At 39.4% G+C, this 60,948-nt stretch overlaps 3 protein-coding genes across 4 annotated transcripts; 2 read left to right on the plus strand and 1 right to left on the minus strand.

Moving 5' to 3' along the window:
• Nucleotides 1-5,917: 5,917 nt before the first annotated feature.
• aipl1 (aryl hydrocarbon receptor interacting protein-like 1) lies at nucleotides 5,918-12,219 on the plus strand. The gene is made up of 6 exons (XM_085243287.1): nucleotides 5,918-6,161; nucleotides 8,554-8,733; nucleotides 10,234-10,422; nucleotides 10,874-11,050; nucleotides 11,153-11,294; nucleotides 11,679-12,219. Exons 1-6 carry the CDS (start codon nucleotides 6,057-6,059, stop codon nucleotides 11,876-11,878), a joined length of 993 nt encoding a protein of 330 aa, XP_085099413.1. The 5' UTR covers nucleotides 5,918-6,056; the 3' UTR covers nucleotides 11,879-12,219.
• A 2,831-nt stretch (nucleotides 12,220-15,050) lies between these two features.
• trarg1a (trafficking regulator of GLUT4 (SLC2A4) 1a) lies at nucleotides 15,051-30,332 on the plus strand. Its single transcript, XM_085243288.1, has 3 exons — nucleotides 15,051-16,075; nucleotides 26,965-27,091; nucleotides 27,709-30,332. The coding sequence occupies exons 1-3, from the start codon at nucleotides 15,671-15,673 to the stop codon at nucleotides 27,717-27,719; spliced, it is 543 nt and encodes a 180-aa protein (XP_085099414.1). The 5' UTR covers nucleotides 15,051-15,670; the 3' UTR covers nucleotides 27,720-30,332.
• Nucleotides 30,333-34,137: 3,805 nt separating this feature from the next.
• gosr1 (golgi SNAP receptor complex member 1) lies at nucleotides 34,138-58,778 on the minus strand. Of its 2 annotated transcripts, XM_085243289.1 has the most exons (9): nucleotides 58,606-58,725; nucleotides 55,709-55,820; nucleotides 54,897-54,984; nucleotides 54,664-54,771; nucleotides 53,555-53,646; nucleotides 50,180-50,254; nucleotides 38,175-38,204; nucleotides 36,216-36,298; nucleotides 34,138-35,975 (listed from the first exon to the last, which is right to left on the minus strand). In XM_085243289.1, the coding sequence occupies exons 1-9, from the start codon at nucleotides 58,637-58,639 to the stop codon at nucleotides 35,851-35,853; spliced, it is 747 nt and encodes a 248-aa protein (XP_085099415.1). In that variant the 5' UTR covers nucleotides 58,640-58,725; the 3' UTR covers nucleotides 34,138-35,850. The 2 variants fall into 2 exon arrangements, with proteins under 2 accessions (XP_085099415.1, XP_085099416.1); XM_085243290.1 differs by lacking the exons at nucleotides 34,138-35,975; nucleotides 36,216-36,298; nucleotides 38,175-38,204 and adding an exon at nucleotides 41,070-50,100 and having other exon boundaries at nucleotides 58,606-58,778.
• Nucleotides 58,779-60,948: the final 2,170 nt, after the last annotated feature.

The following is a 60,948-nucleotide window of genomic DNA, read 5'->3' on the forward strand; positions in this document are numbered from 1 at the left end:
AGAGCAAAACAATACACACATTTATGTACAAAATATAGCTCGTGTGAGGAAATAATCAGTTAGTGAGCACTGTGTATTTAATTTCCTCCATGTAAACTGAGGTGTCATCAAAGTGCAGGTACTGATGTGTGCACCTCACGAATCTCAGCAAATGTGATATTCTAGAAACTTCTCACCTCTCGTTACCCGCTGCATGACTTCACAAGACTCCAGTGCAGGCTGTTCCTGAGAAATTTGCAAGTCAAGACAGCTACTGCACAAAATGTACACACATGCAAACACACACACAGCCAGCAACCTAGAAGTCCTCCTGTTGGTCGGAAAAGGTACTGCAGGGCCAAAAGTCCTCTGTCTCAGTGGTTTAGAAAGCAGTCACCTCTGATTTTGTCTTCTCTGCATGACAAGACGCCACAGTCACAAGAATCTTCTGCTCCATGAGTGGATTTAAACAAGAGACAAAAACGTATCTCTCATATAATTTCCTTATTCGTTAAATATGGAAAAACAAATATTACTTTTGGCTTTTGTTTTGTTTTTGTTTCCCCTTCTTATTGACTCAAAGCTACATTTTGTAAGGCTAGTTGGAAGTTACACAGTCTTTTTAGATTTGTGACAATCCTTTTAAAACACTTGGAGTTTAGAAATATGTGGAAAAATATATGGAAGTAAGGACTGGAAGCAATTTATCCACAGCTTTAGTCCTGAACATGATTGTTTGAATTCCACAGTCATCTGTAATCTATGAATGTCATTTTTGTCCACAGCTTTCCTCCATTTGGTAAATATAGTGTACACGCAGTTTTAAAAACACATTCAATATGAGATCCAAATATGAAATCCCTTGTGGCTGAAGGATTTGACTGGCTTGGTTGAACTGCTGCCATCTTACTTATCCTTTTGAAATCTTTAGAGGAAATATGAGCGATGCATTGGGAATCTTAACAGTTCTAATCTAAGGAAATATGCCATTATTTTTAACAGCAGTTTTGAATTCACACACAAGAAAGCCCGCACATTTATTCTGCTTAAGTAGCACTTGAGTGATTAGTAACCTTACACAGACTAAAATGTACCATTGTAGATTCACGTGCACCATCATCTGCTAGCACAAAGCAAAGGCACTAAAAAGGCTGCAAATGGTAGGAACCTAAAAGGGTATTAAAGCACATAATTGCCCCTATTTTTTTATGCTAACTTTTTGCACCACATATTTGGATGATCTAATGCAACATATGGGCGACCGTGGCTCAGGGGGTTGGGAATCGCATCTGTAACCGGAAGGTCGCCGGTTCGATCCCCGGGCTCTCTGTCCTGGTCGTTGTGTCCTTGGGCAAGACACTTTACCCTACTTGCCTACTGGTGTTGGCCAGAGGGGCCGATGGCGCGATATGGCAGCCTCGCTTCTGTCAGTCTGCCCCAGGGCAGCTGTGGCTACAACTGTAGCCGCCTCCACCAGTGTATGAATGTGTGAGTGAATGAATAGTGGTATTGTAAAGTGCTTTAGGTGCCTAGAAAAGCGCTATATAAATCCAATCCATTATTATTATGTGCTTTTGACCTAAGGTGTTATTGTGGATTGTGGTGCAAACACTATTATTCCATCAGTTATTCAGACATTTGCCTCTTTACCTGTTCAGGCAACACATTGACTTACACTGTATGGACAGATGTATTCTCCTCTCTCCTCCTCTTAATCATTGTTTTTGCTGGGGTTGGCCAATGCACTGGCCTGAACAAAGTCATTCTTTACATAAGTATTTGGCAGGTCTCAAATTATCATTAATCTAAACAAAAAGGTTGAGGTTCTCTAACCTAGATTCTAAATGTAAGACATCTCTTATGCAATTCGCTTTCCAAAAGAAATAATGAAATAATAAAAAAACATTCATCTATTCAACTAAGTAGGAAAAAGGGTAGGTTGAAAGTTTTCCTTTCAAAGTCAAAGCAGATCAAACCTCAAAACACTAGTGTGCATGAGCCTTCGCATTTGTGTATGATCAAGACTTCCAGTTGAGGTTACTGACTCTGGGCTGAACGGGACGCTTGCATGTGCTTTGCAGAGAGGTTTACACTCGATCAGTTTTTCTCTGGCGATTCGAGGAAGCATTTCTGTGGAAGTGACCAGGGAGGCTGTGATTCGCCACGTAACCATCGATTCTGTCACTTCTCCTAAACCTGAGAGATGTGCACATGCATAAACACAGAAGCGATAGACGGTCTGTGACGCAGTCCCATGAACCCGCTCTGTATTGTCAGCAGTGGGAGAACTATTTCGATCCTTCACCAAAAAGTACAAGCTTTGCATGCATACAGTGTATGGCTGCTTTTGCTGTATGTCGTTAAATCTTAAAGCATAGCAAAATATTTTTAAATATATTTTTTTCAAGAAGTCTCAGATATTTCCTTCAGATAACTCCTTCAGTAATATAATATAACAGAATTAAAATAACTGAATACTGAACTGACTCTGAGGTGAAAATACACCTGACTAAATAACTTCTAATGCTTCATGTCTGCTGTGTCAAAGGCCAGCAGAGGCCATTCTACCTTCTCCCTGTGCGTTCTCCGGCTGTATTGACCATGGGTGTGAATGTGAGCCTCAGTGGTTGTCTGTGTCTCTGTGTTAGCCCTCCGACAGACTGACAACCTGTCTAGGCTGTGCCTCACCTCTCAACCCATGGCAGCTGGGATAGTCTCCAGCCCCCCCCAAGACCACCATCCTGAATTGGGTAAGCAGGAGAAAATGGGATGATAGGTTTCAGTAAAATGAGACAATCTTTTGGTGGCAAAATCAAACCATTGTTTCAAAAGTGAAAGCACTTATCAGGTAAACGAGGATGTCTGACATTAAAATTACTATTAAATTTGTAAAGTAGGTCAGTTTAGATTTGTTTTTTATCACAGTCCATCCTTGACCCAGCATGCATATCATTGTTTCATTGTTATGCAGATGACTCACTGATTTACCAGCTACTGAAACGTAAATCCATGACTCCTCCAAGGGCCTCAGTGGACTGTGTAAAGCAGGGGTGTCAAATTTACAGCCTGGGGGCCAGAATTGGCCTGGCAAAGACTCCAATCCAGCCCACTGGACACCTTTGGAAAATGTGAACAACTGCATAAATTTTTACCTGCGTTTTCACAGTTTTAAAGCTGTTTCTATTGATAAAGACCAACCCTGCCATTGCCATTCATACTACACCAAAGTAATAGATAAACAATTACATTTTCTGTGAATTAAGAAAAACGTTATATTTCATAATTACAGTACGATGTGAGCAATGAACTAAGAGAACGTTTTATGTAATCACATAGTTCGTTCCAGCCCACTTAGGATCAAAGTTGGTTGTTGTGGCCCATGATGTTAACACATAATTTTGTTAATCATTGTGACTGGAACTCCTAACCTCCACAATCTCTGCCTTTTGAGGATTTATATTTTTTAAAATAAACACGTAAATAAATACATAAATGCTCTCGTTAAAGTTAGCTTTTTTCAGCTACCTGCAAAAGTAAAGCCATTTCTGAGCTTCAGAGACTTTCAGATGGTAATCCATTCCTCAGTTTCATCTCGACTTCATTTTTTGTAACAGTTGTCCAGGTGTCATTGCTTACATAGTCAACTTTAACTAGATCCAAAACCCAGAGGCATGGCTGTTAATTGGCACATACAAACAAGCCCTCATGTCCCCCATATTTGCTTCCTTACACTTCCTTACACTGGGTGTCATTTGGTTTTATTTTTACTCACTTTGTGTTTTATTTTTTATTTAAACCCTTTCTTTTTGTTCTGTGTTTCAGCACTTCGGTGCACTTTCAAAGTGACCATTCTATAAAACATATGTGTATGTGCATGCATGTGTTTGATGTCTCCTGCTCTTGTGTGCTGGCTCCAAACCTCCCCTCAGTGTCTGTTCCTCCTCCTTTTGCATCTGCCTGATGAGCTCTAAGTGTCAATCTCAAAGAGAAAGAAAGGGTAATCGAGCTATCGCTCGTCTGTCTCCTGTTTACTCTTTGTGCTTTGTTCCCAACAGCAGCAGAAGCACAAATGGTGTACACATCCATAAACATTATTCTATGTGCGTATATAGTGTGCGTCATGGAGGAAGTCCTCCCACGTGTGTTATGTATATGAATGAAAGGCTTTTTACAAAGTGAACAGCTCCACCCCAGGAAATCCATGACTGTGCTTTCCAGAAATAGAGTATTACTTACTTAAGGTGGAACTACTGCATCACCAATTAGTTTCCAGAAGAATCCAAATATGGCAGAGACTGGGTTGTGCTGCCTGTTGGAAGGACTACTTGTAGATGAACCCATTCTCAAAGCTATGCAAGCATGTGGTTCATCAAAGTGGCGCATTCAATTTCCCACGCTACAATGTACATGCAGAAAATTCTGACGTGCTTGCACGCACACACATACACACACACACACACACACAAATGGACCATAGGCAGAGCAATAGAACAAGGTGTAGGCGTTGTGACGCAAGAAATATGAGTCACTCTGACACAAAGCGGTTATAACAGAAACTGCTGTGATAGTATTACCTCTCCAGCAGGTCAGATGTTTTTTGTTGTTGTTGTTTTTTGTTTTTTTTTTATTTAAGAAATGACCAGAAATGGTGATACACATGACTTTAAATCTGAAACCTTTCTTGGGACATGCTATCAGGTTTATGAGTAATTATAGGACTCTAGCGATAGATTGTTCCTCTAAACTCAGAGATATGATGATGCAAAAGGCTGTAACTATAGCAACACAAATCTGCCATCCGAGGGAGGCACTCTGCCATGTACCCATGTTGCATTTTCAGCATTTCACTTTCGAAAAGGAGAGAAGACAGGGCAGGGAGAATGTAGAAGAAGGAGAAATTTATTTATTTATTTTTTTGTAACTGGCATTTAAATGTGTTTGTGAAGGTTTTAGTTAACATAAGCACCTCTGTGCCACAAGACTGTGTAAATAGTTTGTTTGTAAAGGCCAGCTTTACACGTGAGAGCTTTACTTTCAAATCAGAGGCAATACGATCTAGAAGCAGGCAAACTCCTGCTGCACTGCCCAGCTCTTCCACAAGAGGGGGTGAACTCTGCCTTTACCTTGAGCAGCTGCCAAGTACATACCGAACTATTGCCCAATCCTGTTTGTCACATCAGTGGGGGGGAAAAGGCAAACCTGATAGAAGGTTGCAGCATTTTCCAGGGATATAGAGGTCTTATTTGAACAGAGATTAGACAGCTGTCTCGCTTGATAATTCAATGCGAAACACTAACTTTTCCATGTTGTTGCACAGAGGAAACACAAGCCTATAAAGTTACACAATTGTGAGCGTTGCCAAGGTGCAGTTATTGGGTTTTCTATTTGTGCCATTAGTATGGAATAAGACATTAACACTGGGTAATGCTTGGGAATAATTGCCCCCTCAAACTGCTTGCAGACTTTGTTAGCAAACAGTACGGGGCACTTGGATAACACACCCGCACACATGCACACAGGCACTGCACAGATGGGAGACAGATGTTTCATAGACAAGGTCAAGGAGTCCATAGAGTAATTGTCTGCTCCACCATTTCTCAGTATTCTCTGCATTGTTTGGATCACCACATCCACATAAATCCTGGAAATTTCCTCTGGAATGGAAACCATTCCAGTTTTGCTCTTGTAGACCTGTACAGAGTTTTCTTTTCATGTTTTATCTCTAGCACAAACACACACACAAACATGCACATTAGGACTTTTCATCCAGGCAAATGTTGACATTAAATCTAAAGAAACTTAAATCCATCCCAATTAAATCTAGTCCTGGATTGTTGTTTCATTTGTTATCGTCCTCTTTGTGTTTAGAGAAAGTGCTGGGGATGAGTGCTACAGAGGGATGATGGGACATAAGGAGAGGAGGAGAAGTTTCTAATCTCATTATCTCTGCCTAAACTAATCCACCACAATCGATACCGCCAAATCATCAACAAGCTTTTACATATATTGTACCCATCACAACACAGACACAAACCTCTGTGTGAGATATATGCTTTGTAATTTAAGGTGAGGTAAAGATGTCGGATATGAAAGACGCACTCCTGCTGGGATCAGAAGGAATTAAGAAAACCATCCTGCATGGAGGGAGTGGAGACATTCCAAAGTTTGTCACAGGAGTGAAGGTACTGTAGGCCGACTTCATTTAAACTTTTGGATTATTCTACCACGGATAGGCATAAAAAAACATTTGACTTCATATTGTCTCCGGAGCCCAAAATTAATCGTATTTGACCATTTTTCATGTGATAGGTTAAATTAAAACTATAACTCACAAAGCGAGAAATATAACTCATACTAAAACTGCAGTTTTAATATGTGCACTTAATTATCATAATGTCATCAGCATCACAAGACCATGCAGAAGAAGAAAGGCAGCGACTCTGTGTTATAACACTGTTGTCTGTGGCTAATTTTGATTTTAAGCAGAGCAGATGTACCTTTTTTTAATTACAAAGGAACAGAATGACTGTCTGCACAATGAGCTCAGGAGCTAACTGTGTGTTGCACTTCCTTGAAGTAGTATTTTAATATACACAAAATTAACAATAAAGGAACACAGTTCAGAAAGTTGAACAACAGAGTACAGAAGTTCATATATTTAGCTTTTTAAATATTTGTGGATTTTATCTCCATACTGTGTGCTTATTATTTAATAATTTGCCGCAGGAGGGGCAAAGAGGGATGAGCATGCTCAAGTTACTGTAGTTCCCAAGTTATTGCCAGTAGAGGTCGATAGAAGATGTAGCGGTTTATAACATTTTAATGAGATTTTAATTTTATTTTATGACAATATAAATTATAAGAACATTCTTCAAATGAGAACTGAATTTGAAAAAATGGCTTGGACGTTAAAGACGTATGAAGTTCTCCTTATCTCAGTTACATTATGTGTCACTACTGATCGAGGCTAACTGACTGTCTCATACCCTGTTCTTGTGTTTTCCTAATAATGTTTACTACTCGTTTCTCATGTGCCACTGAAGCCTTTCACAAGGGTCATGAACTCATTGATGAATTTTACTGGTGCTGCGCATTAAAGAACTGGTTTTTCTTTGTTACTACAGCTTGCACACAGTTCTTTTAAAAGGTTTCCATTCCTTGGATATTACAGAACCAGACAACCTTGGCATGTGTGACCTTCCTCCTGTCTGTCTCCTTTGTTGAGTAACTGAGCTGTGTGAAGCTCGTGACGTAACATTTTTGCTGAGATGCTCAAATTTCACTGTTATTCAGACCCATATTTCACCATAATATCTTTTCCCATCACTGAGGTTTGAATACGTTTGCACTTCCTCTTCCACTTTATTCTTCTGGTATTTACACTCATGCTATCGCTATGTTATGTAAACTAACCTGTTTGGGGAGGTACTGCCATCATTTTCTCCAGTTTGTCCATTCTGTAGAGTACTGTGTAAAAATCTTGATCCATCCATTCGCTTCCGCTTATCCTTTTCAGGGTCGCGGGGGGCGCTGGAGCCTATCCCAGCTGTCATAGGGCGAATGGCGGGGTACACCCTGGACAGGTCGCCAGTCTGTCGCAAATCTTGAGTCAACCTTAATTTCTTTATCTTTTGCTTCCAAGGAGTCAGACTTTTTTGTCATTTTTAAAGTGGTCTTGAAGCTTTCTGAAGCTCTTTTAAAACTGTTCCTTTGGACATCGGCTGCTTTTACATTTTCAGCCCAGTCCTCATCATATAAAAAGGCACCTAAGTCAAGAGATCAACCAGTGTTGTGGCTACACACAACAGTCAACGTAGCAAAGAGACTATTTTAAATTGTGTCTTTAGGCACTTTTTTACCAGCAGCCGGATGCAAAAGCAAATGATTTGTTCCCATTTCTTTTGTTGAATCTATGGAAAATGCCAAAGATAACACAGTTTGACAGACATAAAATTTTATTTTTGCACCAACAGGTGATTGCCAAAGAGCTGTTAGCTGAAAACTTGGTATATCTCCTCGTGGTATACAATGTGTCCCTGAAAGACTTTAAAGACACCGGATAACATAAACAGTCTTTAAGAATAGGAGAAAATCTGAAGCCTCATCTGAAATCAGTGGAAGGGTGGCTGTTAATAAGCTATTCTTATAGAAAGGAAAGAGGTGGGGAAAAGGCTGAGGGGTGCAAAACTGCACAAGAACTGGACTGAAAATCAGGTCCAACAGGTTTGATGGAGTGATGAATTCAAATTTGACATTTTTGGTTCAGCTCAGGAGAACACAGAGGCTCTTTAGTGGTTTAAGGGTGTTGGGGATCTTGTTAAAATTGGTGAAATTATGAATGCAGATGAGTTCAGGCAGATTTTGATCCATCATGCAGCACCATCAGGAAAGCATTTGATTGACAGTGGTTTCATTTTTGTACAAACCTTCTATATTGTGTTTTTCCATTACGTTTTCAATAAAACACTTAACTATTTCCTATTTTCCTAGCAAATATGAAAAAATAACAGGCGACTCTACTGTATGTAGCAGATTCACACAGCATGGGCCTTTTTCTCCTTACTATTTATCCAGGTGACCTTCCACTTCCGCACGCAGCTGTGTGACGACGAGCGCACGGTGATAGATGACAGCAAAGCGGTTGGAACACCCATGGAGATAGTGATTGGCAACATGTTTAAGCTGGACATCTGGGAGACCCTGTTGTCCTCTATGAGGATCGGTGAAGTGGCGGAGTTCTGGTGTGACACCGTTGTAAGTGCTAATAAAAGCTTTGGTTTTGTATTTATTTGATTGCACGCTCCCTAATTTTCTCACTCGTCTAACTCAAAGTGGATTACATCCTGTTGATCCAAACTTAGTCTGAAAAGTGTGTCCGTGCAGACAGAATGACATCATGCTGCAGATGTGTGAGTTATAAACAATGCTTTAAATAACAAGGAAACAAACTAACACAGGATGAGATGTGTTCCAGATATAGAGGTTGAAGGTTAAGGTATATATGGGACACACAAGTCTTCATAACTTTTGGGTTAGAAGAAAAACGAAATCATCATTTTGTGGTTTTAAACAAACATTCATGCAGCAATAATAACAAGTCGGGTACCGGCTAAAGTTTTACTTTTAATTCACTGAATATATGATTGTTTTTATGAATAATTGTCATCTCATACAGATAAACAAAGACAGATAAAAACTAACAGATAAACAGATCGATCCCTGCAACAGGCTTTATAATATAGACATGCTACCTCAGAATATGTTGTCACATGTTATGTAATCCATAACTTTTTAACTTTTTATGCTAGCGTGTGTGTGTGTGTGTGTGTGTGTGTGTGTGTGTGTGTGTGTGTGTGTGTGTGTGTGTGTGTGTGTGTGTGTGTGTGTGTGTGTAAGAGACAGATGGATCGAGGCATACTGTCATTAATCCGCAGCAGCCTCACTTTTCCCTAATCGGCTCTGACTCCTGCTGAATCAGCACTACTGACTCCCCTCCACTCTGATTAGATTTGATGGGGCTTAGAGCTTTTATTCACTCCGAACAACACGTCTGCACGACATAGCCTGCTCCACTGGCTGTGTCGTGCGCTGCCACTCTTCACCCAGCAGAGGGCAAACATAACTTGTTAAGAAAACAAGCTCCAGGGAATGCTGAGTAACTCAATGTAAAATGTTTAGTGCAAAGCTTCAAGATTCTTTATTGTAATTATGCAGTCACATAATGAAATTCTTTGTGTTTAAGTGTCAGCTTAAAACAGGCAAGATTTAAAACAGAAACACACATTAAATAGGCAAACATCCTGGAGCTCATTCCAGCTACCACAGGGCGAGAGGCGGGGCACACCCTGGACAGATCAATAGGGAAACAATTAAAAGTAATATGTATGGAATGTTGCAAAGGGTTGTCCTGTTACTTTTCAAGCAATAAAATTATATCTCTGTGCTGGATTATTAGAGCAGAATTAATAGTGTCACAATTAATATCAGTGTGATCACAGTTCAGCTTCTAAGCATCTTTAAACCTGTTCATTTGGTGTAAATTATGTAATGAATGAGCAATGTTCAGTCAGCACGATAACAGTGTTTTTTTTAGTTGCTGAGTGATGCCATATCGCCATAAAACATATAAATATTTAACAGACAGCCATTTCAAAGACACCAAACTCATGAGGCACAGACTAAAAGTCATGGACTGTTTCGTGATCCACCTCAGTCACTTTAAGTCTTGTATCACCTTGTGATCCTCCTTTCCAGCACACTGGTGTCTATCCACTGGTGTCCAAAAGCATGCGACGCATCGCTGAGGGCAAAGACCCAGTCGACTGGCACATCCATACATGCGGCATGGCCAACATGTTTGCCTACCACAGCCTTGGCTATGAAGACCTGGATGAGCTGATGAAGGAACCGAAGCCGCTCTACTTCGTCCTGGAGCTGCTCAAGGTGAGAAAGAAGAAAGACAACCTGCAAGCTCGCCTACCAAATAAATGCTTTTTAAATTAGGAATATATTTGCATTAAAGGGGTTTAGCATATCTAGACGGGGATGTCAAACTCACTGTACACTTTAATCATAAATGGGCTGTCAGTATAAAGAAGTTTCATTTCACACTTAATCCCTGAGATGTCTGAGTATTAGAAAAAGATTTCAAAGTATATCTCAGTTTTTCTGCATAACAAAGAAACACTGCTGTAGCAAATGAAAGAAATCTGTCAGTATGACTCTTGTGAGTTGTGAGAAATAAATATTTAAAATTAGGGAACAAGTTCTGGTAGCCGGGATTGGAGCCTTTGCCAGGTCTATTTTGGCCCTCAGGCCTTATGTTTGACATCCCGGCTCTGTAGTATAATTGATGGAAAACTGAAGTCCGTGTATGTGCATGTGTGGCTGACAGGTGCAGCAGCCCAGAGAGTACGACAGGGAGACGTGGGCTCTGAGTGATGAGGAGAGGCTGAAGGCCGTTCCTGTGCTGCACGGCCAGGGAAACAAACTCTACAAACAGGGACGTTACCAAGAAGCCACACAGAAATACAAGGAGGCCATCATCTGCATTAAAAATGTTCAGACCAAGGTTAATACTTGAAAAAATTGATCCAAGGCAGAAATTCCTTTACAAAGCACTGATTTGCCATTATATATAGGCATGACTTTGAACCTCTTCCTCCCATATCAGGAGAAAGCATGGGATGTCCCATGGATGAAGCTGGAGAAGATGGCCAACACTTTAACACTTAACTACTGCCAATGTTTGCTCCGCATGGAGGAGTACTACGAGGTCATTGAGCACACAACCGACATTATCAATCAGCACCCAGGTTTGTCACTCATCACAAGCTTTTTAACTCGAGCAAGCGAGGGATCTTAAAGCAGGGGGAGAATTCTCTGCCAAGAGTATTATCACACTTTCCAGCCAGTTGTGAAAGACTGTCACATGGTTTACAGTTTATTCAGGCTTTTTTATATGCCGGGCATGTTTTCATACTGTGAGAATGAGCGTGTGAATTTTTTTATGACGCTTGTAATTGCAGGTTGCATAGTCCCGTTAAAGTCTGATCCTGGTGCCTGTGCGTGTTTTTATCATTCATAGACCTAAACGGTTATGTCAGTTATGTCTTCTCTCACTGCAGAGCTGCATATTTCTATCGCATGACTGCCTGCTTGCAAATGCATAAACAAACAAGCTTATATTTGTCCTGCAGGCATAGTTAAGGCCTACTACCTGCGAGGGAAGGCCCACGTGGAGGTGTGGAACGAGGCGGAGGCCCGGCAGGATTTCAGCAGGGTGCTGGACCTGAACCCGGGCATGAAAAAGGCTGTTAAGAAGGAACTGGCCATACTTAACATGCGTATGGAAGAGAAGAACAAAGAAGACAAGCTCAAATACAAAGGCATGTTTTGACCTGATGAGACTGAGAGCTGATCGACTAAAGAAGAATTCAGCTGTTAAATATCAAACCTCTGCACAGGATACTCACCTACATGAGAGTATCTGATAAAATGATCCATCTTATAAACTGCAAGGTTGTATCAAACTCCAAATTATAGCTGACAACGTGTGTAAAAATGAAACGAAGAACTTTTCATTGTTAAAACCTGACTTATTGTGGTTTATATGTTGTGGATGTGCATTATGATTAAATTGTAATTAATATTTGTTTGTATTTTGACTCCATTATTAAGCATGGCCAAAATATGTACCCAAATGCTATAAGTCAGATTAAAGTCTGAAAGTCTGTACTTTAGTCATATCTTGATTATTTGATTTAAACTCCATTGTGTTGGTGTACAAAATTACAAAACCTTGTGGACCAAACTGTATATCCCTGAAGCCAGAAGCCATTTAGCATAAAGCCTGGGAAGGAAGAGACATCTTCCAGCAAAACGGAAAAACTTTGGTTATAATTTGTGACCTTTGGACTAACCTGGTTGTTTTTTAACCATTTTCCTGTCATTTATATTCCAACCATTTGCTGGTTATAATAACTTGGCATTTGCTCTATACTATGGAGACACGGTTGTGGTTATCTTAGTTTTTAAAGGCCACAAAGAAAGGGAGTACATTTATTTTCCACAAATTAAAATATTTTTAAAACTACTGTTCCGGTTTGCGATGTTGTTGACTCATCGAACTTATTTTTCCATTAACTGACTCGATTCGGGACCAGATGCTCATTATGAATGTGCCAGTAATTTAACTAAGAGGCAATGACCTGAGTTGTGTGAATGTTGTGGAAAATTTTAAATATTATCAAGTCGTCCTGTCAAAAACTGAGAAATTACTTTCTTAGTCTTGCAGAAACGCTGAACGTCCACAAGATGGAGCTCTAACTGTAGCTATACCTCTGCAGCAACCTGATCCCTGATGGGAAAATTACTCTGTCTCAGCAGCATTCACATCTGTCACAGGAGTGTGGGCACTGAAAACTACTCCTTAGTCCCTTCATATATTTACAAATGTGCTGTAAGCTGAAAATAAACTGAATAGGAGAGAAACACTCGTGAACGACACAACTGATTTTAAGTAAATGCTTTAAGAAGAAAATACACTGAAAGCAGACGTGCCTCTGCGTGTACACTGAGATAATATACTAGCTCAATAGCATGACATCATACTGAGAGCTGGGTTTAATTCAGGGAATCCCCGTTTATCAGTGCTTTCCACCCAGCATCCCTATAACAGGTCACCGCTGAATGCTAATGCACCATCAAATGATGATGAAAATCAATAGAAATGTATTAAGAAACACACACACACACATGACATTCAACACAGGCCATTATCACCCCCTTTATGCATTTGTTTTTCGGGAGGTTTGCCTGGTTTAACGCAAGTAAACAAGTAGAATAACATGGTGGTTTAATAGAGAGCCCATTAGAAACCGGATGCTGTCTATCTCAAGAGGATCCTCTTCACACATCTAACAACGTATTTTCCAAATAAATAAATAATATATGTATCTAAATCTGTTCGCAAACTTTGATTTATAAAGATTTGATTTATGGTGAATTGTGTCACTGAACTGCTGCCCAAACATGCCACAACAGCAAATTCTGCATAGCAGCACAACTCGCCATTGGCTCTCGTCCATAAAGCGCTGGTGCTGATGTTGGGAGCGGGGCAGGGAAGGGAGGAGGAGGAGTGGAAGGAGGTAGAAGGGAGGGGGCTCGACAGCCCTGCTTCGCCCGCTTTCAACAGTGCAATGCGCCAAGTTAGCCACAGAGAGCTAGTTACACGGCGGAAGTACAGCGATCATGTAGGCAAAATAAAACGCTGCGAATGTCACATTATAGGAGAAGTACATGAAAGCATGATTTCTGAGATTTTTGTATTTATTTTACTTTATTTTAGAACGTAGGCTGCTTCGTACTGTGTAGCTAACGTATCCAAAAAAGTTGTTGTCTCTTATTTTTTATACTTATGTTGCAGTAACTTGGTAAAGGCATGTGTTCATGAGTTTGGGGTTGTGCCAAAGGACATTAGTATGGCCCATTATAATTTATCATGAGTTACACAGATCTGTGCAAAAGTCTTTAGCCAGACTTTTTTGAAATGGTCTTGCTTGTTTGTTAAGTCACTTAATGATGAGTCATTCGAACTCAACCAATGAATCAGTGTTGACACTTACCAGACAACTTATCAAAGAATCCATTTCAAATATTATCTTTAGGCAATGTGTTACTAGCAAGTGCTCACAAAAACACACAAACTGTTAAGAAGTAGGAAAAAATCCAGCAAACATCCAACACAGGACCTGAGAGATGCATCTGGCCCTTCGGGGCCTCTCTTTAATGAGAGAGGTACAACAGTGAACGTGAACAGCCATTGACCAGTGGTGTTGGTGATCTTGTCAGAATTGGTATTCTCAGACTTTCGATTCAACATGCAATGCTATCTAAGCGTGTGATTGATGACAGCTTTATTTCTCAGCATGGCAGTGATCACAAACACACTACCAGTGCATTCAAAGCATACCTGGACCTAATAACACACACACATTATCAATCATGAATTTTTGCCTCCACCTAGAAAAGAACAAAAGCCATCCAGGATTCAAAGGAGAGCTCTGAATGACCTTCGAGAAGCCTGGAGAACTGTTCCTGAAGACTACTTAAAGATATTATAAGAAAGCTTCCAGAAAGAGTTCAGGCTGTGTTGAAGGATGAAGGTGATCATGCCAAATATTGACTTTCATTTTCATTAGGTTGTGTAAACTATATTTTTTCCTTATCTACTGTTCTTTCATTTATGTTTTCAGGTTTCAGTAAATCGCTGCACCTGTTTTCTATTTTTCCACAGATACGTGGGCTAATGAAAGTCATAGGGGTGGCTCAAGACTTTTGCACAGTACTGTGTGTGTGTGTGTGTGTGCAAAAAACAAAAGACAAAAAAGGGGGTTTTTTTGTCTGTTACTGACGTAGAAAAAAAACCTACATGATGCCAGTACAACCAGTTAGGATGAACTCGTTTATTTTCCCTTACTGGCTTTTTGTTGAGAACGCTCGAGTTTTATTTTGTGCATCGTCGCCGGAAGTGCCCTGTTTAAATGCGTTAACATGACACTGGTCCCAAGTAGAGTGCAGTGGCTGTGTTCCTGGAGACAGAGGAGGAGAAAGTGTCCGATTTTGGGGGGGTCTGCTTCGAAAATCACGTCTGACTTTGATCTTTCTTTTTTATGAAAGGAGAAGGAAACCCTTGAAGCTACTTCTGCAAGAACAAACAGACACAGGCTCAAGTGGTGGGACTGGATCTAGATCTGCATGGGTGACAGAAGCTCCTCTCACTGATCTGGATGTGTCAAAGAGGAGGGACGGTTTGTGCTGTGAGCTCCTTTTGAAATGACTCAAGTGTCGGGTGTGAACACAAGACAAGTGATCGAAGGAGGAAAATGATGTTTACAGGAGTCAGGCTGCTTTCATCTGATTTTATTCGTTGCTTTTAGGAAGTTTTTCCATCAAATCTCTCCGCCTTTCAGATAATCTAATTTGAAGCCGTCCACCGCACCTCGGCGTGTCAGCTTCTTCGTTATCAAAGTTGATCTCAGCTTTAGAGATTTGTTGTAAAAACGAAAATTTGACTAGTCAAAGTGCCGTCATTCACTGTTTTGTAATCAATCTTAAGACATTTTTAACAGATATTTATTTTCACAAATTTATAAATATATAAATATATCTTTCTAACTGAGAGGTGAACATGGCGATCAACACGGATGCCAACTTCCAGAGATCCAGTTTGGGTGAGGGCGGAGGAGGCGCTCCGCCGCCAGACTTCCAGGAAACTGAGAAACTACTTGCAGTGACCACTGAGCCTGGAGGGAACCAGATGAACATGTCCACCTCCTTCACGGTCAACGTGGGCAGCGACAAGGGTCTGGAAGCCGAGGAGAACGGCCACAGCGTCTCCGTGAGATCGGGCTCCACCGGGCAGCTGGCCGCCTCCGCCCCTCTCTCCCCTTCCAAGGCGAGTCTGAGCCGCTCCTCCACCGGCAACGCAGTCCAGGAGACCCCGAAGCCCCGGGATTACCTCATCCTGGTCATCATCTCCTGCATTTGCCCCGTTTGGCCCATCAGCATCGTGGCACTGGTGTACTCCATCATGGTGAGCATCTTGTTGCCTCGTCAAAAGTGTTAAAACCCCTAAATATGTTATTGCTGGTGCACATGATGGGACAGTGCTATTAGGCTAAGTAAATTAAGATCTTGGAACAAAAGAGGACTGGGCTCTTGAGATTCCATCACTGCTTCTTGCAGTTAAGGCTCACTTTATATTTGAGAATGCCCTTTACCTTTACAGCCTTTTGATATATGAAGGAAGCTTTTTTTTTAAAAGTATGGCTATTATCCCTAACTAAGAACCACATTTGCGTTTGGGTGAATGGTCATATTAATTTTAGACAGAAAGACCATTTAGCAGAGCTTGGATGACAATTTAAAAGAGTTTCTGACACTTTTACACTTAAAGGTTTTAAATTTTTGAATATATATATAAATAACAGAAGTGCAAATGTATGTGAAAAACTGACTTATACACACAGAACACTCAGTGCCTCATTATCTTTCACTATTGCTGAGGCTTTAAATGATCTCACGCTGGCTGCTTCCACTCAGCTGCCAGATGGTCTGCTTCAGAGGGGCTGATACTTGATGTATCCCTTCACAGGAAATTTAAGGGTGCAGCTAAGACACTAAAGCTACTTCAGTCAGATATGGCATTACAGAATTGTAAATAAAATGTTGTGTTTTTGCAGATAGACCTTTGTATGGGCTGCATTCCAAAACGCAGCACATGTAACTGATCTGTGATGCTGAGGATGCACTTTCCTGCTGTCTCCCTCTGCAGTGAGGTCTGGAGCGAAGATGGTGGAGCTGTTGTTTGAGGCTCTGCTTTTTAGTATTGTTTTTTTACACAATACTATGCCTATATCTCTCAAAGATACATCAGTACCAGTGTGTGCTGCACATATGAGCTTATAAAAGTGCATAATGCATAATGCAAAGAAAGATGCTTGTGTTTATTTAAAAATGGCATCATTCACATAATTTGTCTGGCAATCAGCAGGAAGTCCAGTGTTTACACACATTTCAAAAAGCTTGGTATATTTAAATCACGTATGTAAATTTGCCTCCATGTGATATACACACACAACTTTTGAAATAAAGTAATTCATAAACAGAACATAGTGTGAAGGTCAAAAATTTTATGTATGTATATATTCTTCTCTACCAATATGTTGAAACTGTATCAAATTCCTGCCTAAATTACCACAGCTATATTTACTATATTTTTACTCTTTTCCACATTTACAATAAAACATCTAAAATAAGAAAAAAGGCTTGTAAACTACAAATCGTATGTATATAGGCTCTTCAAGCTCTGTAACAGCCACAATAGAGCTTAGCAAAGTGTGTTGTTAGCCATAATATCTAATGTGTTCTGCACTGTAAGTGTAGAGAAAGGCAAACTGCTGTTCTTGAGCAGTACAGACACAAACAGCCTATGATGGACCTTTGCAGTAAGTATCTGGAACCATTCTAGCAGAACTCTTTTAGCGCCATCAGTCATAACTTCCCTGTGTCACGATTTTAACTCCTGGTGGCTGACGGCTCCTTAGTTTCAAGCCATTTGTGTTTTTCAGCGCACTTTACTTCTGACACTGTCCAGTAGCCAATTCTCAGATCTACAGAGAAACAAAGCAGAGGAAATGCAGTAAGCCATTAGTTCTGTAATATCACTCTTGCGGGGACTACACACCAAGGGGAATATCAGACGGTATCCACAAGACAGCCTGTACTTCCCTGAGCCATCATCAGGAACCCACTGACATTCACAAGTCGGTTGCTGGCTAATGGCATTGAGAGAGAGAGAGAGAGAGAGAGAGAGAGAGAGAGAGAGAGTGAGTGTGTGTGTGTGTGTGTGTGTGTGTGTGTGTGTGTGTGTGTGTGTGTGTGTGTGTGTGTGTGAGAGAGAGAGAGAGAGAGAGAGAGACAGAGAGAAAGTGTGGCAGAGGGAGGTTTTCACAGAGGGCAGAAGAGAGAAAAGCGAAGGAGGAAGAAACTGGAGCTGGCCACTAACTCAATAGAAGATGAGAGAAGTCAATTTAGTTTCTCTGCAGAGGGCAGATTGCAGCAGTTAGCCAGCTCAGTAGCAGCGATCAACATCCTCTCTCTTTCCTGGGGGGTAAGGAAAGGGGATATGGGCCTCCCAAAGAAGATCAAAACATCATTCGCTACAAGGGCAGATGGGCATGAGAGAGACAGCAAATAGCCATAAAGTAGTTCCTATCACTTGATTAGAAGAAGCTAAATCAGATAGCACAGTCAGATAAGTGCGAGTGAGTCAGAACAGGAAAAACAGAGGTGTACAACGCTCACTTGTGAGCAGATGAATCAAAAGTAATGTGGTTGATACCACACGATACAGCTTTGGAGTGCCAGATTAGTGCTAAGTGCCAGTATTCGCTACTCATCATCCACTGTGAAATGGATATTGCTGGAAAGTCAGATAAAAAAAAAGAGCAACTTTTAAAATGGTATCAATGGGGAGGTGTCAGAGGAAGCTGAACAGACTTTAGAAATTCATTCACAGAAAGACAGAAAGATCAAAAAAGACCATCTTAAGGGGTAGCCTGATATGAAATGCCACAGTTGGTGGTCACTTGCATTATTGATGAGCCTTTAGCTTCCAGTGATCTGGATTCAGACTTCATTTCATGCCAAGAGGGTTTGTGCTTAACAGTCGTGCTATTATGTAACATTAACTGTGCTGTGTGCTGTGTATTCAATTAAAACCTGATGTAAACCATATAGCTTTTGTTTTATAAGTATAGTACGCAATCAACATTTGTAGCTAAGCAATGGCTCAAAAATGGCTGTGTAATGTGATCAGAGTGATAAGCAGCAGTATCTGTGGCACTGTCCCGTAGCTCTAAGTGGCATTTAAGCCTGTTTCAGCTCATTGCTTTAGTTCTTCAGAAATACAGCTGTTTTTAGCAGCAGATTCAAGCAACAAAGCTTTGACAAATCCACAGTATTCCAGCCTGTTCGACACAAAACTGAGCTGCAACAGACCCAAATATTTACCCCAGGAATCTTTCAAACCTCAAACAGAGCTGGAAAGAAACGCAAATATAGGAGTGGATACAAATATATCCAGGTGTTTTGTTTTTAGATCACACACCTGTCTCCAGCTCCAGCTTTAAATACAATCAAAACTCGTGTAATTGTCTGTGTCTAACTGTAAATGCAGACTTCAGTAGATTCTGCTATTATGCAAAACATAAACTATATCACAGAATTTAAGAAAATACACATTTTTGTGTATGTAGACAGTGCAAACATTAAGTAAGATGTATATCCATCTTTTAATCGCTTAAACAGGTAAAAGTATCCATCTGTGTTGGTCCCATTTACCCTTGTAAAAGCGTCAGCATCTTTCCACACTGTAGATGGTGCATTGCTAACAGCAGGAACAGTTACATCCATCATCATCTCCCACTACTTTCAGCAGTAGGAGCACATAAAAGCCAACTTCCAGCTGGCTGCCGCCAAAGATCTCTGACAGATGCTTGGTGGGAAGGACTTGCGGCTGGCAAACGTTGAAGATACGCAGTCAATTATGGTTACTGGAGAGGTTGGGGTAATAGGTTTTTACAGTGCGCACTAGCCTATCCCAGTAATGGGAATGCCCAAACTGCAGGAGCATTACTGCATGTGCTGCAGATTTGCCTGTAAAATATGGTCTCACAATGCTGCACTGGCGGGATGGCTTTGTTTGTGTGTGTATGTGTGTGTGTGTGTGTAGGTAAATGAGATCTTATTAGCAGTCAAGTGCTGCAGTCACCATCAGAGAGCATTTAACACTGTTCTTACCCAATGTGAGCTCATCAGAGTGTTACAGAGAAAAAAGAAAAGCCGTGTGCTACAACTCATTTATCATTTTAAATCAATGAATGCTACAATGTGATCATCCACTGAATAATACAACTGAATGCATAGAAAGTCATGTTTTGAGTACAAGTATAGTACAGAGCACTTACCAGCATAAGGGCCACTAGCTATATGAGTGGCTTATTTGATAATATAGGAGCTTTTAAAATCTTCAAATCCCACTACTCGATGATTTAATATTAAAAATGAATGCATCTTCACTTGTTTTAATTATAATATTGGGACATTTTATTTACAATATTGTACAGAAATCTTGAGCCACCCCTCTTTTCTTTCTATTTTGCCTCCAAAGAACAAGACTTTCTCGTATGATAGTTCTCCAGCCTTCCAGAAGGTCCAGAAGTTTCTTTAGCTGTTTTTCCATTCATTTTCATTCCAGTGCTTCTACCTCACTATATTGAGAGGAATGTTTTTGTTAGGCCACTTAACACTGACCTATGACTCATTCAAACATAAAAAGACATGATAAGTTAGGGGATGAATCAGTGTTGTCTCTACGCAAAGAACTGTATCTTCAGGCACTTTGTTACTAGCAGCCTGCGACAACACACATAAATTGTATTTTGAAGTGGAGAACAAAAGAATAAGAATCTTCAGAAGATAAAGTTATCTGAATGCCATGTCCTTAATAGGGGAAAAGATCCAGCCTGACAGGACCTGAGAGATGCATCTGGCCCTCCAGTTGATCTGAAGGCCCAGATGTTCACTGAAGACTCACGAGATGGTCTCAGTGGAAGGGACTGTCTTCTTCTGGCAAGAAGGCATTGTTGATGAAGGGATACTGGGACAAAGGGCTGAGGTATGCCAAATTGTACAAAAACTGTACTGAAAAATCAGTGGCAACAGTGGAGTGGAGTGGTGAATCCAAATGTGAAATCAGGATGTGCAGAAGAGGTCAGGAGAGAGATACGACAGTGAGTGTCTACAGCCATCTGTAAAACATGGTGGAGGTTCTGTCATGGTTTGGAGCTGCCTATCAGCCAGTGGTGTTGGAAATCTTGACAAAATTGATTACATTTATTTTTATTTATATAAATGACAACAACTGTTGCCTCAAGGTGCTGAATTGATACAATTGTAAACACAGAGAAGTGCCATCAGATGTTAATACCTAATGCAATACCATCTGCAAATCATCTGATTGGTGATAGCTTCAATTTTCAGCATGACAATGGTCGCAAACACTTCCAGTGCAGTAAAATCATACCTGGATAGAAAAACACACATTGGAACTCTATCAGTCATGGACTAACCTTCCCCTAGAGTCCCAACTGCAACACTACTGAAGCAGTGTGGGATCATCTCGACAGACAATGGAATAAAAGGCAGCCAACACCCAAATATTTTCAATGGACCTTCATATTGTCCTTATATATCGTATTTGCATGTGAGCTTACAAATGTTTCAGTAAAACCTATTCTTCATTTTATTAGCAAAATCTGGACAAATGCAACAGAAATCGCTTCAGCACATTAATTTGTGATTAACTACCTGCAAAAAAAAAGTTGTAATAATGGCATTTGCACCAGCTTAAGCTGTGCATTCCAATTGCTAAGTAACAGATGCTAAACTTACTTTTCATTGTGTGATTTGCATCACATTAGATAATGACAGCGGTGTAACTAGACAACTCTTTGCTTTAGAAATCTCACCTGTGGTGAAAGCGTTTCTTAGTGTTTGCCCTTTTTTAGTACAAATAGCCCATTTCTGTTTTGTTTTTGTAGTTGAATTGTATATCGATAAACTGTGTTTGGTTTAACAAACAGATTGCTAATAATAGCATACATTATCCCGATGATAGTGCACTGTGCTATGAACTAAACGATGAAACCTGACTCTGAGTTATTTAAATATGCCTGGCAGTGGTTCACTTATAAATGATCTGCCAATGGATAAAGGTTTATACTATGATGGTCTAGTCTTTAAAAGGATTAGCACTCTGTTAGTTTGTTTGAATTCACAAGCAAATATATAAACACAAGTAAAATCGTATGTAACCATCAGCTACAATGCATTTTATAGCTAGAATAGGTATTGTGCCATCATAGCTCTGGAAGGTTTGATCATTTGGTCGCATGGGTGGTTTGAAATTTTAATGGGCATTTTCTGTAAAAAGTCTAAAAGCCTTGCTAGCCGCTTCCGAGAGACTGCGATGTTCTTTATCCCTCACCGGACCAATGTGATTTAACTTAACATACCAAAACAAAAAACCCTGCAAAAGCCTCGTACAAATTCATTTGGGGATTATAATCTAAAAGTTTTGAAAGACATAATGTATAAACCTGGAAAACGACAGATTTGCTCATAGAAGAAAACATCCTCTCACTGTACACTTCTGCGTTCCACCATGGCTGCTGTTGGTTCTCCATTATTAATGGCAAGTGAGAAAAGAAGCACTTACTGACTTACTACCACCCACACTTGTCTGCTGAACATTTGAACACATTAGAGAGAACGAGTGTGCGTGTGTGTGTGTACAAAGGCAGCACAATGAACACTACAATTAGGGTAGAATTTCCCATTCTGAAAACAAATATGACCCGTAGTCGTGCTGTGAATCAATACAGGCGTGATTCAGTGAAGCAAAGGGTGCCTCCCTTTCACTACACACAGATATTCACAAACACAAATGAAAACCTCTCGCAGGTCTCAAAGGTAACATCCAACAAGACTAGGTCCAAATGAGAGTGCTGACATTGCCTTCCTTTGTTTCTTATTATCATTATGCAAGTAAAATATCATCTTTTTAAATCACCTCCATTCTCCATTGATGGTTTCTCTCCAAGCTGGCCAAATAGGCTGTGTTTTCTGTAAGGGACTTCCATTGATTTAAGGTGCTGATGCTGCTTTTCTCTATGAGAAAAGATCAATACAGGCTCCAGCGGGACTTTGCACCATAGCTTCACATTGCAGTCCTCAGAGCAAGAAGATGGAGTGTGTCCCTGTGAAAGAGTGAGTGAGTGAGAGTTAAAAAAAAAAAAAAGTAATGTTTTTGTTTTACTGTCATGAGCCTGGATTGTGGGATGAGACATTGCATGTAGTAGATATTTAGATTTGATCAAATTTAAATAAATCCTAGAAATAATCGTCCAGTTAAATAGTTTTTGTGATTACGTTTCTTACCATGCAGGATATAGGAGTACATTATATTAGGTGACTGTTTTAAAGCAATTGCATTATATTGAAATATCTTTGTTTTAATTGCGATGCAGCATCTGTCAAAAGTTGAGTTTGAGCCTTTTAGAATTAAAAATTGGGAGGCGTTTGTGAAGCTGCGATAAACTGTGTGAGCAAATCAGTCAGTAATTTAACCCCATAACAGACTAGTGTATTATATTTGATACATACAGTTTTTGAGACTTCAACATTTCAGTGTGATTTTTTTTTTCCCTAAAAAATACAAATATATTGGATAATACACTTTTAAGAAGTAATTCTTTGCCAGGTGTAGCTATCATATTTGCTAAACTTTGTTTTTTGCAAATTATTGCAAATTTCATCTTTTTATAAATGTCAGGAGATTTAATAAATTCTCCATTTATTGGCAATTATTTAACGGTTCAAGTTTGAAGGGGTAAGAAGAATATTTGTCAATGTAAAATTCTGACAAATGTACATTTTTCATCACATGGTCCCAAGGTCCTCCTTAAAAGCAGACGTGAGCTTTTCTCAGAAAGATCTCAAAAAACTACCATCAGTGCATTTCATCTTTGCATCTACAACTAAGAAAAACATAATTTTCATAATTACCAGAGCTGTTAACTTAGAGCAGCTGTTTTGGCCTAATAAATTTGTTAAGCGCTGTGTATTTAATTTATTTCTCCTTTTTTTCCTGCATCTTTAATAATCCAAAACATTCATATTTCACCCATGCCTAGTACCACTTCCTCATCTTCTTAATATTGAGTTCATTATGCACTGGGCAGCTGAAATCCTTTATCATGCAAGAATGTGAAGACATTCTGCTTTGAAAGTATATCATGAGCTCGGTTGTTGTTATTATTTCCCAAACATCAGGCATTATTAAAAGAAGAGATGAATGCCATATTTAAAAGTAGTTTTCCACTCTATCCTAAGGTTGCACTGTCCCAAACCCACGTGTACTAGTGCACAGTAGTATCTTACTACCAGACAGCCTGGAGGCAGAGCATCTCACGGGAGTGAGACGATGGAGTAACAAGTTAGTAATCAGGGGAACTACTCTGTAATTCAATCTGAATTTGAGGCAGTTCCCACCTAACCCCCAACACTCTATTTCTTCAGTATTCAGTGACTGAATGAAGCAAGAAAACAGAGACACCATAGCATGATTTCAAACTAAATTGTGAGGGTAATGTGAAATTAAGAATAGTGGATTACTTCCTGAAATTCTCTTATGAAGCATGAAGTTCTCAATCGCTGCTAAACTCAGGTGTAGGCAGGTTTCATTGCTGCAGTCACACATGGACTGAGTCATGATCCTTCTTCTACCTGCAAATCACCTCTTACTTTTAATTCTGATGAAAATGCTTTTAATTTCAGTCAGTGTTAATTATATTTGTTTTATTAACACTTTCATACACACAATGCCGTTTATATTTAAAGCATTTGAACTTTCATATGTAAAATGGGGAAAAATCTTTTGAGGAATACGATAGTGTAGTTAAACTGTCAAACTGATGAATTTCTTTGTTTTGTTTTTGTTTTTTAACTTTTCATATTTTTATATCTGTAACTCCAACCTGTGTTGAGCTTATATGTATTTTAGTCTTAGGACAGTAGGGCAGCACTTTCTTTCTTCTAATATCAGATAAGTTTTGGTGAGAGTTCCAATTTCTGTTTTATCACCTCTGCTTTGAAAAGACTCATCCTGGACACCTGCTGAAGTATTTAAACGCCATCTCCATTCAGGTTGATCAGGTTGTTTAGTTGCTCTAGTACTCAAGTGAAACTTGTTAAGTTATAGAGCAAATACTTGGAGTGATATATGTAAACTATAGGCAAAACACACACATGATGAAATTTTGTTTTATGACTAAATAAATGAAAAACAGCAACATAAGATTTTTTATCTGATGTGTGCATGTACATGCTGCAATACCGTGAAGAGCAGTGTTCCTTTGTGTGGATTCCCTTTCACAAAATAAAAACATACACTGTTAAAAAACCCTGCCAATCCAATGAAAAGCCTGAGACATCAGTAACGGGAGATTTGATCTTTGGGGTGACTCACATAAAAGCAATGCAGAAGGCTGAGAATTCCCATCCATCACACCTTTCACACATACGCATGAATCACTCTGTCTCCGTATCTGCAGTGTACAAGCAAAGCAATATACGTTCAGCATTAAAATGATATACAACCCCTTCATACTGCTGCACTCACCGACTCCATCCAATTGGCTCTGCAAGTCACATTCTTCCATCAGTCCCAATCTGCCGGCATGAGATTTGCCCGTTTACAGTTGAAATAAATTACTCTCTGCATTTCACAAGTCAACATTACTGTGCTGCATGTTTATCAATTTCTTTTTAAAATAAGTATTGATTAACTATATGATAAATATTTTAAAGTGTAACTCTTGAAGAGCTGCTTCAGTATTTTCCTCCGGCCAGGAACTTCATCATTTGTCCAGTAAAGCCACGATCCCTTCCCTGCACATGTCAAAACCATCACAGCTTTGCCTCTAACATTGTTTCCAAAGCACTGTGAGATGTCACTCTGACATAATCATTTCTAACCCTGTCCATCATGGTCTCTTTGTCAGTGCCACAGCAGGTCTCACTACCATCTTGTAAACTTTCCCTTTGACTTTGATACTCTTTACATTTTCATCTTTCCACCTGCCACTCTCTCATTCACACACACGTATTCTGTTTGCTACTACTGACTTTCATTCCTTTTCTCTCCAGAGCATACCTCCACCTGTCCAGGCTCCACAGAGTCCACAGAGACCCCTGCCTGCTTTCCTTTGGCTTTGCCACCTCTCTTTTTTATATTATTAGCCTCCAGTACTCTGTGCACTTCATTCATCTTCCTGACTATCCCACTGTTTCTTCACTAACCTTTGAGTGTTTTCTTGCACTTCCTCTTTCCACCACCAAGTCTCTTTGTCCTGTGTCGTCTGCCCAGAAGATACCCCAAACACCAGTAACTTTTCCCCACCACCCAGAGCTTGTCTCAACTCACTTCTACTTGTTCTTGGTGTCCAAAGTCATTCTACAGACTACCATCTGAACCTGCCTAACTACATTGTCCCCATGAAAACTTTTGAGGGTTAGACTTTTCAAAGAGCCACAGGTTAGAGTGTGAATAATTATCGGTACACCTCAGCGCTTCAGTGTATATGCCGAAAGAAAAACCAGCTCTGGAGAACATACGGGTGTTTTATGTTTTCAGTGTAAAATATGTACTAATCTGGACATTTTTCAAGAACTTTTCACATTTGTTTCACCCATAAATGGGAAAAGCATTGCACTTTAGTACATAAGCTCAGTGAGCAATGGTTTATATGTATCTTGAATTTCACACCTTACACTCAATGTGTGTGAAGACTTGTGTATGTTCGTGAGTTAATAAAGGTTTTTTTTAATCACCTATTTCTTTTTTTAAATGTTAAATCACATTACACCAGATCAGCAAAATCCATCGATGAGCCTGACTGATCCAGGATGATTAGTTCAGTAGTTTCAGGGTGTTCAAAATTGATAATAATCAAACAATTTGGAGTTCTTCAGGTGCAGGTGCAATAACTCAGGTTTTGGGGCAGTCACAAAGTCTTAGTGCTGCTTGGTCTTATTAGTTTTTCCTACACAAACTGGAAAAATAAAGAAATTAGAGGAAGAACTGGATTAATTACAAATAATACTTTATAGGGTTCCTGCTACATCACTGTTTGCATCTCTAGCTTTATCCAAGAACTCATAAATATGTAGATGAAAATCTCCACCCTAAGTGTATCCTTGGTTTGGCTGGTTCGACAGATCTTCCTAAAAATGTTTGGTCTACTACCTAATATATTACATTTGTTTAATAGTCTTGCTGCTTTTGTGTGTCCTCAGTCCAGAAACAGTCTCCAGGCGGGGGACATAGACGGGGCCAAGAGGCTGGGTAAACTGGCTCGTCTGCTCAGTATCGTCTCCATTGTCTTGGGCGTGGTCATGATCACAGTCTACGTCTCAGTTTCAGGTACATTCATTGAATCAAGCAGGACAAATTTTTGAGGACAGTGATGTTATCATGATGGTGTCCAGTGTGCTGCACCGAGATTTAGATTGAGGTTTAAAGTGTAGCTGTAGGAGGAACTATCTACTCAGAAGGGTAGTCCAAGAAACATCTGCCAAGGCAGCTCACTCTCTCGGCAGAGTGTTCCTGGTAACTCATTTTGTTTACTTTCTTCTTTTTAAACATACGTTAAGAAGTTTGTAGTGCAGTAAAAATGAGATAAGAGTAGCATGACAGATGTTTACATTGATTACATTATTGTCATTTTGACTTTTATATCAATCTTGAAGGAGAGGTCAGAGGTCAAACGCTAAAACTTTTAAATTCTTATAAGGCTTTTTGTCAATTTTCAACCAATAAATCATTAAGTTGACCTTGAAGATAAGGCCCCTCTACACTCAAAGTTTTATCGAAATCAGAATCCAAAGTTTTTCAAGCGATCTTGTTTACAGACAGAAAGAATGACATGCTTCAGATGTGTTTCCTGTTTTCAACTTTGCCAACATCTGTGTGTGTGTTACATTTACTTTTGCTGCAATCATAAGTGTGTAACATACTTCTTCTCTTTCCCTTTTTTACAGTTTCCAAATGAACTCGCGAGAGATGATCTTTCAGCAAGTAAACAAATGAAAAACACCATTCAGAGATGCATGTATTAGAATCTGGTTAGCATTTGCTTGACAAAAATAATGAAAATCCTGATGTAAATCTGTCAGGTTAAAACAGAGGAGGAAGAAAATGCAGATTTGTTTGTGGTCAGAAGGAACCCCGTGTGTTTCCCAGTGTGGAACATGGACTTCTCTCAATGAAGACAATAATCTGTGTATGAGGAGAGAGCGACTTTCTCTGTATGAGATGGAGCTTCTTTCGAAAAATGGATTTGGGGTTTGGTCGCCAAACTTTGGACAGCTGCATATAATCCTCATATATTCCTCATCGAATCTTTTGCATTCAAAGCATATACAGTTACAAATATATTTGAAATGTGGATAGAAAAAAATTACATATATACATTGTATATGTACATTTTATATGTTTGTATGCCAAGCGGTGCTGGGTTTGCTAAGGCTGTCATAGTGGCTGCTTTGTCAGTACCTGGATGCTCAGTGGAAACTCAAAGGTTTGTGAAAGTGGGCAGGGGACATAATTGTTTTTATTTATTATAATTTTTCATTGAAAACAAAAAAAAACAAGACCAAGTGCATGCCTGAATGTAGATCACCGAACCTCTGCCTTCATTTTGACTGTTATTTCCATGTTTCTTACCTTTTCCAGGAGTCTGAGAGACTAGCAGGTTTGCACATGTGAGACTGTTTTGTGTACATCTAATTATTTACCACAAACATGACTTAGTCTCAGCTACACCTTCAGGTGTTGTTTCTCCTCACCATATTCCCTTATAATTAATTTTACGTGTGTGCGTGCACGCGTGCGTGTGCACGTGTGTTTGCTGCCTTTCTACACCATTGGCATTGTTATACAATGACTGTTAAATGTCACTGATTATTTCACTGAATGTTTTTTCCAGCTTGTTGTATTGGTATAAAATGTATTTATATAGGAAAATATATATGCAATATGTACGCATGCTTCTTTTTTTTTAAACAACGAGCGGGTCTATAAGTTTAACTTAGTAACAATGAAAAGCATTTAAACAAAAAACACAAGCATTCTGTAAAGTTCAAGCCTGACAAATTGTCTGTATTCATAATTTTATCGAAGAGATGCAGTTTATTGTTCTGCCTGTGGATACATATAACAAGTATGTTACAGTGACATGTACCAGGCTTGTGAGCAGAGATAAAATTCAGTAACACTATGTTGCATTATTCAGATCATTTGGATAGATTTTGGGGGCAATAATGTTATTTGGATGGCGGGGTTAATTTACATTTTGTATCATTTTCATTTTGATAAGTTGCAGTGCTTGTTTTCACTTGCTCATACAGTTCAAACAAGTGAAACCTTATAGCTATATTATGCTGCTAAAGTGATACTACCAAGTCCTCATCATCATCAGTGAAAGGATGTACAACTGCTAACTGTCGAGTTAACAGACTTTCAAGTCCCCGTTCATACTCGTGGTTGTACAAAAAGTCACTTTAGCAAAACATCCGAAAGCAGCAAAATCCAAAGATGCCCTACTGTTTACGTAGTGCAGGCGACAGCCCTACTGTTTTTCTTACATCTACATTTTTCATCTGGAACAATTGGCGAGCAGAAGCCAACTGTCAGTAAAACAGTTCAAACTTTTCCACTTCATTTCCGTGTATTAATGTGTTTCCTTTCCAGTATATTGTATGTGCCAGTTCACCTCTCTGTGGTGTACATTTTGCATGTCAGGAATAAACATTACCATGCATGGTCCAAGTTGTGCCTTCTCATGGTAACTTCCAATTCACAAGGAATTGTGTTGACCACAGCCATGCTAGCAACTTTCTGAGTCTGTAGTCTATAGATAGCATGTTGTTTCAAATAAATGTAAATATTCCAATAATTATATCAATAAAAACACCAACATGTTGATCGCAACGGCGATCGTGGCTCAAGAGTTGGCAGTTCGTCTTGTAATCGGAAGGTTGCCGGTTCGAGCCCCGGTTCGGACAGTCTCGGTCGTTGTGTCCTTGGGCAAGACACTTCACCCGTTGCCTACTGGAGGTGGTCAGAGGACCCGGTGGCGCCAGTGTCCGTTAGCCTCGCCTCTGTCAGTGCACCCCAGGGCAGCTGTGGCTACAATGTAGCTTGCCATCACCAGTGTATGAATGACTGAATGTAATGTAAAGCACTTTGGGGTCCTTAGGGACTAAGTAAAGCGCTATACAAATACAGGCCATTTGTCACTTAGACCTTTATGGGTCAGACCCCAGTTTGCCTACATGGTGAGGACCACAGGAGGTGTCGAGCTCACACACGTTTTTGGAAGGAGTTGTGTTTCGGTCACACAAACACTACACACATGCATGTCATCACTGCGGTAGGGCAGCAAGACTTTGTATGCAGAGACTTCAGCAGATCCAACTTCCCAAACCCTTTCACAATCATCCTACTGTCTGTCAATGTGAACAGATTCACTATTGATGTATATATACACACACACACACACAGACACGTACAGTGTGAAACTGATGACAACTGAATGAAGATAAAAGAGCTCAAGTTCAGATTTTCCTTGTCTGCCTGCGTTTGTTAAATAACTGCTTAAATAAGCAGTTATTTCGTTAACTCTGTTTTCCTGGGTCTTTTCACGTGTGCTATGAATAAATCTTCTTTTTTTTCGGTACCGGTACTAGTTTTGTTTTGTTGTATTCATCCGCGACACCTTAAAGGCCGGTACGTGAAAATATTGTCGGGCACAAACCGGTTCGTGGCGCAAAAAAGGTTGGGGTTGATCTAAAAAGGTTGATCTACACGCTTCTCACATCGCCTAGATTTAAAATCAATGTTACAACAATAAAAAGAAAAACATTGCAGAATTTCATAGAGTTGCGAAAGCATCATGAAGCATATGAATCAGAAAAAAAGTACAAATAGAACCAAAGTGTGAAATCCACAAGCTGCTTCAGAACACACAGTATGCGCCACAGATTGTACATAATTGTTGGCCAACACTGCTCAAGATGCTGCAGGTTAACCTGCAGTCCAAAACAAAGAAAAACCACCCATTCAGCACATAAAAGCCTCTGATCCTTCCTGCTTTCTCTCTCAGTGAGTGTAAATACACTGTCAACAAGCAAACACACACTCATTACCCCCTACAAAGACAAACACAGCCTATGTCTGGTACCGTTGTTATTATGGACGCTCACATGTTGAAACACTCAGACAACTATTCCTGTGTGTTTGTTTCTCTCTCTCTCTGTGTGTGTGTGTGTGTGTGTGTGTGTGTGTGTGTTGTTGTTTGCAGTGCTCTGTCTTTTCCTGCTGGTGGTGGAAGTGATTTGGAAAGAATGCAGTGGAAAGGGAGAGGCGTCGTGGCCATTAAACCAGCGGGATTGGGCCTCAAATGAAAGCGCGGTGCTAACGAGGGCGGATGCTAATTGAAGGGCCTCCTGCTGTGGGGGTCTCACACACACACACACACACACACACACACACACACACACACACACACAGCATTCCTTTCTACAGAATTCACAATATACATACATAAACTGTATAACCGTACACTGTTTTCCTTTCTTTCTTTCTTTTTTTGCAAAGAACTCATACTGGGATAGCAGAATGTAAACAGTTCCCTTTCAGTCGATTCACTCGGTACAACACATAAGTATGGGATATCACGCCCTCGCGTGTTCTGGCTAAAGAAACCTTTATTCACGCCTTTAAAGCAGATGACGTGTGATGACACGCGGACGGCCCCGCCTGCCCATATAGCCGCTGTCATCACAGTCATCCCTCAGTTCTTGCGCTCTTCACCTCGCTGAGAACACCTCTGCTGAGTTGGGCTAGCTAGCAGCTGCTAGTTAGCTCCGTTGTCTGCTGACTTGAACTTAGCTTAACTGCCCTTGTTTGTGCATTGCCATGGTTACCGGTAAGTTGGCATGCGTTTACATGCATTGCCATGGTTACCGATCCGTTGGCATGCGTTTACATGCGTCGCCATGGTCACCGGCCTGTTTACATGTGTCGCCATGGTTACCGATCCGTTTACATGCATCGCCATGGTTACCGGTCCGTTGCCATGGTTACCGGTCCGTTGGCATACGTTTACATGCCTCGCCATGGTTACCGGTCCGTTGCCATGGTTATCGACGCATTGCCATGGTTACCAACGTGTTGACATGCGTTTACATGCGTTGCCATCGTTACCTGCCCGTTGCCATGTTACCGGCCCAATGGCATGGTTTACATGCGTTGCCATGGTTACCGACACATTGCCATGGTTACCGGCCCGTTGCCATGGTTACCGGCCCGTTGCCATGGTTTACATGCGTTGCCATGGTTACCGACGCATTGCCATCGTTACCGGTCCGTTGCCATGGTTATCGACGCATTGCCATGGTTACCAACGTGTTGACATGCGTTTACATGCGTTGCCATCGTTACCTGCCCGTTGCCATGTTACCGGTCCAATGGCATGGTTTACATGCGTTGCCATGGTTACCGACACGTTGCCATGGTTACCGGCCCAATGGCATGGTTTACATGCGTTGCCATGGTTACCGACGCATTGCCATCGTTACCGGTCCGTTGCCATGGCTACCGGCCCGTCGCCATGGTTACCAGCCCGTTGCCATGGTTACTGCCCGTTGCCGTGGTTACCAACGTGTCGCCATGGTTACCGACACGTTGCCATGGTTACCGACGTGTTGACATGCGTTTACATGTGTTGCCATCGTTACCGGCCCGTTGCAATGTTACCGGCCTGTTGCTATGGTTACCGGCCCAATGGCATGGTTTACATGCGTTGCCATGGTTACCGACGCATTGCCATGGTTGGCGGCCCGTTGCCATGGTTACCGGCCCGTTGCCATGGTTACCGGTCCGTTGCCATCTTTAAATCTGCTCAATGATTGTTTTAGAAGTAAAGGGACACTTTTATTATTGTATTCTGGCAAGAATTTGACGTTTACAGCTAAAACATATTCCATTTATCTACTAATTATCAATGCATTTTCTTAAAAGGTTAATTTTAGTGGTGGCACTAGAGGTCAGTCAGTCAACAGCCAAATTCAGGCAGCCTGACTATGAAACTAAATTTTTTGAATCACCCAACTTTCTTGCATGTCTGTGACCATCTGTGTTTTTCTCATGACTGGCATCTAAAGAAAGAAAGAAAGAAAAAAAAAGGCTTTTCCCACAGAGAAGAAAAAAAATCCACTGTGGTACATTTGTGAATGTAATATTTGTGTATTGTTCAGTCTTCATTGAGACTGACAGAAGAAGGTATTGATTCAACTCTGCACTGGTGCTGTTGTCTGCAGTCCTGTATTGGATTGCACAGCTGTTGTTGCTTTTATTGTATCTAAGCCCTGTACATAGGGCATACACACTTCGACTTCAGGGAACACAAACACCATTTATCATGGTCACCACAGCTACAGACTGTAGAGTAGGAGAGAATTTGTGTGTGTGTGTGTGTGTGGCTCTCTTCAACCACACACACTCACACAAATAAAGGCCTGGCTTAGTTTCAAATGCTTAAACTGCTTTTTAAATATTCACTTTGTTCACAAAAAAAAGACAAGATTTCTGTCTTTACACCTTAGCTCCTTCTAATAAGGAAATTTGCTAGCCAGAAGTTACTGTAGCAAGACTCTTCTGAGAGAATCTAGCACTTAGTTGAGTGGCTAAAACATTCAGGAGTTGCACCTCTGCAGTCCTCCAACAGCACGTACACACTTCTCAGCTATACTTAGACTTCAGCGCAGGATTTCCCCCTTAAAGGATGTAAGATATTAATGGGCAGGTGGCAATCTTTTCTGACTGCTGTAGTATGAAGAAAAGGCTATTCCTGTCATAATGCCCAATCAGGATACAGACCATATTTTATTTATATATATATATATATATATATATATATATATATATATATATATATATATAGGTTTTCTTTGTGAGGAAGGCATCAAACAGAGGGGATGAGAACAAGAAACCAAAGGCTCTCTCATCACTCCACTGTTGTGGACATTTTTGTATTGGATTACAGTCAACTGACAGCCTGAAGCAGTGAGAGAAAAGCGCATTGATGTTTCTCACACAGCTGCTTTGCTTTCACATTCCAGCACCGGCACCAACAAACTAAGACTTTAATCGAATGAGTCGAAGCCTGTCTGCCGTCATTCCCTTCTCAGCTGAAGGATTCAGCGCCTCTAGTGCCTCTTTGAGTTCCAAGTGGATTCAAACCAGACGCAGTCAGTCAGGCTCAGGTCTGCCAGGTACACTGTGAAATGTGCAAAACGTTTAACTCCACCAGAGGCTGGTCATCAAGCCCTGCTTTCATTTTTCTGCTATGGAAACCTTGAAGCAGTGCACTATAAAAAGGTTTGTGACTGAATATATTTCACCAGTTTTTTTCTTCTTAAAAGATACTTTATTTTGCATGGCTTTGAAAACAGCCAATCAGGCAAGCATGTGGATCAACTGTCCCAAAAGAGAAAAGCTGCCATTTATTTAATGCTTTCTTATATTCAATGATTTAGGACTGAACTTAGACGATCAAGCAAGTTACAAAAACTTTAACACAAGTTTAAAAGATTACAGTAAGAAGTAACTGAAATGTATATATTAATGTGGATGTGTGCAAGTAATGATTGTTTTCATTCTATGCCATGACCGCCTTATACTAAAAATGCCTTATTTTAACAAGTAATGGCTCCTGATTAACCTGTGAGTTAATTTATTGACAGTGCTGTCCAAAAGTCTTGAGCCACCCCTCATTTCTTTATATTTTGCTTCCACTGAGCCAGTCTTTCTTGACTTTTTTAACGCGTTCTTGCGCAATAGTGCTTTTGTCTTCCTGAAGGTCTTTCAAAGGTTTTATTTGGATATTGGCTTCTTCTTCACTAATTTTCTGTCCGTCTACTGTTCACTGAAGTCTCATCAGAAATGGTCTCAGTGCAAGGTAGAGAAACAGGGAGGAAAGGCAACATTACACAGGTTTTTATTCAAATCGTCGTGTTTTGGAGCTGTATTTGCAAAAGTATCATCAGACTGATCCACCATGCAGTTCCATCAGCTTTTTTAGCATGACATTGATCCCAAACACTCTGCCAAAGAACAAAAGGCATCGAATATCCAAAGAAGAGTTTTGAACGTCTATCAAGAAATCTGGAGAACTTTTGCTGAAGACAAAAGAAATTACAAGAAAGCTGGTCCCACGAAATATTGACTTTCAAGCTTATTAGAACTGTACAAACTCCTTTTTTTGCCTTATGAACTGTATGTTAACGCAGGCTTATAAATGTTTCAAAAAACTGCTGCACATATTTCCCATTTTCAAACAAAAACAAAGAAATGTGGGGTGGCTTAACACTTTTGCTCAGAACCTCTGAATGTAAAAATGTAAGATACAACCGATGGCTCTGCCTTTGAACCTCAATATCACTTTCTTGAATCTCTCTCCCACTTGTCATTAACTTTATAAATCCACTTTCCACGGGTAAAACACATAAAATGTAATAGATTATTATTATTATTATTATTATTATTGGAGCCTTGTGGTGGCATTACATTTATGCAGAAATGTTGATGAAGTTTCAAATAATAGAGTTTCAAAAATGTTCTAAATGAGCATCTTCTAGTGTCACACACTTTGTTGTACATACTGATATGAATAATTTATTAATTCACATTGTACAGCCCACAATTAACTATCCATCCCACTCCACCAATTAAAAACAACCATTCAGCTTAAAATCCTTCACCTGTGAAAAAAATAATAAATCCATCACACAATCTCAGTCTCTTTACACTTTCAGTGGCACAGAATTGCTCTCAAGGTGATTTATCAATATATATTTTTATCTAGTCTTATTTGTAGTTTTGGTCTTCGTTCTCTTGTTGGCAGAAAACACCCAACCACCAACCCGCCATCTGTCCCCGCTGCTAAATACAGGTTCAGTAGAAAATGTTGGCCAAAATTTGCTCCTGTCCCAAAACTGGACCAACTTAATGTCCTTCTGCTCGGGAACCTCCAGGGTCCTCCAATCACTCAGCTCAGCCCCCAGAGAGTTTCCATGCTACAAAGAGCAGATGAATCCTGCCTCTTTAAAGACTGAGTTTCAGTGGAAGGCATAGAGCAGGAGGAGAATGGTGCAAACGCCAATCACCGCGCCAAGGATCAGAGAGTCCCTTCTCTTTCGCAGGTTGATTCGCTGAATGAGGTTGTTGATAGCTGGGAAACGGTCTGAAAGAGTGTAAATTAAGGAAAAATACACAAATATGGGATATAGTAACCTCAGTAACACTATTACTGGCTACATTTCTATAAATCCTAATAAGAAAGACCATTTTCTATCAAATATGTGAGCGCTAATTTTTGAATGTCCTATACTGATTTCAGTCTAGAAATCCTTTAAAGATAACTTTAAAGGAGGTCATTTGGTTCCCCGCATACAACACTGCACATGTGCAACATAAAGGATACTGGCCAGAGTATTGACCTTGCTCTGTATGGATTTCAGCATGCCCCTTTGGAAGGTTACGTTCTCCTTGGTCGCCATAGCAATGCTGAAGAAAAAGAAAGATGTAGCAAAACAGATGAGTAGAGAAAAGTGACAATCCTTCATGTCTTTGCTCTTTATTAGTAATGGAAAAGTACCTCTGACTGTAGGCGAGTTAGAAAATGTAATTTTTATCTTTTCTTTTTTTACTTTGGTTGTCTCCACCAAACATCGTGGTGCTGTAAATCCCCTGTGTCATTCAGTACTGTTTCTAAACCTTTTTTTTGTAAACCAAAACTACAGAAAAGGATTTAAAGGGTAAAACCTAAAATTGTGATCATTCCTGCTCATTCAAACACTATTCCTCCCTCCTACATGCAGTATCTTTATGAGATGGTTAAGCACCTATAAGGGCAGTACAGATGTGCTGTGGTATTGTGCTTCTTGTTCTAAAACTTGGGCCTCAGGAATCTTCAGAGCAGCAAAGTGCAGCTGAGCAGTTGGCAGGAAAAGTTTCAGGCTCTATGTTACACAAAATAATCAATACAAGCTTCAGAGCCCACCTTCAAGCACTTTGTTCAACTTTTAGTTGTAAGAACTAATCCCTAATAATCATTTATTTCTCTTACAGTAACCTCTCCACAGCTGTACCAAAAAAGATCCACAAACAGGTTCTATAAACAATAACTAATGGCTAGATGCCAGCAGCAGTGGCTGCGAGTGGTACTGGTTTGCTTATGCAAGGAGAGAAGTTACTTTAAAAAGACATGACATGCTGAGAAGCATCATTTAATCGGTTTAAAGATGATGTGACATCAGCCAATTATAAAAGCTTTTAGACCCGTTTAACGCCCCTTATATACGACACAATGAATAATATACTATTTGAACATATGTCATATTATAGAAAGGAAAATTTTTGATTCGAGCAAAAAATGTTCAATTATTCTAAATTTTCACTACATGTAGGATTATGCTAGTATTCAGACTGGTGACAAACAGAACTAGTCATAGGGGACCAATTCCTCCCATCTCAGAGTAAAAGATCCCCAGAGGATGCCGGTGAAAACAAAGTAAATGAAATCACCAGTTGTTTACTCTTTTGGCTGGTAAACATGATGAGCTCTGTGTGTGTGTGTGTGTGTGTGTGTGTGTGTGTGTGTGTGTGTGTGTGTGTGTGTGTGTGTGTGTGTGTGTGTGTGTTTCGACTGAGCACTGAGAGACTATGACCACTGTGTTCGTCTGAACGTGTTGTGCGTGTGATGTGTGAGTACGGGTGGGTGGGGTCTTAGCATCTCCTGTGGTTTGGAGGTTGCTGAGGGGACAATCTGCAGTCTTGGCCTGGAGCTGTGTTTTGGGGATCATGTTCTCCTCAGTCAGGAAGAATCACTTTGCTGATACCAGCAACCTCGACTAGTCAGTGTTAACCGGCTCATGAGAATCAGAGCTGGAGGACAGAAGTGCACTCTGATCAGTCAGTTTTTGTTTTTTGGTGACCTAAACGAGGAATGTTAAACTGTCCAGCAAACTGTTGAATAAAACCCCAGATCACAAATTATGATAGTGCCTCTTAATGCAATATGTGCAGCAAACAGTGCCTCTTCTCCTTGGACTGAGGTCATTAAGATTAAACTAACTACATCTACAAAACTTTTTAAAAGGATAGCCTGTAAACTACAGTTCATTATATTTAAGAAGATAACGTGTTATCTGTCACACCTGAGAGAACTGTAATTTTTAAACCCATTTTTTAACTATAGCCAGAAACCAGAACAATACTCATCTTAAGAGACTTTAAATTATATTGAAAAGAGCCAGCCACATTATAAAGGGGAAATCAATGCAAAGCAACAATGCTCTGTGAGCACATACTTAGCAACAACAAACAAGAAGAAATCTTTGTAAGAACCAGACACAGATGAATAAGGGAAAGAAGGGCTTACCTTATTGTGTCATCCATCAGTCGATCTGAGCTATAGACAGTGAGAAGGAGAGAAAAACGCAAGGGAAGGGCACTGGTTAGATATTGATACAAGCACTGCAGAATAAACAAGGAATCTGCATGCTTGATTTGGCAGAATTTGTATACTTCCTGACACAAAACCAAAGGCCATGCTACAGTATGGTTTGGTCTGGTCAAGCTGTTGGAAGACTGATATACTTTTTCACAAAAAAAAAAAAAAAGAAAGAGTTGTGGTAGATTCTGTTAAATTAAAAAACAGAACAAAACTTGCACAGTTTTGAGTGTCTTTTAAGATCTCCTCCTGTACAATCTGTGAGTCTCTGAGCTTCTGTACTGATTTATCATTAAAATGGGAGCAAACGCCAGCAAATTGTACACTCATGCGCCAACTGCAACGGATCCGTTGATGTTTGCAAGGGCGACAACACCATTATATTTGGCCCATATAGCAGTGACTGAGTTGCACCAAAAAGGCATTAGTCTTTTTTTTTTTCTCTTTTTTATTTGTTTTGTTCATTTTTCCCTCATGGATAAATCAACTCAGATGCCCGGAGGTTAACGTTCTGCATCACTGCATAAAAGAGGGGAAAGTGGAAGGCACTGCTACACTCCTAATCCCACACAAACCTCTTATGCTGTAACACTTGTTTTGTGTCTCAGGTTGCTCATAAGCAAAAAAGCTTTCAGCGGTTTATCTTCTAATTGGAATCAATTTGGATAATGTTCCAGAGAACTAAAGTCAACCAAACAAACAAAACTGCAGGGATTGTATTTCATAGTTCAACAGTCATTCATCTTCCATTCAGCAGCTCCACATCCTCCGCCTGCATGCTCAATGTGCGGTTTCCGTTAAGCTCTTAACAATGTTGAGATGAAGTAAGAGAAGGCGCTAAAAGATTTATACGTCACTTGCAAGATGCGAGATCTTCCTGATTGCATCACAGTTTTTGTGATTCTGTCATTCTCTCTGTTGATGGGCAAACATGAGAGGAAACCACCAAGAGCTGGAAAATGTGGCAAAAACTGTAGTTCCTCTAGGTTACTAGCAATTAGGGCAACTAAAGACTATTTTGGTAGCTGACTAATCTGCCAATTTTTCTTTGACTAGTGGATAGTCAGTTATCTTATAACTTTTATTTATGCTCCCTGTGGGCAAACCTCCCGTTCTAGGTTCCAGTACCTCACTTGCTCAAGTCTGCCCACCTGTGAATATCACTCTGTTGTCTTGTACCACAGCAAATCAAAATAATGACCTACGAAACATATCAGTTTACTCAGAATAAAAAGGAAAATGCACAGTTTGTGTTTGTGTGTGTGTGCACGCATGCATCTGCATCATAAACTTTTAGAGCACTTTTATTTGAATAATATTATGGTTTGCTGCGAGGTCAAGTCAGTCTCAGATATCTGTGCTTCAGTTTTGATAAACTATTACTGGGTACCAATTAGCAGTCCATTTCTTCATCTGTGACTTGATAGAACTATTTTCTGCTCCAGCTGACTTTTATTTTGCTTTGCAGTGAGTGTTTACAGGAAAGGTGGTAAAGAAAGCCAAGCCCAGACATAACAAGGGACCTTTTTTCACTAGAGCTCCCTACTATCTGTGGTATTGAAAGGTAATATGTCTTATTTAACTTTTTGTCTTCTAGGCAGCGAGTGGGCAGGACCAATTGGACTATAATGCATATTCACAATGTGGGCTGTGCATCCTTCTGTTCTTGGATCACAGCTGCCCACACTGGCACCAACCTGCTTTTTTTGGCAGTAGTTTGTAAGATCGTAACTGCATTTGTCTGACTGAATGAAATCAGTTACAGGAGGTGAAATGATAACTGGCATCTAACTTCATTATGAGTTAGATGCCAGTTACCATTTCACTTAATAAATGTATTATGGGAGCTGGTGGGTGGACTGAAGAAGACTGCAATTAGGCAATTATGCAGTAGGAATAAGACTTAATAGCATTAGAAAAAGACCAGAAATTATATTCTAGGATCTGAGATTTTAAAACATATAAAAACTTGAAATAAGTATTTGGTTAATAAAATATTAAATTAATTGGTGCGAATAAACACTGTATGTCTGAAAGAGGCCAAAAAAGAAGAAGAACTTAAGAATGCAATATGGACAGAGACTGCTTAAAAGATGGAAGGAGGTGCGACAAAAAAACGAAGCCTTTAACTGTCCTTCACCTGACAGTGTTCTGCTGATAAATAATGAGCTGAAGAGGAAAAAGAGAAAGCTCGGGATCCGCCTTGATTTATGGAGTTTTTATGTGCAGAGATGAGATGTGGCAAAAGATTTATGCTTTATATCCTCCATAATCATTTTGCAGCTATAGTGGTGAGCTTGATTGTGCCATTTATGTATATTAGAATTTCTGTGGTTTCAGCTTTGAGTGGGGTTCTTTCTGTTTCCCTTGGTCAGTTGTTTTCCTGCCGTCATTAAGTCACTCATTAGCTTCCAGCTAATTGCCCTTTCCATTTTGATGAATCAACCCATACTGTCCATATGATCTGCTGCGATTCACAAACAAATGATCACACAGACAGAATGCTTATTGACAATTATGTACACTTTGGTTTCATCTGAACAGTATGTTAAAAAAAAAATACTACATGCATTGCAAAATCATGGCTACAAGGATTAAAACAGTACTGCCCACAAGTCCTTTAACCCTTGTGTGGTGTTCGTATTTTTGTTACTCAGCCAGTGTTCATGGGTCTGGTGGACCCGCTAGAGTTTTGGCTTTCCAAATTAACACTATCAAACAATTTTATGTTAAATTACTCAACAGATGTTTACTTCATCCCAATTACAAGACATATGAACAGCAAACATGGTTAATTTTTTCCCTTTACCTTTGTTAGATCACATTTATGAATTAATGTGCTTCTCGTTTTTCTTTTATATAAAATGTTATAAATAAATCAGTTATAATCAAGTGGAGTGAGTGGAAAGACACAACACATTTACACGTGAAAAAATAATTAATTGTTTAATTTTTCTTTTGAAAAAAACTGAACACGGGTCTCACAGACCCGAACACCATACAAGGGTTAAAGTTGTCTCAAGCCAATAGTCCTTTAGGCTTTCTGAATGTCTTTCATAGTTTCTGTTTGGCTGCTTTTTCACTCATCTTCAGTCAAATCCTTGTACCTCACCCTTTTCAGAGGAAGGTTTTTTTTTTGTCTTTTAAGCCACTCAACTGAAAAAAGCACCTAACTAACCTAATATGAATCAGTATTGTGTATACACATAACAGTCGACTTAGCAAACCACTTTGTTTCTAGCAGCTTGTTGCAAATACACATCATTTGTTCAGCTCAGTCTATGAAAAATGCCAAAGATAACAAAGTTTGATACACACAACATTGTATTTTGCATCAACACGATGATTCCCAAAGAGCTCTTAGCCAAAAACCTGGCCTATGTCAGCATGGTGTGCCTCCCCAGAGCCTGTACCACAACATAATTGATGCAGCGTGGGATCGTCCTGACAGAGAAAAGAAGAAAAGGCAGCCAATATCCAAAGAAGGGCTTTGAATGACCTCCAAAGTTTACATCAAAGTTTAGTTGAAGGGCCAACAGATAACATAAACTGCATGCTCAGTCATCCTGGTAAGGAAATCCCAGAAAGTTCATTCTGTTCATCTGGATGTAGCGTTTCTGGTAGGAGAATCATTTGTCAATGAAGCTATGGTACACGTTTTGCTACTGAGAAGTCCCACTAAAACATTACCAACATTAAGTACTGAGAGGAAAATCAGAACATGCCAGTAAGCAGCTAAACACTTTCAACTCACTGAAATGAGTCTTCTCTCCCAAACCGTAAACAATCTTGATGTTTAAATTGCTTTCACAAGGAAATGGATATGAAATAGATCATAATGGACTGTTTTGTGTGAGCTAGTCAGTGAATATGGTTGATATGGATGATAGATTTAAAATAAGCTGTGGTATTGTCCTCATATCATTACAAAAGTGTGAAAAAACATAAATTAACTGACACAAATTGGTCCACAAACACTTTTGTTGGGTAAATCTATAATTAAATCTCTAAATGTCCTGAACTAGTTCTGTGGTAAGTTGTAATGTGATAGAAAAAATACGAGAAAGCACTTCACCGTGTATCCATGGTGCAAACTTAAAAATCGGCAACAGGCTAGACAGACTAAATGCAGGCATCTTGAAGACAACAGAGTGACAGAGAGACTTTGAACACCTGTTTAAAATGCTAGGTGGAAAACCTGAAGAGTTCACCATGATCAAGACCTTGCAAAAAAATTATAAAAGAGATATTGGCATGATATACTGGCCACTACAGTTTTAGAAGTACCAGCCCTGGCTATTTGAGTATTTTCATTATTAAAATGGGCAATTAACTGTCCTTGTTAAAAGAAAACAGATTAACTGGACAACTGTGAAGATAACTAACCCACACAGCCTAAGCACTGTAGTTGTAAAATACCTAACTCTCACCAAATTACTATTGTGTACTTTGCTAAATTACCTAAGTAACTTAGCAAAGTACACAATTATTCAGCAACCATGCTGGCCTTAATGATTAGCAAACAGAAACATTCACAAATTGCAGGTTCTTTGCAGCTGTTGGATGTGGCTCATGGATCGTGCGATTTGATGCCCTTGTTCGTTATGCTGCACTAACTTTTTAATTTTTTATTTGTTATAAAAAATGCACAATTTGAATATGTCTTGTTTGATATGTAGATGATATTTAGATGCTTTTTCACTTGAAGCAAAGCATCACATGCAATTCTCATGAGCCTGGCAAACAGAGCTTACACATTTAGAAACAGGCAGACTATAGAGCCTAAATGGACACAAAATGATGAGTTGTGACAGTATTTACTGAAATAAAGACTCAGAGCATATCTTAAAGCTTAATAACTCAACTTTGTGAGTGAAAAGAAAAGCATCCAGAGAATCATCATTGGATTTCCTTGTGAGTTTGAACTAGAAGTCCTTATGTGACCACTACCATTAAAGCTGTTGCAGCATGAACTTTTAATGGACTTACCCCTCCCTATCTCTTGTTTATTTATGAAGGCTAACCTCTATGGCAAAGAGAAATTGAAAAACAGATCTACAAGGATGGAGAAAGAACCAATGATGAGGCGAAATAACAGATCAGCAGCATTTATAGTAGCTTTAATTACTAAATGGCATCAAGTTACACTTGCCAAAGACTATTATAAACTAAAGCTAAAGCAATGAGTATCAGTGACAAAACTGAAAACAGCTTTCAGCTCTAATATGTAGAAACATCTGACTGCTGTAGAACCACATACTGAAAACTGATGAAAGCTATCTTAAAGTTACAGTGTATAAAACCTCACCACTAGATGTCAGTAGATTATAGACTGGATTCAACTTCATTCAAGTTTTTTTTCTTACACCTTCCAATTTAAGTACATAATCCTAGCTATAGTTGCAGCTTTAGTCAACCAAGAGAGATCGAAAACATTAAATTTAGACTGTACCCAGTAATAGTTGTGGCCAATCGGTGTGTTTCTACTACTGTTTGTGTGTTAAAAAAAACAAACAAACAAGCAAATAAACAAACAAACAAAAAAATAGTCTTTCACTATTTGGTTTGCCATCCTGTCTTTAAGTCTGACGTCATTATCCATTTCCGGGTCCAAACTCCGCTTCAGGTCCCACAGTCAAACGGACAACGTGGCATCACTGAGAGTTAAAAATGGTCTAAATTCTTTCATCTTTAATAAAATGATGAGTGTGGCTGCTCTACCAGGTGTAACAATTAAATTTAACATCCAGGCATCCACGAAAACAGAATTTATGAAGTTTAACGGAGTTTGAAGTTAGCAGGGAGTTGGCTCGCTAGTTTCCATCTAAAGATAATATAGCATGTTCTGACTGAGGGATTTCAGAAAAAATTAATACATACCGCTCTGCTATCACTTCTGACATAAACAAAGACAAAAAACTAAACAGCAGTGACGTTTGTAGGGTTACTTAAGTTGAGCAAGCTGGTATATAATGATGTGGTAAGTGGTGGCTAGCTACACAGTTATGGTTAGCATAATATACTGTAAACACGGTAAAGCTGGAGGATGAACGCTAACTTTTTTCCACTTGATTCAAGTTAATGTGAGGGTTTCCAATGGTTAGGGACAAATGCAATTGAATGGCAGGATGCTGTAAACGGGCCAAACTTCAGTCAGGAGAACAACTGAGATAATCCATCCACAATACAAGGTTAGTGATTAATATTAGAGGTGGGAATCACCATACATCCCACGATACGATATTATCACAATACTTAACGCACGATACGATATTATTGCAATTTTTTTAAAATATTTTGCGATATTCAGATTCTGTACATAAAGGTAAGCTTTATCAATATTCATTTTATCTAATATCAAAGTCTCACACTCAGTCTTTCTCTCATTTCAGTCAGTTTTATTGTTGACAAACTGAACGGTTTGTATTACAGTCTAGTCCAACTTAACTGAATGCAACCATCTGGTACAATTATAGCTATTCTGAACTATGCAATTTATGAAAACTATGCAGCCCATTCAGCAACTGAAGAATTTGAAAGTAAATTAAAACAAAATATAATTTTACATTAAATAAAAAAGTTTTAAACTTAATTAAAATAAAACATGTCTTAAATTTAGTTTATCGCTGCCAAAAAAAAAAAAAAAAGTTAAACACATTTGGACAGTGAAGGAATGTCAGGATTCTTGCTCAGAAAAAGGAGCTGATCAACATGCTCTGAAGTCAGAGCATGTTCCAGTCCACAAAAACTTTTTTTGTAACAAAATATCGATTTCTGCTGTCCCTGTATCGATACATTATTAGCAAACAAAATATCACGATACTACACAGTATCGATTTTTCCCCCCACCCCTAATTAATATGTTGTTGTATTTGCTGGTCTGTAGTTATACTGTAAGGTTTTAAAAACCAATCTTTAAAATGTGCTGCCGAGAGAGGCCAACAGTGATCACTTAATAAACGCAGAGTAGTTTGGACCTGGAAGCAGGGTTTATACGTCATCACTTAACAACTGGATTTGGTTAAGAAAATCTAACCAGTCCACTGTTTATATGCCAGATGACAAGCTTATGTAACCATTTACAGGAGGCTGTAAATCTTTGTGAAAAGAATCTGATACAAGTCATGGAGTCAGAGAAGCTCACTTCTTCCTGAGGACAGCAATACTGAGGTGAGATGTTGAGGATACAATGAACTTTTCTGTCGGTTAGCACCGCTGTTAGCTATTGTTATCCACTGTTACTGAGCATTAATGAAACTTTTTTTTTTTTTAACTGGACTCAAATTATATTCTCACATGAGAACAAATACGAGAGTTAATTCGCAGAGTGTCAAACTGTCAGTGAGAAAATGTGATTTTTAAGACACTGAAGCCTAACGTTAGCTGGCATAATAGCTTACAACCAGCTACTGTTGTTAAAGCCGGCTCATTCGTAGCTGCTGAAAATGAGTAATTGCAACAATATCTAGAACACATAAACATGTTTATACACATTTTCATGTGTTAGAGGCTTGACTTCAGCTCAGGTGATGAATCTTGAGGTGAGGAGGAAGAGGATGATTTTTTTTTGTAGATGCTTGCCACATTGTCTCCTTTCTTTATATTTTCACTCCTTCTCAGATGATAAAACATAGGTATGAATCTTCATATCTGAAGGTGCAGTCATGAAATAAATAAAAGTTGCTCACTGATATTTGTTTCAGTGGGTTCTCTTAAGAATCAATAGAGATTTGCAAGCATTTCACTCACTGCAGTAGCTTGTAGATTAACTGCAAGAGAGCTGTTTTATAGGCTGCAAATTGATTAGTCTTAGCTGACCAGTTTGGAAGCCTCAAGCCATCATTTGCCAATTTATAAATGGTTCAAACACAGTCATTACACAAGGCCTCCTACTTACATTTTCCACGCTAAATTATTGGGGCAGCATGATGAAGCAAAAAAAGTTCAATAAATTAAAACAGATCATGCAGCTTTACATAAAAGAAACCTCATTATTCATGCTACTTTTCCATAAAAGTCACCTTTGACAAGAGATCATCACAGACTGCGCCAGGAAAGTAAGATTTTCACTCAAATCTCTCATATTTATCGGGTATCTGTGGATAACAGTGATACTCACCAACACATTACATCCCTTTTCTCTCTTTTCCCTTTCCTGTTTTATGGCTTTAATAGGATCAATCAAGTGTAACTCAATCCTCATCTCCAGTATCCACTTTCCCTCCCATCTATGCCAATGGTAAGGGGAAGCCCTATAGATAGTATGGGCTGTGGTTTAATAACAAAATTTAATTAACAATATCCTGATCAAATGCAAATGACAAGCAAAACAGCCTGACTGCTGAGAAAGCATCTCAAATGGTAATGTTTAGCTGTGTGTGTGTTTTTAAATAATCTTCATTTTAAAATAATTTATATTACATATTCAGTTAAGATGTTTGGAGCCAAAATATTCTTCGACCCACTCAAGCACTTGAAGCATTAACTTGTCTCCCTCATGTGCTAAAATGAGCACACCTAAATATTCATTTATCAGCCACGAAATAGAAGCCATCTCCAGCTATTATGTCACAGGAGTACTGTCTGGTACTGGGATGCTGTTAAAGCATCCATTGTGTTATATGGGTTGTATGATACATCCACTGAGCAGTTTCTGTGGTGTGGTAAGATACACTGTTCTCTGTGGGACGCCAACCCCATCAGGGGGTTGCTCGGTGTCCAATAACATGGGCAGTAATGCGTTAGAGTAGCATCCATATGAATGCTAGGACCAAATGTTTCCCACCTGAACAATTCATGGTAATGAAATGTCATGTTATACAGTTCAGCAGTCAGCAGTACCTATGTGATTCTTGAAAACCACTGAACTTACACAGGCTGAATTGTACTCCAATTAACCATCAAATATTGAGTGTTTTGTGAACGCTAGAATACCTCTGCTCATTTTTTATTCTGTTTAACTCAGCAATACCTTTGATTATATCCTTGAGCTCTAACAAATGTGTTGAATCCATTTCCTTCCTCTCAATTATTTACATCCATTTCTTTTGGCCTGCAGTCCTCTTCTTCTTCATCTTTATTTGCACATTGCTATATATCTTGGCATGTTGCTGCCACCTATAGGTCAGTATAGAAGAGTCACAGCATTTGTAGCACCGCATTCCATTTCCTTCTGGACAACACAAAAGAAATGGGGGACGACAAAGAGAAAAATAGACACAGCACACCAACCACTCATGGCAGATGGTCGTCTTCTCTGAGCCTGGTTCTGCTGGAGGTTTCTTCCTGTTAAAAGGGAGTTTGTCCTTCTCACTGTCGCCAAACCGCTTGATCATAGGGGTCATATGATTGTTGGGGTTTTCTTTGTTGTATTATTGTAGGGTATAGCTTACAACATAAAGCGCCTTGAGGTGACTGTTGTTGTAATTTGGCACTGTATTAAATAAAACTGACTACAGACCTACAGAATACAGAGATGAAGGAGCCATGGACACTTTCACTGCAGTATTAAATTTACTGATACTGTTTATCAGTACCATTAAATAGGTGCTATAAAGACATACCGTCAAAAAACAAACAAACAAACAAATAAACAAAAAACACAGAGACATATGGTACACCCTAGGCCACTTCCACTCCCAGCAGAGCTTCGACAACATTCCATTGGTAGACTAGGGACATTGAGTCATTGCTGAACCTGCTACACAGAGCTGTGGCTGCAAGGTAGTTGGTGTCTGGCATGGGTGTAAACCCTGAACCAAATGGTCGACACTGAAGGTGAAGAGCGTAATCGAACTAAAGAGGGAGTCCTAACCTAGCTTGGTTAGCCTGTGGGACTTTGGAGGCAGCCGATAGTTACCAACAGGCCAAGCAGAACACATCTCGGGCAGTGCCTGAAGCAAAAACTGGGCTGTGGGAGGAGTTTGGAGAGGCCATGGAAAAATACTTTTTGACTGCCTCGAATGGTTTCTGGAAAACAATCAGTTGACTCAGGAGGGGAAAGTGGTGGTCTACCTGCACTGTGTATAGTGTGGGTGGAGCACTGCTGACTTTAACTAAGAATTTTGTTGGACGGTAAAAGATCTTTGACAATCCAAAGGTCTGATTGGCAAACTGGGGTGGTTGTTCCCATCTTTAAAAAGGGGGACCAGAGGTTGTGCTCCAACTATAGGGTGATCACACTCCTCAGCCTCCCAAAAGCTATGTCAGGGTGCTGGAAAGTAGAGTATCTGAGGTTCGACTAACAGCTGGTTAGTCGAACCTCGGGATACAGGAGGAACAATGTGGTTTTTGTCCCAAATAACTGCCCTGGTCACGGAACACTGGACCAGCTCTTTATACTCTTGAGAATGATTGAGGGTTCATGGGAGGTAGCCCAAGCAATCTACATGTGTTTTGCGGACTTGCAGAAGCCATACCCTCTGAGTATTCTGTGTGAAATGCTTCGGGAGTATGCGTGGTCGGACCCGTTGCCAAGACCCATTCGATCCCACAGAAACTGTTGCTTTGTCCGCATAGCCAGCAATAAGTCAGACTCGTTCCCAGTGGGTTTTGGACTTTGCTAGTGCTGCCCTTTGTCACAGATTCTGTTCATTTTTTCTGGAGCAGTTTGCAGCTGAGTATGAAGCGACGGAATGAGAATCAGCACCTCCAAGTTTTACGCCATGGTCGTCAGCTAGAAAAAGATGGAGTGCCCACTCCGGGTCAGGGATGCGTTATTGTCCCACGGAAGAGTTTAAATATTTCAAGGTCTTGTTTAGGAGTGATGGGCAAGGGGAGTGGGAGATTGACTCAAAGCGAAAAAGCAAAGGTCTCGATTTACTGGTCGTCCAACGTCCCTACCCTCAACTATTGTAAAGAGCCTTGGGTAGTGACCAAAAGAATAAGGTTCTGGATCATATTCATATCCAGGACACGTTGGACAGATAATAGCTCTCGGCTGCCCTGAGAATCTCTTGGTGTTTCCTCAAACAAGCTGGAGGAGGTGGCTAGATTAACATTTAAGATACCTGTTAAATACAATTTAATGTTGTTGAAACAGGAGCGTTACTGACCTTCGTGCTAGTTGCTTCGTGTTAGTTACTAATTTAAATGCAAATTTATATTTAACTGAACATATAGTAAAAAAGTGTAACTGCTTTATTTCAAAGACATAAAAAAAATCCATAAAATGCTATGCGATTAAAGTTATTTAACTAGACCACACTGTATTTTAAAGGGTCATTACATAAACATCAATTTCAGTATATAAATATTAGCCATGCATTGTGGGAGCAGGTAAAGCCTGTTAGAAAATGAATGGAGAGGTCTTTGAGAGGGAATAATTGCAGCATTATTCCTTTGAGAACTTGATATGGAAAACAAATGCAAATACTAATCAGTCACACTGCTATGTATTGGCCATGTAAATAGCTCTGTGGTAAATTTGTGTTTCGTTTCTTTGTGTGGGTATGTTTGCGTGTGTGTGTGTGTGTGTGTGTGTGTGTGTGTGTGTGTGTGCCCTGCTGCTATCCAATTTTACTTTCCATGCAGTGTGCATCTAACACCTCTGGCACAAACACAGGGAAACGCATAAAAAAAGAACCACATGCTGTTCTGCAGGGGTTGAGAGTCAGCCAAAAGATTGTGGGATACTAAGGTTGCTAGAGATCAGGATTTGATCTTCTCTGTCATGCATGCTCATATAAGACCTTAAGTTATGAATTAACAGAAGAACTTCACATCTGCTATGAAGTAAACGCATGCAGAGAACAAATGAATGTGTCAGAAAAAGACATTTTTATTTGTTTTTCCCAAATCGTGGGCCTGCGCCATCAAGGTTATTCCAGCTTGCTTTCCTAAAAAAAATATCGGACTATTTCACATTTAGGATGGCAACCTTATTCTACTTTTAACTGCTATGGTTAAATAATACAAATGCTTTGGGAACTTACTTTCTCAGATGCTCATGCTCCTTTAGGAACAGCTCTGTTCTTCTGTTGTTGACCCCAGAACCGCTCTTGTATGTCCTAAAAAGGCAGGCAGATACACTCGTGAATAATACTTTTTTCTTTTTTTTTAAATGAATGGTAATTTTCAACATTTAGGCAATGTCAGATTTACTTGTGTGTCAAAATCAAGTTTTCAAAGTGTAGATAAGAAATAAATCTAAAATGACAGCCCAAGTTAACAGGCGACAGCCTTGATCCCAATTCTTGTCTCTGTAACTTTGCATACATCAGAATCAGAAGTCAATCAAAAAGGAGCAATCTGTAAGGCTGCCAATGTAATTTTCACAAGCAGATTGCCACAGGGTACCAAAGGCTGGCTAACTTTCAAAGTGAGGTGACAATCTGCGTTTTATCCTGCAGATCTCACTCTTCTTTGCAAGGACCACTAAAACACACAGCATATACAAGGAATATAAAAATGTAAAAGCCTTGTTCCTTAAACTGCACATTAGCAATGTGATAACAGCGTTAAAGGTGTTAATCGCTTTACTGGTATGGTAGCGCTTTACTAATTCACACAAACTGCTAATATTTGTAGCATATATGGCTATTGCATACAGTGATTATGTAATGATTAATTAATCAGAAAAGCCAGACAGAGAAGGTAAGCATTTTAAACTTTTTTTTAACGACTTGATTGTCTTTCATGGCTCTTTTTGTGTTTCTAACCCATTCTTTTTTTTAACACTGCATCAAATATCTAATTTCCTTTTTGTATTTTCACACCAAGGATGCCACCCTTTGCAATAATAATAATTCTTCAGACTAAATATTGCGTTTCCATAAAACTATAAGCCATGATTGGCCAACTGCCCAAGTAGGTCTGAGTCTGAGAAACTGCAGGGACATTTAAAAATAATGATTCCTTAAATGTGTCATTTTTGTCAGATCTTTTGAATTAAAGCTGCTGCAGTGAACAAAGCAAAATTCAAAGAACTGTTTTCCTAGAGAAAAAAAAAAGGAGAAAAAGAGATTTTTTTTATGGTTAATGAAGAAACAGAAAAAAAACCGTGCTCTCCTCTACTGAGCAGTCAGAAGTGATGAATGGGCGTTGCACCACTCACAAAGTAAACACAGCAAACCCATTCTTTTCTGTTTGATGAATCTCTAGCTATCAGCAGCCCTGAACTGCTGACTCCCATGCCTTCTTCGTTTCTGGTCATTTAACACTGCCCCACCCTCTCGTCGAGCAGGGGAGGAGGAAGGCTATGAGCACATATAGTACACCCCAGAGTGACTGCCTTGAGCCCAATCTGACCACCCTAGCAACTGGGCTGATGCTTCTGTGGGACCAGAATTCTTTGTACTGACAGACCGATTCATCACTCCGGCGAGGCTTTTTAAAAGGGCACCAATGTAAATCATAGAAAACTGTCATTTTTGTTGCTGACATTTAAAAATCAAAGCAGGAGAAGAAGGGTTGTTACATCTCAGCTCAGCTCTGCAGCATGCTATTACTATGAATGTGGTGTGTGTGTGCTTCAGTAGTCTGTAAGCACAATGCAAGTTATTGATATGGTGTTTGATATATGCCTCACTGTTTCATTTGAGTGCTTGTATCAATTAGATAGTTTGGACTCCTTCTTGTTACCACATGGAAAACATATTCTGAAACGTGTGCTGGTCCATTTACTTCACAGCCAAGAGCTCTACTGCCCTCTGCCTGACAAAAGAGAAAATGCTTAGCTGCACCAGATATTCCATCACTGTATTAATGTCATGATATTTTACACATTTCTGTACTGACCCCAAAATTGTATTTTATAAAAGCATCTTGTAACTACGTTAGTGTTCAGATAGGCCAAGGCTTAAACTGTGCTGCCAAGAAGACAATGTAAAAACACAAAGTCCAGAATTCTGTGATCAGGAAATTGTTTTTGCTGTTTTCGACAACAGAATTTTGTCATATATTTTCAAGTCACATCTTATTGCTTTCTGTCTATTATTTGCCAGTATTGATACTTAGGATCATTCAGATAAGGGGTGGTCTCTTTAATTAAAAGTCATTTTCCGGTTGCTAGGCAATAAGTTGCCACATCATGCTAGAAAACTGTATGAAAATGCATCTTTTGCACTTAAAAGATCAGACAAAGGTGCTTTTAAAGTGGTGAAAAAGCAGAAAAAACATTAAAGTGGAAAAAAAACCAAAATAAAAACAATTGGCCAAAAAAAAAAAAAAAAAGCTCCACCGATGTCCTATGTAATGAAGTGGCTCCTAAAATAAAGAGATACATTTGCGTCCTTAAAAAAAAATATTACTTTCAGTGATTTCAAATGTAATGAAAATCCTGATTAATACTTTATTAAGTAAAGATTCACACTATATTTGATAACCTCTCCCGTCCTCTGTTAAAACAGAGAGAATAAAATCATGCATTTGACTGCTCCTTTACTGCTGCTGGTGGTTAAGGCATCATTTTCTAGCAGTGTCTGATTCACCACAATATCTGTCATTTCATCGGTATTTTACCTTCTTCTTGTGCTGGACTCAAGACACACTCGAGGGTCCAATGACTTGATACAACATCTCGTGACACAAATTGGTATTACACAAAAGTCTGCTTAGTATCCTGTACCCTATCCTTAGTTTCATAATTTAAATGAAAAACTGCACCCAATGCTGTTTAATCTGTTGTTTTTTCACACTCAGGTCATTCTGGAAAAATGTAAACTATTTTAATTTATAGTAAGCTCCTTAAGAGCTTTATAAATTACTTAATGAATACTACATTTGTATATTTATACATAGTTAAGTGAGTGTATTCCTATTGAACATGTATGCCTGCCTGCAAGACGCCTCTGCATGAGAACTCTTCTCTTTGTACTCTAGATGGACAGGGAAGGATCAATAAGAATCCTGCAGTGCTCACTGTTTGCCATCATCAGTGCCTTCACAGATCAATAAGCCACTGCAAAAAGAAGACTCATGGTCTAGGGAGACCTTCGTTTCAATAAATTCCCTCAAACTGTGCAAATCTGAAGAGAGGATGCACTTCCTCAATGCAAGGCCAAAGTGAGCACGAATCTTCTATTTGTTCAAGAACATGCCAAATGGAAGTGAAGTTTCAATTACCGTATTCCTCTCAGGAATAAGGTCTACGACATAAGAGCAGTGCTTGACCGTTTTTATTGCTCAGCACCCTTTCAGATCAAAACACAAGAAAGCATGCGTGTGTAGGATCTTATCATTTACTATAATATAATAAACAACAACAACAACGACATTAATAAAAATAATAATTAATTAATTAATTAAAACATTCCCACACTGCTATAAAAGCTAAATGAAATTAGAAGGTGCTGTGGCTGAGTACTCACTCAATGTCTTTCCTGACAGACCCTAGAAGGTCTTCCCTTTCCCGGATGGCCAAAAAGTTGCCTTTGGTTTTGTGGAATTCATGTGTGTAGTCCTTCGAGGAAAATAAAGGTTTTTTTGTTTTGTTTTTAAAAAAAGGAATACAGGAAAGACAGACAAACAAACAAGTGGTAAACAGGACAAAACTGAACCACTAAGGCTAGGTTCACACTGCAGGTCTTATTACTCAATTCCAATTTTTTGATCAAATCCGATTTTTTTGTCTACTTCTTCATACTACAAATAAAATGTGACAGCAAACGCGCTTTAGTGTGAACCCTCAAAGCGGCCTGCATGCACAAAAGAAGACGTCACACACAACGCGCTCTGTTTAGACCCAGACCAAACAGTATTGTTTGACTGATGGCCGTTAATATAAAGACTTGTTTCAGACTTCACGTTTCTCAATTTTGCTTTAAGTTATAAAGTTATTTTGTTATTTACATATGGCCTAATAATTATCCTTATTGCTGTTTTAGAGGAGCGGTGCTTCAAAGGATAGTTGCAGATTTCTGTCAGAATCTGCAGATTATACAGTACAAATAAAATGTTCACGTTTCTCCAACGTTGTCTTCCCAACAGTTTCACTAACATCTGCAATGGACGGCCAGGAAGCGTTCGCGATGTCTTATCGGGCGCTTCTCCGGCACTGATAATTGGTGTCTGTCTTGTGTCAGTGACGTAGAAGTCGGATTTAATGCGACCTGACCATTCAAGCAGCAGTCCCTTTCTAAAACATCAGATATGTATCGGATTCAGCACCACATACGAAAGTGACCCAGATCGGATTTGAAAATATCGGATTTGTGCCGTTCACACTGTCACACCATGATTGGATATGGGTCGCACAGGGTCAAAAAAGTCAGATTTGATGTGCTTTCGCCTGCAGCGTGAACGTAGCCTAAGACTCAGTATGTGCTTTAGAAAGTAGTTCTTGGGCTCTTCATTGAGTTCAGTAACTATAACTGAGAAGAAGTCGCTATGAAAGAAAATGATTTCAATTAAATAAAAATGTTAAAAAAAACTATAGAAAACAGATGAGCGACAGGAAAAAAGGAACAAGACAGCAAACCTGTAGGATGTCCCTGTGCCTCTGGAGCGTGTGCATGAGAGCAGCGTTGAGAGCAGCTGCGCCCGGAGAGTTGGTGTACTCCGCCATCTTGTCATTCACTGCAGTCAGCTGAGAGAGAGAAGGAAACAGAGTGGACGGATGGATAGACACGAAGGACGAGGCATATTTCCATTTCTGTTCTTATTATATTCTTTTTGCCGTCCTTTTCCACTGACCTGAGACAATTTACTTACTTTGGCTAGCAACTGTTCAATCTCCACTGACATGGTGTCAAACATCCTGTCCTGGGTAGAGTTGTTTAGCAGAGGTGTGGTGTCTGACCTGAAAGGAAAAATAAGATGGAAGAATATTAAGAATTTTTATTTAAAGCAGCTTATTTGTAATTGGTTTTTAACTCACATTAAAAAAAATCTTGTACTGTTTTCTTGTGTTTAATGGATAAGAAATGTGCTTTATTTCATAGCAGAAATTACACATTCATCAAATAAAGAATTTAAAGCTGTTAGTAAAAAATAAATAACTGTAATCAAACAGAAGTAAGTAATCAAGTTTTTTTTTCTTGATTGGTAATGTTTCAAAAGCCTACTTGGTCTCAAAATCCTTAAGGTCTGCAATAAAGAAACATGTAGTTTTTGTGTTAGAATATTCCATTCAAGCTACTTTAGGGGTGGCTGTAGATTAGCTGATTAACAAATATGCATTTTAACAATTACAATTCAGGCTAGATATGAAAACTCTGAATGATGAATATAATTAAAAATAATAACATTTTGACTAGTAACCCATTTTCAACTCCAATAAAATAAAATAAAAAACATTAAGTTTAAGCTTTGGAACCAATCTTTGCTTTCATTATATCTTTATATCTTTTTACTATATCGTTGTTTTTAAGAATAATATTAAATATGTGATTAAATATGACAACAATAAAATACAATAAATACATCTTTACATTTGGTAAAGATTTATTGCTAAAAGAATATTAATTGTTTCAGCTTTTTAGTAGTTATTAACTCTGCGGTTGAGTGAGAAACCTAAATCTTACGTGTCTCCTCGACGTCCATCTCTGGAGCTGCTGTAGCTGGTGCATAATTTACTGAAAGAGACCAACTTCAGGTCAAGTTCGTTCTCCAACTGTCTGGCCTGCTTTCGCAGATCTGTAACAGAAGCAATCAACCCAATAAAATACTTAAAAATAACTAAAACACCATCAATTAAGTATTGCCCCAGAGTAGATGATTGATTGATAGATAGAGAGAGATAGATAGATGGTCCATTCAACTTTTTTGTAATGCTATTTTCTTAATTAGCAACTCAACATGAAGACAACTTGACTCTACTGCTCAGCTGTGATGTCTATTTTGTCTGTTGCTGACTGTGCAGAGAGTGTATAGTAGAGTATGAGAGCTATGTAGAACAAAATTTCACCATGACAAGATTTTCAAAACTGAAAATCTTTTTGTGCATCTTCTATTAAAAATATTTTATATCAGATATCCAAAAAATGTAACACTGAAACCTATACAGAGGAATAATTTATGTTAAACACTAGGGCTGGGCCCTATCATACCGTTCACGGTAATACCGGTATAATGTTGGGCAATGATAAGAAAATGAAATATCGCGATAGAATATGGGTAAAGCGCGCATGCGCAGTGCCTTTGTTTTCATACGCACCTGGCAGAAAAAGCATGGCGGCGACAGAGAATGAGAAGGGCGAAAGCAGATCGTTGAATGAAACAGATGAACCAGAATTGGTTTGTAAAAATGGTTCAGTGGTGTGGAACTGGTTTAGCTTTCGTCCGTCAGATACACACCAAAGCACTATTTTTGGTAGAGCATGCTAGCGGGCTGTCGTTATTACCGTGTTTTTTGGAAAATAAGTCGCTCTTAAAATCAATCCTTTGATTTTCTGAAAAATTGAAGTGCGCCGTATGTATGAATTCTGGTTGTGCTTACCGTCAGTTATATCGTTATTGCAAATTTCAAAATATATATTGTGATAAATATTTTTGGCCATATTGCCCTGCACTATTAAACACTTTCTAGCCAATTTGTTTAATACACACATCCAAATACTCATTAAAGCAAATATCATAATAAGAAGAATCAGAATCGTGTTTATTGGCCAAGTATATGTGCAAACACGGTTCCGGTAGATGGTGACACTCTCAGACAATCAATTAGATAAGATAAGATAAGATAAGATAAGATAAGATAAGATAAGACTTCATTGATCCCACAACGGGGAAATTTTTGCTTCAATTCAATGCATTTAGGCATAGTCAAGTCAAGACATAGTCAAGACAACCTGTTGAAGTTCAAATTGTCAAGGAAGGTTATTTGTGTGACTTGAATGTGGCATGGTTGTTGATGGCAGATAGGGTGGTCTGAGTATTTCACAAACTCAGACTCAGGATTTTTCCACATGACCATTTCTAGGGGTTACAAAAAAATGGTCCAAAAACATAAAATATCAACATAAAATATCAAGTGAGCAACAATTCCCTGGCAGACAATGCCTTGTTGAAGACAGAGGAGAATGGGCAGACTGCTTCAAGTTGACAGGAAGGCAACAAGAACTACTTAAATAGAAAACAAAAACAATTGTAAGAACCAAAGTATGGAGAAGAACATCACTGAATGCACTATACATCAAACCTTAAAGCAGATAACCTACCTACAGCACACTGGGTGTCATTTCTGACAGCTAAGGACAAAACAGGGTAGTAAGATTACAGTTCACAGGTTCACCAAAGATGGACAGTAGAGGATTGGAAAAACGTTGCCTGGTACATGTGTCTTAATTTCTGCTGCAACATTAAAATAGCAGGATCCTAAAAAAAACAGGAAAACATGGCTCCATTTGGCCTTGAATCAATAGCTCAAGCTCATAGTGGTGTTATAATGGTCTGCTGGCTATTACCAGGTCCCTTATCTCCAAATGAGCATCAATTACTAAGTGTTTTATCCTATTGTAAAGTGTCCTTGGGTGACTTGAAAGGCGCTCATAAATAAAATTTATTATTATTATTATTAATTAAATGCAGCAGCCTACCAGAGTCTTGTTGCTGATCATATCCATCCCTTTATAACCACAGTTTTGATGGCTGTTTCCAGCAGGATAATACACCATTCCACAAACCTCAAATCACCTTAAACTGGTTTCCTGAACATGATAATGACTTTACTGTGCTCAAATGGCTACCACTGGCTTCAGATCTCAATAGAGCATTTTTGGGATGTAGTGGTACAGGAGATTCACAAATTGGCGCCAACTGTGTGATGTTTTCATGCGAATATAGACCAAAGTCTCTGACCAAAGTCGGGTCCAACATGGTACTACGAAGGTGAAATGTCCCATGAGCAATTTAGTTGTTTTAGTTGTGACTTGTTCAGGGAGTACCCCGCCTCTAATCCAGTGACAACTGATACAGTTGTATCAGTTGTCACCGGATTGGGGGGGGGCAATTTTAAAAAATATGCCATTTTGTTTTCTGCATTAAACATCAACAAAAAAAAACTCCTGTGCTACCGAAAGCTAAAGCAACAAGACCGTTATAGCAACAAAGCTCATTGTTTTAACACTACATTAACCAAGGGGGGGAAAATATGAAAACGCTATCTGCTCACTGCCGACAATTAACGAAGCAGCTGACACACTCGATGTGCCAGGCTGATAAGCTGTTTAGATCAACGACACGGCTTAAACCGCCGAAGGAACAGAGTTAAATGAACTTACACGGCGTCTAGTTCGCTAGCTTGTTGGGAGCTAACTTGGTATTGTAGTGGCATGTATGTTTTTAAACCATGTTTCTTACAGCCAGAGGTGGAGTGACAGGGGCAAATTGATTGCTGATATTATGAAAACGGTAAAAAAAATAAAAAAAAAAGTGCTGTTATAATACTACTTGCTGTAAACAGGCTCGAGTGTTGCCTTACCTTCCCAGTACGTGCTGGTTCCTATTCCTGCCATCTTTGTTGTTCTGCGACGTCACCAAAATCCGGGTACTGTCACGTGTCAGCAGAAAACGTACAGGACGTACCGCACGACCGCGTCAGCCAATCAGCTACAACACAGCGTCACCTAGAGATCAGTAGCAGCCTGGGCAGAGTAAGGCTGTGTCCCAATTCAGGGTCTGCACGCTTGAAGTACGCATTTCAAGTGCGGTTACGTCACCGCCACGCGACGACGGCTGTCCCAATTCGAAGTGTACTTCAAATGCATACTCCAAATGCGCCGTCGATTTCCCCAAATATCAAGCGTGGTCCGGTGCACGCTTCGTGGTCCCATATATCCAACAATTCATAGCGCGGCGGTGGGTGTGGATAATTTTGCCGCAAAATACGGCAGAAGGGAGCGGCCGAAGAGGGTTTTTTTCCCAAACTTTATTGAACTTATAAAGCGAACAGTCAGTCATTCCAGTTCAGTTTGTACAGTAGATATACAAGGCAAATAAGAGTAACAATATACAGTACAATGAAATAAGAAGGATAAATAAATAAAGGATAAAAAAAGACAAAAAAAAGGGGGGGGGGGGGGATGTGACAGACTTCATAACAACTTTGTACTTGAAAGTTGTGACAGCTCATACCTTAAACATTTCTGAATGAACTCCAATCAATGATAAACCTTTTTTATTGGAAGTTAATTTAAGAGAGTTTAAGTAATATTCAATTTCAATCAAAAACAAATTAATTGATGGGGTGAGTTTTGAAATTTACAACCAGCAAGCCCTGATCACATGATCTCAGGGACCTGCTGGCGATGTATGGATATTAAAGATCTCTGATATATGTCGGTGCCTGTTCATCCAGAGCCCTTAATGTTAAAGTCATATTCTTAAAGTGGACTCTGAATTTAATGGGGAGCCAGTGCAGCTGGATCAACAGGTGTGTGACATGAGAGTACTTGGAAGACAAGGTCAGAAGCCTTGCAGCAGCATTCTGAACACCCTGCAGACGTTCCCAGGAGGAATTACATAAACAAGTGAACAAAGAATTACAATAGTCCGAACGAGATGAAGGAAATGCGTGTATGACAATTTCGAGTTCTGAGCATGACACAATGGATTCAGCTTTGCAATGTTTCTTAAAATATAATAACAGGAGCAAACCAGAGATTTAACATGAGCGTCCAAAGTCAGAGCTGAGTCAAAGTTTACTCCAAGATCCCTAGTAGAGGATTTGGCAAATGTAGCAAGAGGACCTACATTTTCCATAACCTTGGGCACAAATTTATCGGAAGCACAAAGAAGGACTTTGGTTTTCTCCTCATTAAGTTGAAGAAAGTTATCAGCCATCCAACCTCTAATGGAGTCTATGCGCCTATGCAAAGTAGTTTGGAAACATCTTGGGGCTTAAAGGAGATATATAACTGAATATCATCTGTATAGTAGTGATAAGAAATTCTTCTTAAGAGTGCTCAGAAGGTGCTGAAGAGAAAGCAATTACAACAACAACAATAAAGGTCCCAAACAGGACCCTTGTGGCACACCTGGCTGTAGCTCAGGCAGATAGAGCAGGTCATCTACTGATCGGAAGGTTGGTGGCTTGATTCATGGCTTTCCGCTAGTCTACTTGCCAAATATCCTTGGGCAAGATATAAACCTTTTACATTACATTACGTTGGTGCATTCATGAATGCACTAACAGCTTGGGAAAAGTGCTTGTGTGAATGGGTGAGATTGAGTGAATGAATTAGTTGTATAAAGCACTTTGAGTGCTCAGAGAAGAAAAGCATAACCAAGTGAACAGTGTTGGGAAGGTTACTTTTAAAATGTATTCCATTACAGAATACAGATTACATGCCCCAAAATGTATTCTGTAACGTATTCCGTTACGTTACTCAATGACAGTAACGTATTCTGAATACTTTGGATTACTTAATATATTATCATGCTTTTTACAACAACGTGAATGTACTATTGCTGTGTGATTTATTACTGTTACTGAAGGTCAGCGACTTCGAACTGTAGTAAAGGGACCTCTGACTAATACGGCGGGGTCCCTGTCGGCTGGTAGCCGAAAAATAGCTTTACTTTGTTGTGTGGGTCAACTTTTCTTGCGAGAGACAGAGAGAGGCGTTGAAAGGCTGCTCCAACGGAACTTATTGTTTCGGAGGAAAACACGAACACGGTGTACAGTCGAGTCTTAATAGCTTACTTACAACTGGGCTCGTCAGGCTCTCTTCTTGGCTGCAGTGGTTATTATTATATTTACATGCTTCCAGCTCCCGTTTTTCCTCGATGACAACTCGTACCTTTCCACTCCCCTTTTTCTCCC

Source organism: Mchenga conophoros, linkage group LG14, assembly GCF_057382185.1.
Source record: "Mchenga conophoros isolate Kocher_MC1m ecotype Shallow Benthic linkage group LG14, M_conophoros_male_GT1.1, whole genome shotgun sequence".
In the NCBI taxonomy this organism is placed as follows: domain Eukaryota; kingdom Metazoa; phylum Chordata; class Actinopteri; order Cichliformes; family Cichlidae; genus Mchenga; species Mchenga conophoros.

What these genes read in the sequence shown, in the direction of transcription:
- aipl1 (XM_085243287.1), top strand. Translation starts at nt 6,057, where the DNA reads ATGTCGGATATGAAAGACGCACTCCTGCTGGGATCAGAAGGAATTAAG. An exon ending in AGTTTGTCACAGGAGTGAAG is followed by an intron (nt 6,162 to 8,553) that starts GTACTGTAGGCC and finishes CTATTTATCCAG; the next exon opens with GTGACCTTCCACTTCCGCAC. An exon ending in TCGTCCTGGAGCTGCTCAAG is followed by an intron (nt 10,423 to 10,873) that starts GTGAGAAAGAAG and finishes TGTGGCTGACAG; the next exon opens with GTGCAGCAGCCCAGAGAGTA.
- trarg1a (XM_085243288.1), top strand. Translation starts at nt 15,671, where the DNA reads ATGGCGATCAACACGGATGCCAACTTCCAGAGATCCAGTTTGGGTGAG. An exon ending in CACTGGTGTACTCCATCATG is followed by an intron (nt 16,076 to 26,964) that starts GTGAGCATCTTG and finishes GTGTGTCCTCAG; the next exon opens with TCCAGAAACAGTCTCCAGGC.
- gosr1 (XM_085243289.1), bottom strand. Translation starts at nt 58,639, where the DNA reads ATGGCAGGAATAGGAACCAGCACGTACTGGGAAG. An exon ending in TCTGTCAGGAAAGACATTGA is followed by an intron (nt 50,255 to 53,554) that starts GTGAGTACTCAG and finishes CTGCCTTTTTAG; the next exon opens with GACATACAAGAGCGGTTCTG. An exon ending in CAAGGTCAATACTCTGGCCA is followed by an intron (nt 35,976 to 36,215) that starts GTATCCTTTATG and finishes ACACTCTTTCAG; the next exon opens with ACCGTTTCCCAGCTATCAAC.